Genomic DNA, 72,089 nt, shown 5'->3' on the forward strand with positions numbered 1-72,089 from the left:
GGTTGCAAATAGTAATTAGACAGAGACGTAATAAAATATTAAACAATTTACAAATAAAACTTGTACGAGTTTACACCATCTAACCAAAACTGACATTAGATGTTTCTATTATTGTTCTGCTACGTTTTATCATTTTCCTTCAATTTCATTAAATTTCCCCTATTTTTCTCTCCAGCAATTGGAATACACGTTACTTGGTAGTAAATACATTAATTTTACACAATGTTCCATGTACGATTACTTATTACTAATATCACATTTAAGGCACTAGTACATCTTTGTGGATTTAGTAAACGACAACAACAAAAATTCATGGGTAAAAATGTTATTACTTTTTTATCACAAGTGTGTTTAATTCTTATTATATACAAGCAGTTTTATTCAAATGTGTTCATAGCCATATCTATTATGACAAATGGAGGGTGGGGTTTACCACAACAAATTTTCCGTTCTTCCCACTCAAGTAGGGGTTACTTACAAAATACTTTTATTCAGATGTGTTCATTGTATCTTGCTAAATTTTCATTTTAACTAAACCACGTGAATAACCTCTGTTAACCTAAACGGTTATACTTGTTTTATATTATTTACCAAATGTGTTTATATTATTTACCAAATGTGTTTATATTATTTACCAAATGTGTTTATATTAAACAATCAATATGGGCTATTCCCAAATTCAGGATTTTGATCTTTGTCCAAAATGTTTAACAAAGTTCATTTAGATTAAATTTGTACCATTCCAAAGATATATGGTTACTGTTTATAGACACAGATAAGTAGTGTTTGTAAACTGTAAATAATTGTCACCAACATAATTAATTTTTAAATGTGAAATAACCAAACAGCCAATGGTTTCATATTTATTTAAATGAGTGGCTTGCCAGTAATTTATAACTTTTAACTGGTAACTCAATTACATATTTTAATATACAATTACAGAATTGTTAATAACTTTTTTGTCAAAACCATACATATTTTAAAAAGACATTTATACGAGGGGTGTTCAATAAAGACTGACAGTACTCTTTCAATACCTTTAATATAAAAGTTAAGACTGTAACACTTGTATCTCCTTCTAAGTAGTCGCCATTTAAAGCCACACACTTGTCCACTCCTTGAAGACGTGTTCAAAGCCCTCCTTAGACAGAACCTTCAAAATCACCTCTAAAGTCTTAATAGCGGCAGTAGAAGTTGGAAAACACCGGCCTCTGAGCTCTTTTTGGCATAAGGATACAGAAAAAAGTCATTTGGAGCCAAGTCAGGGTTGTAGGGTGGATGTGGCACAGTTTCGATTCCTTTTTTGGCTAGAAACTGAAGCACAGTATTGGCAATATGGGACGAGCATTGTCATGATGCAGTTTCCAGTGTCTGATGAGGTCTGGCCATTTTTTTGGGATGTGATCTTTGATTAGTTGCTTCAATACTAAAATGTAGTACTACCCATTAATTTCTAATCCTGTAGTACAGTATGGGTGTACACCATACTACGATAATAAAAGAACGTAATCACCATTGCCTTTGCAACAAACCTTTAAGCCCAAGGTTTTTTTGGCGTCGGTCCACATTTTTCCACCCACTCTGTACTCTGTTGTTTTGTTGCAGGATCATAACAGTAAATCCAACTTTCATCAGTACTAATAATATTCTTTCATCATGCATCACCTTCTCGACGCACACACTGTAACCAAAGTTGGCAAATTTCAACGCGAATTTTTGTTTCTGAACTGGTGTTAACAGTGTTGGCAATGGACGTGGTATCCAACGAGCACAGACACGTGACCTATTCAAATGATCATGCATGAGTGTATGGACACTGCCGATTGATATATCGAGCATTATAGCAAGCTGTGTAATAGTAAAATATGGGTCAGTGTGAATCATAACACCCCCAGTGTTATTGTTTCTTCGGTAAGGGCAGAAACAGGGTTGCCAGGCCCACCTTCCAGCTCACATGATTCCCGTTCATTTTTAAAGTCTTTATGCTAACTAAAAGAGGTTCTTTCATTTATTGCATCAATACCAAAAGCTTTTTTTCAAGTCGCTGTAAGTATCCGTACCAGTTTTACACAAAACTTTATCGCATATCTTTGCTCACGAAAATGAGCCATAGTAAACTTTAGAGGCAAAAATTTGCAACTGTTTATTAATCGATTACCATGACAACAATAAATATGCAATAATTTTACCAGCTGATTTGGTTGTTGCTAATATTTCAATGTTTCATACCAACTTGATAAAAACGAATTATTGTACTTTGCTTGTTTACATGTATGCTACTGTCAGTCTTTATTGAACACCCCTCGTATAACGTTTTTATTTTATCAAACCTTTGTACTATAATGTATTTAAAAAATATCAGCAATTTTCTTTGTGGTAATAGTTCATATGCTTGACAATGAAAGTAATACTGATCTCAGTTGAACCGCATATCGTTAATAAGTGTGTATCACGACAGAACAGATGCATCACCTCCCAAGATAATTCACAGCTTTGGACAGGCAAGGAGCGATGGCAACACCACGATACGCAATCTGGCAACCTGGCACCGCCAGATCTCTGTATGATTGTAATAAACTATGTGTGTAACCAACCCACCCCAACACCACTATATGGAGTTCGACCAACTAAGTGTATAGCCATTCCTGTCTCTTAAATACCAGACTTCAATTATATCGCAAATAACATATGATTAAAAAATCAATATATCGAAATATCGAGTTGATCTACTGGTTCTGAGTACATAACTGAATAAAAGTGTTAAAAATTTCTGTTACATAACCACTCCTTCTAGTGGACCGCACCTTCGTACCTGGTTACTAGGATCTCACTGAGTGTCCGCGCACATGCGTGCATGTATTTTAATACATCAACTATTTACACTTAACTTAAGATTCAGTGGAAGATATTAAAGCATTTTTCAATGCAGCGCGGGAAGTATCCAGCACTAAACACGTTAATAAGCAAACAAATGTGTAGACTTAGTAAAAGTACACACTTTGATATCACTTCTTACAACAATGATAAAGAATTCATGATAAGGAAAATAAAAAACAGCGATTTTTATAATACAGTTATTTACTACATATATCTTCATTTACAATAAATGTACAATGCATAGAACATGCTTTGATACGAGTAAATTTAGTTTTCCTCCATAGCAAAATGTCTATAAAAAAACTAGACTAGGTTTTTAATAAAAACAAGAACAAGTGGAAGCCCATATTGCTTAGAAAGAATATCAATTGATTATTTGTATTTAATTAATGAAAACGTTTGAATTAAATCAATTGTTCTAGCAACTAATAACTCAATATAGCTTTCTTGATATTAAAATTATGCATGGGCAAATATTACAAAATGGATTTAATATAAACAGTTTTAAGGAAAGAACATTTTTGTTTTGCAGCTGACCATATTTTATAGGTAAACAGATATACAGAACCAATTTATATTAAATTAATATGGTACATGTGAATAAATATTCAACAATAATATATTTCAATAGATTAGTTTTCAAAATTTTTAATTTTCAAAATACAATTTTTCAGTGACTATCTTTTGCTAGATTATGGATTTTTAGTCACTTTCACTTTTCTCAAATAATAGCTTATCACGAGACAGCAAAATATTTGATATTTGCTTCAGTAATAATTATTATGTTTCAATTAATATATATAACTTCATTCTGTTCCATCATTACTAAGCACAAAATATAACAACCAAACAAGATAAAATTATTTAAGCTACAAAAACTCTCACTCATTTAAAATTAAGCATCTACATATTAGATATACAATTCTATGGACATGTTTCTTTATGTATGAGTAATAGATTTATCAATTGCTATAAATCAATTTTAAAATAAATTAACACAGTAATTAGCAAAAGCTACTATCTAAATTTTTATCCGCCATGACTAACAAAAACATAAAAACAAAACAATACCATAATATTTTACATTTTTAAATACTTTAATTTACAGTAAACAAAACCCATCTTTAGAAAAAGTGTCTTAAAATTATTGAAAAATTTAGCACAACAATATTGTTAACCTAAGTCAGTCGATAATAGTTATATAAAAAATATGTTCAATTTTGGATGATATAGAAATTCGATGACAGTACCAATTAATATGTATAAACGAAGTAAGGCTATGAGACTGGAAGTGATGATTCCTCTTTGGGCCCAGTTTGTGAAAGATGCTTGACGATGTCCACCCAGTCCCATCCCCTCGGCCGCTCACCCTTCCCATCCACTCGGTCCCATTGCTTCCGTTTCTGTGACTTGCTCAGATGTTCCTTCTTCACCACCTGCTTCTTGGTCACTATTTCTTCTTGTTCCTGACAAACATAATTTACTTATTCCAGTGTATTTTTGTAGGTGAAAGTATGTTTTACATGTACATAATATATGCTAACTGCTTAGTTTTCAATTATATTGTTTAACATGGCATTAGGAACGAATCTATAAGCCAATGAGATAGGTCAATGTGTATGGAACCAAGACATGAACAATTTTTCCCTTATACTAAACATTATAATTCACCATTTAGACACTACCAGAAAGTAAATAACATCAAAGTCTTCCGGTTCACACCACACTGAAACATTTTTTACACAATTAATTTCTTGGAATATTTCAGCTCTGTTTTGGACAGCCACCTTTAGTGTACAGATGTTTAACTGTAATTGTTTCAGTTTAACATCTGTTGTCTAAAGATCTTTGCTTTTTTAAGGAAAGGCTCTTTTTTAGCCTTACTTTTCAATTTACAATGGCTCTCCACAGGTAGGCCAAAATATTTCAAGAAGTTAATTGCACACGCAATGTTTCAACATGGTGTGAACTGCAAGACTTTGATGTTTGTTATAACATCAGCCACATAAGCCTAACAACTAAAACTAGATGAAAGTTTTCATTACTCTATATTATGTCACTGTCAAAGTGACTAAAGTGGTCCAATGTAGGCCATAAAATTATATATAAAAAAAATGTCACTGTATGTTTTCCTCATGATTTTAACCACATGTTCACAAAAAAATGCATAATTAAATTCTTTAATAAGAGAACGGTACTTTGGGATTATACCGACCACACCCAGACATGAACCGTTATTTGGCATTTTGCTTCTACTGATTACTATATTAGCGTAGAACAATATTTCGTCAATATAAAACAGGAATTGTCTTATCGCAAACCCCTCCCCATCCTCAGACAGAGGTCAATGTCGAGCAGTCTAGTAGATAACGTGACTGCAGAGTCTCATCGCCCTTTCAGCTGGTGCGCCGCATTGTTGTACTTTCGTGCCGCATTGTCTGTCGAGTACGTCGCTTTGTTGTACTTCCGTGTTTTACTGTGTGTGTAATAGATTAGTTATGGGTGACACTATGAGAATTTGGGATTTACCCAGGAACGAAGAAGGGGCCATTAGTTTTTTACAAGATCATGACTAGTTGCCTAAATCTAAAATATGCTTGGCGGTCGGCAGTTGCAGCTGAATGCGGAAATCCACTACACTCACTAATCCTTGATATTGCTGCATTCTGGGCGTCACAGGAAACCCATTAACAATTGATAATCGTTGTAAGTTTGTAATTAAAAGTTTTTTTTTCGTTCTATAATGTTTGTTTCTATAAATTTATATTTTTGTGTTCCTCATACTGGTGAGGTCGGTATAATCCCAAAGTACCAAGAGAACTGTTAGTTCATGTGATCACTTTTAATTAAATTAACATTTTCAATGCGGCAAATATTGATAATAATTGATGATGCTATTGTGAGGTGTTATGGGAAAAAACTTACGTACCTAATCTCAATTAGGATATAGAGACACTTGGAAATGCACATTTCTCCACATAGGCCATTAAGTATACAGTATATTAATTATTTGGAACAATGGCAACACAAACCATATTTGGTGAGATTTAAAAAAATCAATCAATGATGTTTTAAGTTATTTTTGGACCAACAGAAATTGTACTATACATTTTCTATCCAGTAATAAATATACTTCATATGTTGCATATTCCCAATTTGTCTTGCATATTCATAATTTTATCTTCCCTGTAAATATAAGCAAGTTACAAATAGTACCAATAATATTTCTCATAACATGTTAGCAAGAGCCAGGGCCGTACTCAGCTTTGGCAGGCCCTAGAAAAGATATTCGGCCAGTCCCCATCATGTCCTGCCATCTGTCTCTTGAAGCAGACAGTGGTGAGGCCTGGCCCAGTAAAATTGTCCAAAAAAACCGGTCTGAGTATAGGCCTGACAACTTCCACAGTAGAGCGCACACATTTATAAAAATGTAGCAGTACTCCAGAAGCAGCACTAAACATCCCCTTTTAAAAAAATGTCTGGTAAAATAGGCCTTCCAAGGTGGAAGAAACAGGTAGATTTTGTGATATCTGAAATATTATTTAATTTATTTCTTATGAGATTTACATGGAATCAATATCTTTAAACCATCTGATACATGAAAAACTGTCATTACAAACAGTTTTAACAGACACCATATTGAAATAAAATTGCTTACTAAATTGATCAACAAACTTAGTTGAGATTTTTTCCGGACATTTGCTATCGTTCAATCGTACAAAAAATCAGCAGTAACATTACGTTTCACTATCTGAAATCTAAAAACTCTTCCTCAGGTGAATAAATAACCTATCATTCATCTACAATCTAGGTTAAAATAAACAAATCATACCAGAGCGTTGTGACATGCATACATCAGAAACCACAACAATCATGTTGTGTGTCAACTCCATGCACACTAACTCTAAAACGTTCATACACTAAAAAAAAAACACTAATTATTAAAATTAAATTACAGGATACAGGGCACAATAAGTCTGCATTCAGACCAATCACAGAGAATGGAAATAGCCTCACTTGAGAAACAAGATGGCAGCAAAAAAGGAGGATGCATGCATAGGCCTTTTTTATTAGTGGTTCATTGTAGATGAACTTCTCAAAACCATACTGTGACTCTACATTGTTTAGTTACAAATCTGTCATCTGCTTGGTACTTTAGGTTTCCCTATTAGTCAATTTTTCTGAATTGGCAACCAAAGCGGCCTAATTTCAACTTATCGGTTGGTCTGCTAATTTAATGTATGAAGCCTCAGCTAATTTCCTTTTAAAGAAATGAGGCCCCAATGTATAATGTTGGCTTCATCTCGATTCATACAATAGTCAACAGACAAACAATGATTAGCAATTTTTTTACTTTTATGGTAGCCCTTTTCTCGTACTCTCTTCGTGCTCTTTTAACCTTACGTTTATTGGTCTTTGTCTGAGACACAACAGACTGTCTAAGTCTGTTGTGTGTTTTAAATGCAGTTCAAATGTACTTTCTATCTAATGTTCTAATTTTGTACAATAATTCCACCACTTAAGAGATTGACATAAACGCATATTTATCTCTATTCTGATTTACTGACTCAGGAATAATTCTTCTCTTTCCTTTGCATTTGTTTATAATCAATTGAGATTACACTGCATCTAAGATCCAATTCAAATTCCTTAAATTCCTCTTTTAATCCATCTTTATCAGAGCATAAGCTCTTTACTCTATCAGTAATGAGTGGGCCACTCCTTCTTCAAAAGATATTATATGGATTGATTGATAGTTTAAATATTCTCCTGTATGTGTTTTCTTTGAAAAACCGTAGTTTTAAGGACATACTTAGCTCAATACTCACACATTAAAAAAAGAAAATCTATTCACAAATGTACCAGTTCCAGAAACTCGGGATCATTGAATCACGTCAACACTCAATTGTCAAGTGCCAAAAGGTTTTATATGTGTAAAGGTTATATGTGTTTACAAAGAAATTTTATGATTTAAACCTTAAGTGACGATAGTATTCTTTAAATTTTCTTTAAACTTTGAAAAGAGAGAGGGTGTTTTTAGGCTCTGGGATTTATGTTTAAAAAAGTTATGTAGAAATTTTGAGGATTGTAAAAAAAGTGATACTATGACAACAGTAGTAGTAATAGGCAGATGAGGTATACAAAATCTACCTAAAAGAATGAATGTACACAGATCTTTTACGTTGTTTTCTCCTCAACTGGAGAAGGAGAAGCACCACTTCTGGTGAAATCTTCTCAAATGCAAGTACACAGGAAAGTAGACATTATTCTTGAAATCCCATATTGAAACATCTGCTGTCACGTACTACCATTGCATTGTAATGCTATTATGTCAAATACCTATGTGACAGGAAAGTCAGATGTGCTTACGACTGAAGTCACTGTGTGTGTACCGGACCCAATGGGCTATGCATAGACAGCTGATTGTAAACATCATTTGATCTTTTTTTTATTTGCTTGTTTGGTGGAAGATTGGTTGAAATGAAGCATCCTAGTTGTAATCTCTCCTTATTATACTGTGTTCCATTAACCTTGTCATAACCTATCTATCCAAAGGAAGCCCCACTGCTCATCACACAGACGCGCAACAGCATGCATCGTCTCTCCAAACTAACGAAGCGCAAAGGAAATGGCAAGTCAGTTACACGGAGGTGCCGCGTTTGCTACCAAGAAGGCAAGCGTAAGGAAACAGTGTAGGCTACTATTGTGCAGTGTGCCCTGACGAACCAGGTCTCTGTGAACTCAGTTGCTTTGATAGGTATCATGAGAACAAATAAGAAGTTTTTAGTCTTTGGCGGTGGGTGGGGATGTATACAGTTTTTTTTCTAATTTTTACTTGGGGAGGGGGGAGTGTTAACTGTTTTTGATGTTGTTTGTTTTTCAAACTAATACGTAATATATACGTGTAATTGATGTACTATCTATGTGTCATTCATGTACTATATACATGTAATTCGTGAGTGTTTGTGCCAAAACCTAGTGCGCTGCGAGCACATACAACATGGGGACCAGCACCCGGTGCGGATGACGAGCAGACTCAGCACAGACATGACGTCACCCGTTTCGGCCAACGAAGCTTCCGGGATACCTTGGACAACCCTTTCGGCTATCCTGACTCTGTTTTGGGTAAGTAAAAGACAAAAAAATTCCCGCATTTTCTGTCGCCAGTAATTTTGTCATCGCAGTGAATGTGTTAACACACTGAATACAGAGCCCAAGTATAGGTCGGGCTGGGTGCGAAGTGGCAGGGTCTTCATACCCCAACACATGTGCCAAGCCAGAGCGTCCACGAAGCACACGCACAGCCACCTTCTCTCTTCTTAAGTGCTGTACTTTTCGTGCGCGTGCACCTGGGAACTGCCTGATCCAAATCTTGTCTTCTTTGATAATTCCGATCAGGCTGAGCTGATCTGGCGGGCTTTCTGTTGAACTATCCCAATTTTTAACTTTCTTTTCCCACTACTCTCACCTGTCGGGTAATCTTCCCAACAATCTATCTTAAACTATTCTAATTCTAATTTTCCTTCTGTTAATCCAAGCCAAGGTGGAACAGCATATGCCGAGGGCTGCGTGATCAAGGGAGAGCTTGGTCGTTAATATGCGAACTCTGGATACCTGGCGACCTCCAGTTTAAACCTAGCCTTCCCCAAGTAGAGCGGGACAATGCTTGGGGTGACCTTTAGATCTCCGCTACTCGTGGGAACACAATGAGTACAGAAATTAAAGAAAAACAAACAAAACCAGAGAGCTCTTGTAGCACTCAAAAAGTGAATGAAAATTCACGAAACACAGAGGGATTGATGATGGGCTCTGACCCTAGCAATCCTGATCAAACCCAAAAAACAGGTGGACTTCCTAGTAGAAGTCCAATAGCCTCCGACTCGGTTAGAGTCGAAACCAATGAAGAAGATGCGATACTGGAGGGCGATCACCAGAAGGAAGAGGGAGCAAAAGTCGAGAGACAGCTCCCAGCACTGCCTAAGTTATGTGGAGCCGCCAGGAAACGCATGGTCTGGTTCCGAAAAAGAGGGTATTCCCAAGAAGAAGCCAGGGAATTGGCCTTAAAACCAATTCCAGAAGAAAGAAATAAAAAATTGAACAAACAAAAAGAGGGAAAGAAACCGAAAAGACCTCACTCTGATGGATCCACTCCGGAGGCCCATCAGAGGAAGAAAACAAAGAACGAAGGAAATCAAGGGGAACACAAGGAGCAATCTGGACAACCCCAGAAACCTTCCTACAAACAAGCGGTAGCTGGTATAAGGGTAGGGGTCTTGCACTCCAACTTTCCCGAGACCCTACTCACAACTGAACAGATGGAGAAGATCCAGAGCTTTATCCTGGAAGCTATCGTGGAAGAACAGGAGGGTCCCTACTCTCCAAGATTCTACGGTATCAACAGGAGACAAGGGGTTCTAATCTTCACCTGCGAAAACACTGAAACAGCAGAATGGCTTAAAGGAAAGCAAGACTCCCTAAAGCCTTGGGAAGAGGCCAGTCTAAGGATAGTACCAGAGGAAGAAATCCCTCGTGCCAGAATTGCGACTGTCTATCTTCCTGACAGTATACTTGATACAACCGAAAAGATAATGAAGCTCTTAAAAGGACAAAACAAAGAGCTATCTGTCGGAGAATGGAATGTTCTGCGGAGAAGCGACGAGGGGAAGTCTGTCCTACTCACCCTGGCAGTCGACTGCGCTACAGCGAACAAACTTGAGAAGGAAGGTCCATGGATCGGCTACAAGTTTGGGAAAGTTCAGCTTAGACTGAAGAAGAAACATCAAGGAAACATAGAACAACCCACAAGGGAAGAGGGGACTACAGAGAAATCTGAGACGGTCACCACAGAAAAAAGGACCGCTGAAGAGATGGAAGTGGAGGAGGCCACGAAGGTGTCAGAGCAATCTGTACATACCTTACCTAAAAGGTCTACTCCACAAGCCAGTGCAGCGGTCGAAGAAGAAAGACCCACCTGTTCTCTCTTCTTGAAGAAGGGACCTTTGCTCAAAGGACCATCCGTCTCGGCTCGAGGAAGAAAAGGGGATAAAGTCTCCAAGCAATCCAGAAGAAGAGACGGGGATGGACCACCTGGGGGAGGTGGGAAAAAGGCGTAAGTATGCGCCTAATACAGATAAACCTACACCATGCAAAGGGCGCAACTGACATCTTGGGAAGAAGGTTTATCTCAACAGGCCTGGATATCGCCCTAATCCAGGAGCCTTGGATCAATAGAGGTTGCATCAGAGGACTGACAACTCAGGTAGGTAATCTCATTTATGATCGAACAATTGAAAACCCACGAACTTGTTCAATAACAAGAGATCTGGTGGCGGCTACAGTGAAGGTGGCTTCACTGCAAGGGGACAGAGAGGTTACTATAGCCTCAGCCTACTTCCCCAACCCGTCAACAAGCTGCCCACCGAAAGAATTAGAAAGACTATTGCAGAGCTGCAGAGACAGAGGCTCGGCCCTCATTCTCAGCTGCGACTGCAATGCTCACCATACGTATTGGGGAAGTACGAACACAAACAAGAGAGGTGAGGAACTTCTACAGTTTATGTTCAGTAATGATCTAGTGTTAGAGAATAGAGGGTCAAGCCCAACCTTTATAACTAGAAATAGGAAAGAAGTCCTGGACATAACCCTATCTACAGGACTCAAAAACATAAATATAGTAAGGTGGCACGTCTCCAAGGAGGCCTCACTATCGGACCACTGTCCAATTAGGTTCGACATAGAGGAGATAGGGGAAAGATACGTGACCCACAGGGTTCCTAAATCGACCAACTGGAGAGGTTACAGAGAGTCCCTGGCAGAAGAGTTGGAAGAAATAGGACCCTTTCGGAAAAATGAATTTGAATTAGAAAGGTCTGCACAAATAGTAGAGCAAGCTATAATAAAGGCCTACAAGAAAAACTGTCCTCCCAGGCAAAACCGGTTGAAGAGGGATGTGCCGTGGTGGACTGGGAGGTTGGAAACATTAAGAAACAAAACGAGGAAATTATTAAAATGGGCAAAAAGGACAGACGATTGGCTCCCTTATCTACAGGCCCAAAATGAATATAAGAAAGAACTTAGAACAAATAAAAGAAGAACCTGGAGGAATTTCTGCAAAAATATTAACAGTCTTCCGGAGGCATCCAGGCTTCAAAAAACTCTCCAAACGGAGCATACAAATCGTATGGGGACTCTAGTAAAGGACAATGGTGACCTAACAATGAACAGGAAGGAGACCTTAGAACTACTTCTGGAGACACACTTCCCGGGGGGTCAGCTAACTCGTAATGAGGATACTTATTCTCTATATGGGGGGGGATCCAGTCGGGAGGTGGCAAAAGCCAGACAGGTGTCTAACAGACTATTCACACACGAAAGAATTAAATGGGCGATAAGATCATTCAAGCCATTTAAATCTCCTGGGGCGGATGGAGTTTTTCCAGCCCTTCTTCAAGAGGGGCTGGACATTCTATTAAATACCCTTAGCATTTTATTTAGAAGCAGTTTCGCCCTAGGATATATACCAAAGAACTGGAGGATAGCACTAGTGGTGTTCTTGCGAAAAAATGACAGGGATCCAACAAAACCCAGTTCGTACAGACCCATAAGCCTAACCTCCTTCATGGTGAAAACTATGGAAAAAAATAATAAATAGACACATAAGGGACGTAATATTACTGGAACACCCACTTAGTCCCACACAACACGCATACATAGAAGGAAAATCAACCACCACTGCTCTCCACAGTTTAGTGAGAGAGGTGGAGAATACCTTCGAAAAAAAGGAAGCCCTAGTCAGCGTCTTCATGGACATTGAAGGAGCTTTCGACCGAGTAGCATATCAATCCATGAGGACTGCGATGGAACGTTTTGGAGTTTCCCCAGACGTAGTCAAATGGATAGTAGCCCTCCTAAAAAGCAGACAGGTGAAAGCCAAGTACGGGGATGAATCGGCTGCGATCACGGCCCAAAGAGGCTGCCCCCAGGGGGGAGTCTTATCTCCTCTCCTGTGGGCGATGGTAGTGGATGATCTCCTAAGAAAAGCAGAGAAGAGGGGGATAAGGCTACTATGTTATGCGGATGACCTAGTGCTTATGATTAAAGGGAAAAACATTGGCAGGCTGGAACGCCTAATACAAACAGAACTGAACTTCATAAGCAACTGGCGTCATGGGGAAGGTCTGCGGATCAACCCATCAAAAACTAATATGATTACCTTTACCAGGAAAAGGAAATTCCAGCTAGCTAAACCGGTCCTGGAGGGAATCAGCATTAACCAAACAAAAGAAGTGAAGTATCTGGGTTTAATCCTGGATGAGAAGCTCACTTGGAACTCCCATATTAGAAACAAGACATCCAAAGCAATAATGGCCCTTGGGGCCTGTAAGAGACTCTTTGGATTTAAATGGGGACTTAAACCCAAAATGATATATTGGATTTACGAAACCATAGTAAAACCAATGGTCACATATGCTGCTTTAGTGTGGTGGCCGAAGGTCGAACAAACAACAGCTGCAAAAAGGCTACAGAGTCTTCAGAGGTTAGCTTGCTTAAGCATCACGGGAGCAATGAGCTCCTGCCCAACACTAGCAATGGAAGCGGTTCTGGGTTATACTCCTCTTGGCCAGGAAGTGATGAGAACAGCTGCGATGAGCGCAATGAAGCTTCTAGGAACAAAGGTAATAAATGCTACCTCCCTAGAAGGCCACATGAAGATATTGGAAAATTTCCCTGAGGCTGAAATGCTAACCAAAGTATCTGATACTATGGTTAAGAAATACTCCTTTGAAAAAACCATACACGGTCTCTATCGGAAGTAGGGAGGAATGGATTAAAAGGGAGGCCTACCCTAAAAAAGGAGTCCTGAAGTTTTACACCGATGGTTCACTCCTAGACTCAAGGGCAGGATATGGAATACATGGACCTGGAGTTGACATGGCTGTGCCCCTAGGAAGACATGCCTCAGTTTTTCAGGCGGAGGTCATGGCAATAGATTCATGTTCTAGAAGACTCACACAGTTGGGGACAAAAGGATTATCATACCTTATACTCTCTGATAGTCAGGCTGCACTGAAGGCACTGGATACCTGTTCGATTGATTCGAAAGTGGTCTGGGAATGCAGGAAGGCCCTAGCAGAGCTAGCAACAAATAACAGAGTAACACTCGGATGGGTGCCGGGTCATGAAGGAATTCATGGAAACGAAAAAGCGGACATCCTCGCCAAAAAGGGAGCAGAATCCATATTGGTGGGGCCTGAGCCAGGTTGTGGAATATCCTTCTCCAGCATTAAAGCTCTGGTTAAAGATTGGGAAAAGAGGACAAGATACAAGAATTGGAGCAGAGCCTCGGGTTTAAGAATATCCAAAATGTTTATCTCTCCTTATGCAAAAGGGTGGACAGCTCTCCTAGACCAGAATAAGGAGGATATAAGAATGATATTAGGAATGTTGACAGGACATGGCCCTCTGAGAAAGCACCTTTTGAAGGTAGGCCTTAGTCGGAGCAGTGAATGTAGACTCTGTGGAAAGGAGGAGGAGTCAGCAGAGCACATTTGGTTGGATTGTCCTGCCATCGTAGAGACTAGGAAAAGATACTTGGGAGCATATCTCCTCAGCCCCAAGGACATCAGAGAACAGGAGCCCTTAAATCTGATTGGTTTTTGCAAAAGCCTCGGTTTTTGAGGGCACAAATAAAAGTAAGGGAGGCGCAAAGGTCCTTTTAGGACTAAGTGCGGGGACAAAGTGTCCTCTTCCCTCAGAAGGAAAAAAAAAAAAAAAAAAAAAAAATAGGTCGGGCTAGCACGCACACCGCTGTATACGGAGCCCGACTCAGGGTCCCGGTACTTAATTCAATACGTTTAGGTTTTCGGTAAAAAAATCGGGTTTAGTTGTTTCAAACTATTTCCTATGTTATATTGTTTATATCTATACGTCTTTTTATGAAAAGTAACAGTTGTGCAGCTGTAAAAATAGTATTTTCAACTATTGCACAACTGCTTAGTTACGTAACGGACTGACGACGCAGTGATGCGAGCATTGTTATTTATAAACAAAGTTCCACTGTTACTGAATAAAGTGATAAATGTTGGTTTAGTGATGGTTTAGTTTATTTTGATTGGTTTCTTGGTGATACAAGTTTTATTTTTCTTGATCATTGTGAAAATGAGTAATCATTTAGACAAAATAACGATGCACATTATACGTGATATGATGTCAGATTCTGAGCATGATTTGGAGGAGAATGTTCGTATTTTAAATGAAAATAAAAGATCATCTGCGATTCAGTTTGAAAGAATCATGGGTCAAATTTATGATTCTGGATCGTAGGGTGAGTTTCTCAACGACTATGATCCTGATCCAGATTTTGAGGTTAGGCCTAATGATCAAGACGTGAATGATGCTGAGTATGATTATGATAGGCCTTCCATTAGTACTAACATGAATACTTTGTTTCTTTTATGTTAATTTTACATCATAAACACATTTATAGAACATTAGGTGGTTAAAAAAGTTTATACAACATTAGGGGGTTTATACAAAGTTACAATTTTTCAAATTTAATTTTTTTCCGTAATTTTGTTCAAATAATTATTTTATCATAAAAGGGCACATTTTCTAAAATTGTGTATTCTCCAGTTTAATTTGATATATAATATGTTAAGTCAAAACAATCTCTTTGTAATAAAAAAAAACTTTTAATCACAAAAAACGGCCAGTACAGTGAGTAAATTCGATGTTATACACTTAGGGTTCAATGTGTTAAAATAATAGTTAATCCAAAGTATAATACATAATTTATACCTTTAAAAACCTATTTGACTATAAAAAATGACAACACAAAGTGGATGGTGGAATTTTTAGGGGAAAATCTAACCTGTAAAAGACGTTGACACTCAAAGGCTTAACAGTGTGAAAATTTGTTCACCGGAGATATTGATTTACGGACCAGTTTGCACACATGATGTCACTTACTTCAGTTGTGCAGTTAGGTGTACAGTTAATGATAGACTCAGTAGGATCAGGTAACAATTTGGTCAGGTTATATCTTACAGACAAGAACATCATCAAGTGTTCAGATGGTCAGTCGATCTGTTAGTCTTTCTCTATATGTAGTCATGTTTTTACATCAATCTGCTCTGTTCAGTACCAGATTCCACTAACCTCAGTGATAAACTCTGGTGTAGAGTTGTCCACGATGGTGTCCGGCTGGTTAGCCGTTATTTCAGCCAGGTTCTCTCTCACAGACTCAAACAACGTGTAGGTCATGGCCTCTCCCAGACACTGTTCTGCCTCGTCCAGTATGTGCTGACAGACTCGGTTCTTCACTGCTTCGACTCTACCATTGCAATAGATAATTAGAAGCAAAGGATTTGCTTTCTCATTGAGAAATAATTACATTGTTCTAAGCAACTACAACAGCACAGATGTTAATATTAGTTTAATTTATTTATATTCTACATGGGCACATCTAACATTGAACATATTTTTCTTTTTGGTAATTGTCACAGTACCTGTTAAATACAACTAGGTTAGTTATTAATAAAAGGGATGACTATACAATAGGGTTCATAAGCCTTAAAGCAGCAATGAGACGTTACGTGAAATCAAACAATAAAGGCGCACACACTATCTCTCCCAATCTTAGTTCCTTCACAGCTAGCCCCTTCAGAACACACAGTGTTGGCCAAGGAACTGTCCAAGTTGGACCTTAAAGCAGCAATGAGACGTTACGTGAAATCAAACAATAAAGGCGCACACACTATCTCTCCCAATCTTAGTTCCTTCACAGCCAGCCCCTTCAGAACACACAGTGTTGGCCAAGGAACTGTCCAAGTTGGACCTTAAAGCAGCAATGAGACGTTACGTGAAATCAAACAATAAAGGCGCACACACTATCTCTCCCAATCTTAGTTCCTTCACACCCAGCCCCTTCAGAACACACAGTGTTGGCCAAGGAACTGTCCAAGTTGGACCTTAAAGCAGCAATGAGACGTTACGTGAAATCAAACAATAAAGGCGCACACACTATCTCTCCCAATCTTAGTTCCTTCACACCCAGTCCCTTCAGAACACACAGTGTTGGCCAAGGAACTGTCCAAGTTGGACCTCTCGATATTCGGTACTGTCAGGTGAGAAATTCAGCACAACTTCCCACAGCATTAAAGTCTAGATTTGGCTCCATTTGGTCACTATTTATGAAAGAAAGATTGGGATAGCGTAAACTTTGAGATTCACGAAGCTAAAGAAGATGTTATTCAATTTCTGAAATGCTTGGCATCAAAATAGAATAGAAACATTTTTTATTTCCAAAAATATATACACCAAGATATTATATTTATTTACATTTGATAAATAGTAAATTACCCTTTTACTATACTTACTAAGTGGTGATAAAATAAAACAATTTAATTTTAAGTACAGTAGTTGGATAAATATTACTTATATAATTTAAGTAAACTATATATTACATATTAACATATATTCTACAATGGAAATTAGCCTACATGGGCAAGCAGCCTGTGCGTAGGCTAGAGTAGTACTAAAAAGTTTATGTTATAAGGTTTTAAGGCATAAAATGTAGAAATGTAGTTGTGTGATGAAGGAGATAAGAGATAATACTGTCGTATTAGACAAAATTTTGTAATATTACCTGTTTCAAATAAATTTAAATTCTGAAATTTGTTACATATTTTTATAAATAGAATATGTGAAATATAGTAAGAATTGGTTTTTGAAAAGGATTTATCTAATCTAATTACATGAAGACCAACATGTTCTGAATATCTTGTTTGGTAAGAGTGCAAAATTTCTGGTAATATTGTATTAGCATTTTTGTAGATGCGAATTAGTAATTTTTTTATATATAACTGTCGTAGTGAAAGTAGGGAGGATTCCTGAAAGAGAGACTCAGTTGGATAACGCACATTTTTCCTCAACCCTGCCTTTAATGCATAATGAAAAGAGGTTCAAGAAGCGTTTTACACGCACCGCCCCACACGATGTTACCGAAGGAAAGAAGTGACTGGGCGTAAGCATAATATGCTAATTTTATCTCGTTTCCGTCTAAAATTTCACTTAGTTTCCTAAATGCATAAATATACTTTCTAATTTTGTTAAGGACATAATCAACGTGCTCAGACCATTTTAAGCGAGAGTCAAAAACAACTCCCAGGTATTTGTAGCGTTTTACGAGCTCTATTTTACTATTTAAGAAATATGTGTGACATAGATTTACTTAGATGTCTTTACTACGCATATATACAGTAATACAGTAATAAGCAGTTTGGCTTTGTGAAAGGAAAAAGCACTGAGAATGCATTGTCCTCATTTCTTGAAAAAATATATAGTAGTGTTAATAATAATAAGAAAAGTTCAGCAGTTTTTATAGATTTTCGTAAAGCGTTCGATCTTGTCAATCACAAATTATTATTGTTGAAAATGGAAACGATTGGAATAAGAGGGTTGGCTTTGCAATGGTTCACACAGTTTTTAATGGATAGAACACAAGTTGTGAAAGTAATGGACAAAATTAGTAAACCTGAAACAATAAAAAAAGGGGTTCCTCAGGGATCGGTGTTGTCTGCAATAATGTTCTTAATATTTATAAATGATCTTTTGGAAAAACAATATGATGGTGCAGTAACAGCTTTTGCTGATGATATAGCTTTCTTTTCTTCTAGTAATAATACACAAACCTTGTGGAATAATGTAAATAACACTTTAATAACTGTGAGACAATGGTGCATTGACAATAAAATGAGTGTTAATGTATCTAAAACAAAATACATGAATTTTGGCTCCACAGAACTTAATTTTGAAAGAGAAATAAGATTTCATTCTATGAAATGTGCTCTAAATATACAATGCAATTGTGAAGTAGTTGACAAAGTAAACTATTTTAAATATCTTGGAGTTATAGTTGATTACAAGTTATCTTGGAAAGAGCATATTGAAGAGTTAATTAAAGTGTTAAGAAGTAGTATAAGAAAATTTTACTATTTAAGAAATATGTGTGACATAGATTTACTTAGAAGTCTTTACTACGCATTAATAAATTCAAGACTCCAATACGGTATACATTGTTGGGGAGGTACTTTTAAAAATCTAGTAAAAAAAGTGAGAACCTTACAGAACCATTTTATTAGAGTAATTTTATGTAAGAAAAAGCTAGAATCTTCTTTTCCACTGTTTGTACAGCTTCAGATATTGCCTGTCCAGCACCTCTATATGTTTAAAGTATTACAAATATTTTATACGAGAAGTGGACACAACCAAACTGAACAGGTACACCATAAATATAACACAAGAAGTAAATCATCCAACTAACTCAGAAAGCCAAAGGTCTTAAAAAGTATTTTACTTAGATCTTTTTGTATTTATTGGACCACAAATCTTTAATCTAATTCCCGAAAAAATTAAAAGAATTAAATCTTTAAACATATTTAAAAAAACCCTAAAAAGCTTTTGCTGGATGAGGAAATTATGCAGTTGACAAAAGTATTAAGTTAGAACTCTTTTATTTTGGTTTCTTTTCTTTAAACTCTTAAAAAAAATTAAAAAAAATTGATAACTGGTTAAAGATTTGCTATATATTTTGTTAAGTTTTGTTATTGTTATTTAGATTTGTTGATATTTCTATATGTGTTGTTAACTATATTTAATTAATATATTTATTTATTATACATTTATTTACATTATTTATTATAGAACATTTATTTACATTATTTATTATAGAGAGTTACAGTTTACATTATTTATTATAAAAAAATTGTTAACTGGTTAAAGTTTTGTTATGTAATTTGTTAAGTTTTGTTATTGTTATTTAGATTTGTTGATATTTCTATATGTGTTGTTAACTATATTTAATTTATTTATTTATTCATCATACAACATTTATTTACATTATTTATTATAGAACATTTATTTACATTATTTAGTATAGAACATTTATTTACATTATTTATTATACAACATTTATTACATCATTTATTATATTTATCTATGTGCACAAGCCCGAAGATATTATGTGTCAACTTGAGGTAGACTGAATAATTAGTTTTTAATTTTTGTTGCCTAACCATCGATAATGGATAATGATGGTTAGTGGAATTCCGAGACGAAAATGTATTTCTAATTTATATGTACTTACGGAATAAATATCATTATTTCATTTCTTTGCACCCACATGTCGAATTCGAGTAACTACCGCACTGATGAATTATTAGGTCTGTCAAATTATATTCTGTACTAGAATGCAGAGAAATAGGCATAAATTTTGTTTTGGAAATATTCAATGAAAGAATATTTTGGTAAAACCATTTTTTGAAGTCTTTAAGTCACTCATTGCATTTAATTTAACATCTCTCCAGCTTTTCCTGAAATGAAAATTAAACTGTCGTCGGCAAACAAATAAAGCTTCCCAAATAAATTAATCCTAGAAATATTATTGATCACCACTCCACCCTCAGTTTAATTTGGACGTTACCGCGATTAGTGCGAGTTGAGGTTATCTTAGTGAATTATTGTGCGTGGCAGATTTTCAACTGTGACACTGTTTTGTTTAAAAGTGCGATGGCAAAACGGAAAACTTTATCTTATCAAGATAAAGTTAAACTTATAGAGACTGTGGACGCCGGGAATAAGAAAAAAAGTGACATTGCAAAGGAGTTTCGTATACCAGCGAATACTCTCTCGACCATATTGAAAAATAGAAAAAAATATGAACGCCAAGGAACTTCGTGCAAGAGAATAAAAGGACCCGAATTCAAGGACGTAGATGAAAGTGTTTATCAGTGGTTAAAACAGTGCCGTGATAAAAACCTTCCTGTAAGTGGCCCAGTTTTCAAAGAAAAAGCAGCACAGTTTGCTGCACAATTAAATAGTGTCGAGTGTCGATGACAATGTTTGCACAGAATGGTCGCAAAAACTGCCTGATCTTGTCAAGGGATACAAACCTGACGATATTTTTAATGCCGACGAAACAGGTCTTTTTTACCAGTGTCTTCCTGACAAAACTTTAACTTTTAAAGGTGACACTTGCCACAGAGGCAAGAATACTAAACAAAGAGTTACATTGCTGCTTGGAACAAATCAAATTGGCACCGTGAAGCTTAAACCATTGATGATAGGAAAATCTAAAAATCCAAGGTGTTTCAAAGGGGTTAGAATAGAATAGAATAGAATAGAATAATGCTTTATTTCTGAACATCAAGTACAGAGAATGGTGTCAAGTATGTTGAGGTTAGACAATTCAATATTGGATGAATATACAATGTTATCATGTTCTTAAGTTAAGTCCACTGTCTTTGGTCTTGTCAAGAAACTCTTCGATTGAGTAGACTGGATTATCTGTCAACCAGGAGCTCAATCTGTGTTTCAGCGCTTCGCCTGTCAGTAGCTTGAAGTCAGCAGGGAGATGGTTGTAGAGTTTAGCCCCGATGAATGATGGTTTTCTTTCATAAAGAGCTGTCCTATGTCTCGCAACGGGGATTCTTGATGAATGTCTAGTGTCATGAAAATGTAATCTTGTTTCTTTTGGGAGTCCTAATTTATCAACATGGAGTATGACTGCCTGTATGTAAATTGAGATTACTGTTTTAATTTTGAGGTTTTTAAATTCTTCTCGGCAACTGTCTCGTGCTTTTAGGTTTGCTATGGATCTTATAGCTGACTTCTGGATGGTGAGTATACGATTTAAGTTGGTAGTTGATGTGCCACCCCATACTACTATACCATACCTCAAGTATGTCTCAAATAAAGCAAAGTATGCCATCTTTGCTGCTTCTATGTTGCTGATGCATTTAATTCTTCTTATTACATAGAGAGCAGAGTTGAGTTTCTTGCACAGGATGTCAACATGTGGGCCCCATGTCAAATTTGAGTCTAGAGTGAGACCCAAAAGGTCAGTTTGGTCTGCAAGGTCAATATCAGGAAGGGCCGGGATTTGTTCACCTCTTCTGCTGAAATTGATCTGTTTTGTTTTAGAAGGGTTTGCTACCAAGTTATTTGTAAGGCAGTAGTCGTATGTCATGTTTAGGGCAATGTATGCACTGATGCTGATGTCCTCTGGTGTGTCTCCTTTCAGTAAAAGGGTTGTGTCATCTGCGTACATCACCACCGAACTGTAGTCCTTGATGTAATCAGGGAAGTCATTTGTCAAAAGTATAAAAAGTGCAGGCCCAAGCACCGATCCTTGTGGTACTCCTCTTTCAATCGAACGTAACTTTGATTTTACTGTTCGAGTAACACCATTTTCCATGTAACTGAGCTCTACCAGTTGACTCCGTCCTCTGAGATAGCTTTCAAACCAGTGTTTAGCAGTTTCCTGGACCCCTAGTGCCTCTAACTTATCAAGAATGATATCATGGCTAAGGCAGTCGAACGCTTTTGAGTAGTCAAGGAGAACAGCAGTGGTGTATTTGCCTTTGTCAATGTGATCAATAATAAATTCTACTAGGTCTGTTAAGGCTGTGGCTGTAGATCTACCCTTTAAAAAACCATGTTGGCAGTTAGTGAGGAGGTCGAGTTGTGTCAAATGGTCTATGAGTCTCTTCAGGACGATTTTCTCAAAGATTTTGGAAAAGGTGGGAATTATTGAAATGGGGCGATAGTTACTGAGGTTGGTTGAGATTCCTTTCTTCAGTTTTGGGTACACTTTTGATACTTTGAGAGCCGAGGGGAAAATGCCGCTTTTGAAGGATTTGTTGATAACATCAACAAGAGGAGCAATGATTGTTTCAGCACAGTGTTTTACTAGCTTAGCAGAGATTTCATCTAGACCACTGGAGGTTTTATTCTTCAGGGAGGAGATGATTTCTTCAACTTCCCTCACAGTTGTGTCTGTTAGAATAAGCTTTGTCTGTGTTAGCCTAGGCCTAGGTGTTGTGACTCTAGTAGATGGTTGATTTAGGTTGCTAGCTGCTCTTAATGTGTCCTCTGCGATGTTTGAGAAATAGGTGTTGAGTTCTTCTACAATGTCTTCAGGTTTTTCTATGGTTTTCCCTTCAGTAATTAATTTGATGAGTGGATTGTTCTTCTCCCCTCTTTTTGTAGCCCTCTCAGAGTTCACTATCTCCCAAGCTGCTTTGGATTTATTGCTGGACTGCTGTATATGGTTTGCTGCACTCTCTTGCCTTAATTTCCTCAGTCTTAGGTCATATTGCTTCTTTTTACTAGCCATGGCAGATCTGTTTCTCTCTAGCCCTGTCAATTCATACATACGAAGCAACTGAAGATAGTCCTGCTTTAGTTGGGTAATTTCTATGTCATTGTAGTTAACATAGGTTTTGCTTTTTCTCTGCCTAAGTTTCTTTAGTGGACATGCAGCATTTATTTCCATAGTCATAGTATTTAGAAGATTGTTATAGGCTTCATCGGCTGATATCGTTGAGTAGACTTCGGTCCACATTTGTTGTGCAAGGCCAAGTTTAAGGTGGTTAAGTGTATTAACATTTATTTGTCTTCTGATTTGGGATGTCTGTCTTGGTTGCTCGGTGGTAATATCTAGCACACAAAGTTGTCCTTTGTGATCTGATAGACCTGTATCAAGTATGTGCACTTTGAGGCTCTCTATGGGGAAGTTTGTACAAACACAATCAATTGAGGAAGCTGAGTGATAAATAATTCTAGTTGGCGGAAGGTTTAGTCTGTTAAAGTTATAAGCTGCTAGAGTCTCTTCAAATCTGTTTTTGGATTTGTGTACCTTTAAACAATCAATGTTTATGTCACCTACCAGAACAACGCTACTTTTATGTGGTTCAGTTTGCTCTAAAACTTGTGACAAAATTCTGAGTGCATCTTCTAAATTTGCTTGTGGGGGTCTGTACACTCCAATTATAGTAATGTTGGTTTTACTGATGTTTAGGGCTGCTACTGCTATTTCACATGTAAGTTCCTCACTAAGATCTCCCACACTCATAGATTCTGCCTCAATCACTGTGTCATCTTTTGTGAAAATAACTACTCCTCCATATTTATGTTGTGTTCTGCAGAAATTTGTGACTAGCTTGTATCCAGGAATTATTGTATTCAACAATTCATTCTGCTTTAGACCATGTTCTGTTAGTACTAATATGTTTGGAGAGGTGTCATGTAATAAGTGGTTGAGTTGCTCTCTTTTGTTCTCTAGGTTCCTTATGTTTTGGTGGAGGATACTAATTTTTGAAGAGTGTCTTTTTCCTTTGCTTATTATTGTATTTTTATTTTGCTGTTTGTCTTGTTGCTGTGTAATAAAAAATGATTAGGTTGTTGCACATCAGCTTGCAGTAGTTTCTGACTTTGGGTCTTGGGAAAAGAGTGAATCTGTTGTGTAGAGAGCTCTTGAGTCAAGGGTGCAGTTGCAGAAGTATTGTCGCCTAGTGGCGGGTTGGTCCTGACATAGGTATTATCTATTCTCAAAAGGTTTTTATAGAACTCTATGTGTTTTAAAAAGAAATCTTCATATTTTTCATCTGCTAGTCTTATTTTTGCATTTATTGGTGGTGACTTGTTCACATTCAATTTTATTTTAGAGTTGACAGACATTGTGTTTTGTAGGGTTCAAAGCTTTCCAATGGACTACACATCAAACAAAAAGTCATGGATGAACTCAGGGGTTTTTGAGAAATGGCTAACGGATTTGGACAGACAAATGAAGAAAAAGAAGAAAAAAATACTCTTGTTTATTGACAACGCTACTGCTCACGGTGACATCCCAAAAATGAAAAACGTAAAAATCGAGTTCTTACCTCCAAACACCACATCCAAGCTACAGCCATTGGATCAAGGAATAATTAAGAACTTTAAAGTTCATTACCGGAAGGAAGTTGTACGCCTCTTCCTTCGTGACCTCGAGGACAAGAACCCTACAAAAATAAGCATACTTGATGCAATGTGGATGGCTTCTAAGGCGTGGAACAATGTTACCGAAAATACTATAAAGAACTGCTTCAAGAAAAGTGGCTTTAAACAGCAAGTTGACGAAGAAGAGGAAAGTGTTGTAGAAGACTGTTTAATTGTTGAAACGGATAACGGTGAACTTGCTAGTCCTGTACTGTGGAGACAAGTGACTCAGGCCCTTACTTTGGAAGGGCTGTCTTTCGAAGAATTTGTGGCCGTCAATGACGAGCTTGCTACTTGCGGCCAATTAAGCGATGCAGACATTATTGCATCCGTTTCCAAGGACACGAGTGTAGAAGACAGTGTAGTCGAGGACGGCGAGGATGATGACGACAACGAAGTCGAAACGCCTGACCCCACCCTTCGCGATGCCCGGTGTGCCATCAACACGTTGTGAAGTTTCCTCCAAAAGAAGACGTCTATGGATGACAAAATAATCCAGTCTTTATCCATTTTAGACGACGCGTTGGACAAAGTGACTTTCACAGGTAGACAAACTACAATTTCAGATTTTTTTTAACAACAGTAAATAAGTTTTGCAAACTCTTTATAACATGTACGTAAGCCTACATTACAGTAGCATTTTAAACATTTAAAATACAGTACAGTAGAACCGTATTTCAGACTTGTGTATTTATACTGTACAACATAACTTTTTAAGACGTTACAGTATTTCATATTCATATTTATGTAATAATATTACTCTATACGTTTAGTTAAAAAATAAATAAATTTAAATTGATGTATGGTGTACTTGTTATAATTTCTTATTCACATTTCCCGATAAAGTAATGTACGATTCTTAATTGTACTGTATTATTGTAGTGGGTGTGGACCTCTCTATATCGAAGTCTGTCAGAGTTAACCTTCATATAATGAATAATACAACAACAGTTGTAAACCTCTATATATATCGAAGTCTGCCCCAAAGAGCCTTGATATATCGAACCTCATTATATCGAAATTCTTGATATATCGAAGTTTTGTAAATCCTCTTGAGGTTCGATATATCAAGGTCCTACTGTATAAATCAAAAATAAAACTGGTCCTAACGTACTGCCCTGGATTACCCCGTAATCGACAGTTTGTTCGTCACTATTATGTCCACAGATTTAAACCACTTGACGCCTTTCTTTGAAATAACTACTACACCAAACCAAAGCAGTGCCGCGGACGCCTATAGCTACTAATTTGTCCAATAAAATGTTGCGATCAATTGAGTCGAACGCCTTTTTCAGGTCTAAGAATATGAGCACGCATCTATTGTGTTTAGATAGATTGGTATTTAAATCTTTATTTATGTCAAATAAAGCGTCATTTATACATTTTTCACGCCTAAATCTATACTGATTTTCACTTAAAATGTTATTGTTTTCCAGGTAAGATACTAGCTGACATTTAACTATTCGTTCTAGTACTTTACAGAACACGCTTAGAAAAGAGATTGGACGGAAGTTGCTTTTATCTGTAAATTTGTTAGATTTGTGTATGGGAATTATTTTTGCCAATTTAAATTTATCAGGGAAAATTCCTGTTGAAATACTGGTATTAATTAAATGTGTCAAAGGTTTTAAGATAAAGTGAATATTATTTTGTAAGAAGGTTAGCCGATACCCCATCCAGTCCCGGGCCAGACCCTTTCCTAAGTGCAGTCACCTGTCGTAGTACATCTTGTCCCGAAACAGTACACAGTGTGAAGTGCGTGCCCAGTGTGTAGTCAGAGTCCCTCACTACTAGCTTCCCTCCTGTGTCTATCTCTGCTGCCAGGTTACTTCCAACAGCGGAAAAAATTTATTCAAATCATTGGAAACTTTTTTTAAGAGCATTGGATTCATGATGGCTCCTGGAAGATGCTTTGTAATGGGAAACGAGTCCTTGGTGTTGACTCTTCCAGCTAACTCATTTATAATACCCCAAAATATTTTTGGTTCCCTTTTTGTCTCATTTAATTTTGTTCTATAATATTTTTGCTTTGCAAATTTTACAGAGTTGGTTAAGTGTTGTCTAAGATCAATGTATTCTTTTTTCAATTCACGGTTAAATGGTTGCCTTTTCAAAATTTTACTCATTTTATCCCGTTTACGTATCAGGTTTATTAAATCAGTAGTAATCCAGGGCTTAAGCTTTTTCTTTCGGGTGGTCACGTTTTTTATTTCTTTTTTTGCTTGTGAAATTGAATTATTTATAATAGCATAAAAATTAGTAGAGCACTCATTGACATCAAAACTGTCCAGGACGGATTCCCAGTTTGAGTTGGAGAGAATGTTAGTAAGCAATGTTTGGTCAATGTATGTGATAGGTGCTAGTGGAGTATCAGTAGACCTACTGACAGCCGTGTTGAGTGTTATGTTGAGTCCTGTACTGTAGTGGTCTGTGACTGTAGTCTGTAACACGGCTGCACGGACCCTACTCATGTCGTCGTAACTCACAAAGATGTGGTCGATGCAAGTCATGCTATGTTCTGTCACACGTGTGGGTTTGTCCACACACTGTACAAGTCCGTATAACCGTTAAGACAGTTTAAGTATCTGTTTGTAATGTCGTCATTACATGTAAGCAAGTCTATGTTGGCGTCTCCCAGAAAAATGCACCTTTTCCTTCGTTCCATGTTATTGTAATAATTGTCTAGAGTGTCTAAATATTACAACATACGGTTACAAAAGTTGGACCACCAGCGGATTAGTTGAAAATTTTTTGGCAAAATAATAGCATAGGTTTTACCTTTAAAATGACATAAACAATGAAAAATAAAACAATGCTCTCAATAACATGAGAACCTTTTTACGACCACCCCTAGTATATCGTTAGGACAAAAGGAAAAAGGGAGAGATAAACGAGAGAAAAGAGCTGATTCGAAAAGTGTTGACTCCTACAATACCAACTCATTCTAATACACAACTCTTATCTAAAGTAACACTTACTATCATTGTATGACATTGCATATTCTTTACTCTGATAGCCATACCATACCTTATTTAAACCTAAATAAAATTAAACTAGAACTTTATAAGTTAATAAATAATGACATTAATTAATAAATATAAAAAATAAACAACATCCTTGTGGACAGTGTTTAAAAAATGAAGCTTAAAGTCCTGAAGCACTGAAAAGTGATAAAAATCAGTTCCATATATGTTTCATAATTGTGCTCAGCAGTATAAAGGTTTCATATGAATAGTATACAGATATAAAAACAACAAAAACTTAATGGAGTTGTACATAGTAAATAAGGATGTAGAAATGGAGGAGAGTGAAACAATCTGAGTTAGATTTGGTTGAGATTAATAAACTCTTGAAGAACAATTAAAGAATTCTGATTGCAGCACTTCAAGCTCTAGCGAAAATCAAAACTAAGTTAAGAAAAAATGCATTAAGAACATATTTTGTTGTAAACTTCTCACTCCTTAAAAAATATAATTTATAAAACACACAATAATTATAAATTAGATTAAAAACAAAACTATGAAGAAAAAAATTAAACAGAAAACCGAAAAAATGTCATGATAAAATTTCCTTTCAAAAAACTGCTTTGATATTTTTTTTTAATATGAGTGATTCATGCGAAGATAGTTTAAATGACATGTATATGACTAATAATGGAGAAGAAAAAGCAGTTGGAAAAATTATGTTGTGTGCTGATATTCATGGCAGAAATCTAAGCTGGCATCTGAATAAGACAAAGAACTCTTTCAATTCATTTTCTTTTGTTAATCCAGGAGGTCATCCTAAACAATTAATAAAAACTTATTAATGGAGAGAAATTAGTTATAAGTGATTATGTAGGCTATGGAACTAATTACACACAGGCTGCTTGCCCATATAAACTTATTTCTATAGATGTAAAATAAGTCAGATAAAATACTGTATCAATAAGATTAGCTATCTTTATCATATTTTCTTTCTCTGGATTTTAAATAAACACAACATTTTTTCTTGAGGTATAGACAGAATTTCTTACCATTCATGTCATAAGCACCAACAAAAATCTCTTGCACAAAAATCTCACCCTGGCCAGATAATGTAATTTTATCTTCTTGAATAATTTAATGAGAGTATAATGATACAATACTGCACTTAGTACCTGACAGCTTTGACACCTTATATCATTGTATAGCTGTATGACTCACTGACTCATATGACTCACAGCGATGAGACTAAAATTTTTCTAGCCATCCGGAAAGGAAATAAACAAAAGCATAAATATTTATTAAATTTTACTATCTGTAAAAAGCTGGACTGTTATATGCTCTGGTTCAATCTTTTTATCCAGTAACTAACTTGATGCTGTGTTTCTTATCAATTTGTATACATGAATATTTTTAATACTGTAATGGATGGGAAGGGTTTAGGCTTTCCAAACCCTTGTTGATTACACCTATCACTATTTGACATTAAAAAAAATCAAAATGAAATAATAAATCATAAACTGCAATGTCAATATAAAAATTTACTACTTACATATGTTTATTGTAGAAGGTGTTCATATTAACAGTAGGTTTTTCCGTTGGATAGGTCTTGCCCCATGATAATTCCAACAGGAAAGACTTCGGGTCACCATCACTGCCATACTAAAATAAAAATTGGATTCAGTTTTTTTGTTGTCTGCAATAGTGGATAACTATGCTTGCAAAAATGTTTACTAAAGGTAGGAGATATTGAGTGATACAAGGTCACTACTTAATTTTAAGATGAATATTAATTTGAAATATATTGGAAAAATCATTGTTGTTATTTAACCCTTCACACACCAATAATGAATTCCATAATTTCCTTTAACGAGACAACTAAAAAAATGTTTTCATTTAAGGTATTTTTACTATAACTATGCTATGAGAGGTAAACACCTAAAAAAATATATAAAAAAGTGAATTACAGTTAAAAATTAACGTATTTATTGATAAAAGTTAAAAAATAACTATTTACAAAACTATTTAATTTATCTAATTCAAAATCATGGTACAATTTATTCAAACTGAAAAATGATAAAAACTACTAATTTTTTATATATTTTCTTATTTTGTCTATCATCTTATCATGTAATTCTAATCTAACTAGTATCTGGGACACCTATCATTATCACTATTCTACTCATAAAGTAATATAAAATGGAATAAAATATTTTATGTAAACACAACACTAACACACAATGAAGAACAATTACAAGACACGTCATAGATGGACCTGTGACAAACCATGAAGCAGTAATACACGCCACCGGATATGTGTGGTTATGGTTCTGTAGGACACTCAGGGCAAACTAGCAGATGATAAACTGAGCTAGAAAAAGGGCAAAGCGTATCCTCTCCCAACCACGGGATGTAAGTCCTCTAAAAATAATTCCTAACCAACCATGAGAAACACGAAGCATGTACCTGCCATTTCAAAAACTTGTTGTGTATTAAAAAACTCTCCAAGAGACCAAGTGTATAGTATCGGATATAATTGTTTTTGGCGTTTAGGTCAAATTCTACAATTAAAATATCCATCTATAACATGGGATGGGTTAAAAGAAATATTAAATGTGAAACAAACATAAATTAATTCAAACAGTCCTTACAATAATACTATTTATACTTTCGCTATCTTTATTTTTCATCTATGTTTACATCACACTATTGAACTTGAAAACACTCTTTGTACCAAAAGAGTAGGGTAAAAATATTGTCCAGCAACCATTGCCACCTAACTCTTTAAACTTTAGCTTAAATCTTTGTTTCCATAAATTAAACCATAGATAACGCATCCAATGCTATAAATTGAGGGCCGGGAAAAGTGAGTGCCTAGACTGCAATCTGTGTAGTGAGAGGTTAGATAGCTAAGGTAGTAATATTTGAACGGTAACATCCGTCACATGGCATAGCCCTAGCATCAGAACTTAGAACTAACAGAAAACATCCCTCGGACCTCAACACACCTAGTCCATATGAACAATTCAAATAATGTGTGTTAAGGCAGGTATCGCGAAATAACCAAGTGAAGCAACGTTGAGTGTGGCTGCTGCTTGGATGGATGAACGCTGAACGATCCTGTCCTAGCAAGCAGGTCGTCTGCCTGGCCAATGGTGGTGGTTCGGAAGTTGACTTTAAGCTGAAACTCCCCAGGTTAAGTGTTAGAGAGGGATTCTTAGCCCTAACATAGCCTGGTAAAATAAGAAATTACTTTACTTTATTTTTTTACTAATACAATCAAAAGTTGAACGCTCTGTGTGAAAAATACTTGTTTTTAACGTTAACTACAAATGACGGACTATTGAATCATCAATTAAAATATAAGTATATAGTGAGCAGTTTTTACTATTGACAAAACTTCATTTCTGCTCTGAAATGCAGCTTTGATGCTCAAAAAGAAATATGACCTTTGGCTGAACGTTTGAAACATGAAGACATCAATGTAGCAACTACAGGTGATAAAAAATAGAAAGCAACATGATGAATTATTAACTCAGAAAGGGACCAAAAAGAGAATAAACCCCTACACATAACATCGTATGTTGGAGGAGGGGGGGGACGCATAAGCAACCCAGTCCAAATTCTAGAGCACCTCAATACTTTAACCAAAGAATTATAATAAGCCCTGATATACCAAATGTATTGAATTGAATTGAATTGAATCATAATTTATTTCCAAACAATATTTACATGCGTGCAAATTTACTATTAAATTTATATTGTCTTGTTACTATACTAGTTAAATGTTTACATAACAACATTATACATAAAAATATTATACACATCAGATTTAAAGTGGCCTAGGAAATGAGCCTACATGGGCGGAAAAGCCTGTGCGTAGGCTCGAGTTGCTTCCCTGGAGATTTTGGACGAATTAATCTGGTGATTAATTATCATATTATAACATCAATACACGCATACACACAAACGCGCGCGCACGCGCGTATCTACATAATACGGCATTGAAATTTATCAGCGTAAGTACTACAAATAGTTTAAAGGAAATATTTAAAGAGAAGAAAAACAAAATTAAGGAGTGGTGTATTTTAAAGATCAAAAAGTCTACCTGCAGAACAACCTAACACATTACTAGCAGATTTCTTTACGAACTGTTATGAAATAAAAAAAAATAAATAAAATAAAAGTATAAAATAGGAAAAGTCCATCTAAAGGCATCAGTGCTGTTGAAGGGGCATCAAGAGGGGGGAGGCAGGGTCAAAAGTCAGGTCCTTCTGTAGTCAGCCGTGATAATTGCCTCGGCCTCCTCCGCGCTGATAAGATACAGCCATTCATTCGAACGTTTCTTACATGTAAGTATTGAAGGTGAGGTGAATATTTGGTTATCTGGAAAGTATTTACAGATATTTCTATACACGAGATGGGATATATAAAGAGAATTTGTAGATGAGAAGGATTTACTGATTTGCATTGATGCGACACCAATATTCCGTGAATATCGTGTGTTATGAGAATGTGAAGTTGTAGAGAAAATTGTATAAAAATGTTTATAAATGTGAACAAGAAGTGTTTTAATGAAGATTTTTCGAATTGATAGAATGGCAGTTTCTTGATATAAAGTGTCAGTTGGGTATCTCCTAGATTTTTTGAAACCGGCTTTTAAGATTGCCTTCTGAACCACTTGCAGTGGCTGTAAAAGAGTTTTATACGCTCCACCCCAGGCTATTATTCCAAACGAGAACAACGATTGGGCATAGGCAAAGTAAGCAAGTTTGACTTCTTTTTCATTTAAAATTTCACTTAAATGTATTACTACAATCCATAATACCAACAGATATTGATTAACTTATTACATCTTCTGGTTTTCACTATATCTCCAAAAAACGTTAAAAGAAATTTGTAAAGAACTGATTGGCTCACTAACATTTTAACAAATCTTTCATTTAAAGAAATTCTCAATCTATCAATCAAAATGCCAAAAGTATATAATAAACTAAGAAAGAGATGCTAATCATCCAGGTAACTAGAGGCCAACTTCTCTGATACCCGCATTCTCAAAGGTTATGGAAAAACTGTTTTTTACTAAACTACTCAATATTTGTCAACTAACCTACTATTAATATCACCGAAAAATGTTTCTAACCTAACTACTCCACATTTGTCAACTAACCTACTATAAACATCAGCAGAATATATTTATGACTCGAAGATTGATAATAGATCTTAAGCCGCGTTTACACCGGATTATTGCAGACTTTTATCGGCAATTTTTAGTCGAAAGCCTTAAAACAACTGCAACTCGCATTGCCTACTGTAGTTGCAGACCGATTTTATGAGTTGGCCACCAAAATTTGGTTTTCCGACTGAAGTCGGTAAAGATCAAAGGCGGTTGCCAACCTCGGTCGGCAATACGAGTTGCAGTGCCAAATTAAGCGACGACTTGAGTCTCCAATTAAACCCGCTACCCCTCCCACCTATCGGCTCCACGTGGTCGATAGGTATTTAACATTTACTCACTTGTATGTTATCCTTCAGGAAATATATCAAAGCCTCACATAAATCTGGCACAAAGAGAGATATCGCACTTTTTGAAACTTTAAACAAATAACTGATGCTTGTATAAGAAATCGCCAGTTGCCAAAAATTGCAAAGTTATAGCTAACCTTTCACGCACTGGAATTGTTTTCCTGTAGTTAGTATTCTTTTTGCTTGTTGGATGTGTCCAATACCAACAATTAACCCTCTCCCGCTCGTATTGTTTCCAGGCGCTCACGGTGCTTCTAACCTCAATTAATTCGCTCTGCCGGTTACGCTCGGTCAAAATACGCGGCGCCTCAACTTACACACGTTCTGTCATTATAATTAACTATAATTATATATATTAATTATTTTACTATATATTGGTTCAATGAAGTTGATTGTACGAGACCAGGGAGGGGGCACACGGACAGCTGGGCGCCGGTGGCGCGGGGTTGTTGCGCAGTTACTTAGTGAAGGTCATTGTCAGGCTCGCCGTCACAGCCATTGCCACTGTGATCACTCCGAACTACATCCTCAATCCCACCAACCACTTCACAAGACTCTGGTACATCACTACACTCACTTGAATCGTCGCAATCACTACTAATAACGATCGATTTCACTGCCACGAAGTGTACGACTACAACCCGCCATTGTTTCCGCACAACTAAATAATATAAATAGCAAAATAATGGAATAAATCTATTGTAAAAGTAAAGTAAATGGTCTCCTGATAGCAAACAACTCGTAGTAGTATAAAATATTGCTACTCGAGAGCAGCACTTATCGGCTCTAGTGGGTAAAGCAGTGCGTGCCGATCTGTGCCGTTTAAGCTGCAGTGGCTATGTGGTGGCCGTGCCGATTCATGCCTTGCGAGCGGGAGAGGGTAAAACATTCAAAATCGTTGCTCGACATTCTTAAAAAGTTTTTTATACTGCCATCGCATCTCAATTCTCCCGTCAAAGGATCTGTATCATCTCTATTTAAGTCATTCAATAGATTGCTGCCACTATACTTTGCTCTTGCCTGCAATGAAGGTCGAACCTAGAATCTTCTCCGTCCTCAATTTACATAGAACACACGCTGCCGCAGCAAGTACAACCTCTTCCGCACTCGACATTCTATATACTGTCTAATTTTTTGGTTGCAGGTTGCAGTAAAAATTAAGCAAACTGTGTTCATGGTTGCAGATACAAATTGCAAACTTCTATCGGCAACTAGCGTCACAATCGGAGTTGGCAATTTTTTGTTGCCAATTCCGGTGTAAACGTGGCTTTAGTGACTGGGTTGAATTCCAGACCAACTGGAAGATGGCAACAAAGCCACTGCCTTTCTGCTAGACTACATTAAGGCCTTTGCTTGCCTTAGCCACGACCATCTTTTACCTAAACTTACGGCACTTGGGGTAGTTGGACAAACAAATTAATGGTTAAAAAGTTTTAGGACAGGACAAAGCCAGGTAGTTAAAATTAGCTAAACAAATAGTAATTAAAAATTCCTACAGATCACACAAATTATGGTGTGCCACAGGGTTCCATACCTATGCCAGTTTTGTTCGGTATACACACAAATGACTTCTCTAGAATCTAGATACATGCCAAACTGCAGTCATGCGTTGATGGTACTGTGCTCTTACTACGTAAAAAAGAAATAGATTGAAATAGCTGTCTACACTGCACTAAATATGGCAATTCTGTACTGTCAAGGAAACTGTATTGTACAAAGTTAAAATAAAACTAACTGACTCCAGGGAGGCATTAAGTAATTATAAACCTACTGCACAATGTAGAGAAGATAGCCAAAGCCTAACTATTGACAACTGTCTTGCCCGGACTGATGATATACACATTATGTGACAAATTAAGCATGTCACTATGTTATACATGGGTTAAAAGTATTAGTGATCTAGTAACAGAAAAAAGTCTACTATGCATTCTATGAATCTTTCCTTCGATATTGGATTGTAGTCGTGGGGGGGAAAGGGGAGGTACCTACACGATATAACTTACAGGTAATAGTACAACAGATAGATTAGCAAGCACACTAAGCAACACAAATACAATGGCACAAACACACAAATGGGCTGACTTTAAATTAGAACTAAGTACATTTTATAAAAATCATGTTTGATTAAACATCATTCTGGAATATTGAATAGGACATTGTGGATGCTAAATTCACCTTGTACTGGTACACAGTTGGAGAGATCTGCTTGAAGGCAGTGTCTCCATCGTAAATTGAGAGCAGCACTTCCCTCTCCTCATCCTGCTGCTCAGATTCAGCCATTGTTATAAGATTTTAACGTGTACAAGGAGTAAATCTGCAAAATACAACAATAACCATTCATTAGGCATCACAAAATCAAGTATAAACTAGATAGTTTTCTACACATAACGTAGCTATGGTGGTTGATTCAATATGAATGTTAATTCAGATCTATTTCACCTTCTGCTTAGTGCAGCATCTGAAATATGACCCTGACGCAGACTTGACTCTTGGAATCTGAAGTCAACGTCCGTCTGAGGAGATCCAAAAACCTGGACGTGGACTCCATATTCCATGAGTGAAGGCTGCGACTGCGTCAGATTTCAGAAATTGTATTAAGAGGAAGGTGAAATGGAACTAAACTCAACATTTGTATTGAATCAACAGTTCTCACTATAGCTATATTAGTATACTGCAGTTTTGCTTGTTTTCAAAATTGATAAAATTTCAAAGACAAAGATTTAAACTTAAAAACTGATTTTCTTTCTAAATTTTTAAATCTAATGGAAAAAGATGTTGTAACAAATTAACTGATATTGTATATTCGAACTACTTCAACATAATTGATATACTAGATAAGTACAAAATAATAACATTTTCAAGAGATAAATCAGATGAATGTTTAGTTCATATAGGGTATCCATTTTTTTAAGGCTATCTTTAAGTGGTCCTCCACTATTACTGTTAACACTTTTACTTGCAATTTCACCAGAAATAATGTTTGGTGAAATATAATTGAAACAAAACTGGTGAAAGATACTCCATATATTCTGGCAAAAGTTAGTGGTACCTCCTTACATGAATAGGTAGCTAATTTATGAACGTTAATCATATTTAGACACTGCACATATTTCAATAACTTGAAAACTGACACTTTATGTGGCAAAAACTAAGAAAAAGTTTATGTACCACTTTGCAACTATTTGGATTAAGTTTTATTAAACTTTAAAAAAAAAACAACCGTGTATTAAATTTGCAGTCAACATGGAAATTCTGATGTATCATTAATATGTATGTATTTTGCAGCCAGCTGAATGTGCCAGAATCACCTGATATCACTACAATCAAAGCTGACATCCACTTTAAGACAATAATCATCTATTTTAACCATCTCCCATCCGACTACCACCACAACATGTTTCTGGTGCTACCGGGCTGTATTGATTGGGTTGCTTTGCCGCCAAAGAACACTCTAGCAACTAAATGTTACATACATTACACTCAGATAGCCATGAAAACATTCATTACACAAGGATAACAGTAATGTTTACAGATATTTCTATTAGCAGTTCTAAAAGTAGTCGTACAAGAGCAACACAAAGTAGTTGGTTGTAATCAGAGGCGATTGGACTTTAGTGCCAGGCTCCCCGTCCCAGCAATTTGAGGCAAATGCCAAGGAGAGGGTTGAAGTGCACTCACAAACACATAACTTGTGGATTTTATGCAGAAAATTGTCACTCTCTAGCACAACAAAATATCAAAAAAAAGAGAGAAAACAGTGTCTGCCTCTTGAAGAGTTTTGCAACAATCTTTTGTTGAAATTTGTTTTTGACAATGGAAAGATTGTGAAAAAAATCCTTAGTTTTTATCAATAAATGATAGCAAATGTCCGGGAAAATTATGTTTCCTTACACACCAAAATGTAGCCAACTAGGAAATACAAAAAATAAATCAACTCATACGTGCTCATAGAAGTTACGCAATGAAAAACTTTACCATACAGGTACAGTAGAAAGTTCTGGCTATAATAACAGAAAACATGTGTGAGTAATGGAAAGTAAATGATCTGAAATACAGTAGGTAGATCTACTCTCCCCACTCAAATTGCTAACCTTTTTGTGTATGACTGTTGGTAACTCTTATCCCCTCAAGTTATATATGCACCCCTTCTTAGTTTTTTATTCACCCCTTTTATAAACCCAGATTTCCCCAGGTTCCCTAGATTGAAGAACTATCTGGGATATAAACTAAATATAAAAAATGTGTGTGTGTGTGTGTGTGTGTGTGTTAGTCTGTTTATAACTTTCTTGCAATATGGTTTCTAAGCAAAAGCCTAAGAATTCAATATATGTACAATACAAATAAGTGGACCTGGTTATTCATCGCAAATTCTCAGCTAGTATACAATGTTAAAATTACTACAAAGACATTTTTTTCTACAGAATAATTATATTTAAAAAGTTTCTGTATAACTAAATTTTATAAACTTTCTACTTCAATCATTATTTAATTTTTTTAGTACTCTACGAAGCACAGTAAAAGTTACACATTAGTTACAACATACATTACTGTAATTTTTAAATTATAATTAATTACGATTCAATATCTTGAACTGTTTCTTAGTGGCCAATAAAAAAGCTTGTTTTTTGCCAATTTGGTTTTTTTATAACTATTACTATACTGTAACCTAAGCATACCATATTTATATTTCAACAATCGTCAAATGCTTTATAATAGTACAGACAAACTTATCTTGATTTCTGAACAATACAAAGTCTTGGTAGGAACTAAAGTGCTCAAAGGTTGAAGCTTTAAAACAAACTGGAACAGTAACTAGTCTAACTATATTCTAAGCTTTATGCTGAAAAAACCTATAGCCTACAAGTATATATTTCAGTGAAAACATGAATGCTCTCTTTTTATAGAAACCTCTGCAAACTACCATAAACAGGCCAAGAAGTACTAAAATATATGATAGCCAAATCTAGGTTTCAAATTTGCAAATGACAAAAAGTATCTTGGACGTTAGGTATTGTTATATAAGTCCCAACCAATAATACAAATTTTATATTCTCTTCAGTATAAGAATTATTGTTATATGTTAAGTTAATTGTGTCTGACACCTTGTGACACAAATAAAATATGCATATAACCATTGTACTTGCTGGCATTATTGGTGTAACAGTTAATTCAGTGGTAATCTATCTCCGGGATATTGTTATTATTTCAGTAACAGCTGGGCTGAAAGAATTGGTTTCTCATAATGATTTTCTGGTTTTAGTTTACTCTATCAGTAATGTAAAAAGTTTAATTAATCCGTTTAGAGTTTGATTAGTTTATCAGTCTATGTTATATTGTAGTGATTTAATAAAATTTGTTACTCTAACATGTTACAACAGCATAGTACTGAAACATAATACATTTATACATTATTTTGTAATAGATTATAAACAAACAGCATCTTCTTAATTAATTTTGAATAGTAATGTCAAACTGTATTACGTTATACACTTTTAATATTGTATTAGAGTGAAGCTGTATTTTTATACATCAAAGAAATATAGGCCTACTCATTTTAGATTATAAAAAATAATATAACTTTGTTTATACCAAGTTTGAGCAGCATAGTACTTACAATTACTTAACAGAATAAACATGTCTGACAGTGTGTAAAATCTTGGAGCATTGGAAAAAAGGTTTATTGTACTATCACTAGTATAAACGAATACAACATTTTCCAATATAATTTTTATTTTGGGCAATTTTATTTGATAATTTGTGAAGTGCCTGATGATGGAATCTTTGATTCCGAAAGGCCTTGCACAAAATAAAAATTATATTGGAAAATGTATTCGTTTATAGTAGTGATAGTACAATAAATGATATCAATTTACATTAACGTGACCATGGAAAGGTAATTTCATTTTTTTTTCCTGAAAACAATATTGAAAAAAAAATTTGTCGGCAACAAAAATCAAAGGAGCTACGATTTTTTTAAATCCTCTGAAAACTCCGTTTTTGACAGTATCCTGTAACTCCGCGTCTGCTCAAACTCAGTAAAGCCAGATTTTAAAAACCGATCATACCAAAAACAAGAAATTATCGTACTTTCATATAAAATAATCGTACCAAACACATTGAATGAAAAAGTATGTTATGTTCATATAATAATTTATGTTATAATTAACTTTTGGTTTGTTACTTGTATAAATTTGTCAAAAATCTTTCATGGTACGATAATAACTACCAATCATGTATCTTACCGATGCATAAAATCAATGAAATTATCGTACCTCTGGCAACACTATCCATATTTGATATCCGCGCCTTCTCAAATAAAGAAGGGACGCCATTTTGAACTACTGTTGTTCCTCCGCGTCTATTCTTAACCTCCTAGTTCAGTAGTGGTAATGGCACACCTTTGTGTTGGATATTCGGTATCTCACGTGGAAGCAATTCGTAAGTTGACTAATACGTTAATCCTGTCAACGACGCCTGCCCGCTGCGCAATGCTTGCTCTTTTAGAAAAAAAATTAACTCGAGCTTGCAAAAGTCTAATTCCAGATCACTTGATGCCCCTGCTCCTTAACGCAATAATGTCCGAAAGGCATCAATATAATACAATAATATACTTTCCCCCCAGTTCATATGCACCTGTGATAATAATAGGTTGGCTATAAATGCCCAACCCATGAAAAAAAGTCCATTTTCCATGGTCACGCTAATGTAAATAAATAGGTACCCAATAAATGTCTGACAGTATTTAAATCCTTCTTGTCGTGATTAATATTATCAATCACTCAAGTGTTCCATGCTAATCATACTGCAGCTGATCCTATTAGGCTACTTACTACTATCCAACATTTAACAATTTTGTACTTTGTAGGCATAGTAGCCGAATTAATCATACCCAGTAAAAAGGTTATTCAATAAGATAAGCTATATCCTACAATTCTCCTAAACATCTGAACAGATGTAGATTATTCAACTATTACAAATGGAAGATTCTAAAATGCTAGGTTGGTCCAGATTTGTAAAGAATAACAAATCAAATAATAACTAAGGGCCTGTTCAATCTAGCATATAACTTCGTAAGAGTTTAAAGGTAAATATTAATAAAAAAGTTATTTATTTTAAAGTTATGTAGATTTAAATGAAATTTATCTTACCAACGATCATCTTGACAGAACCACCATTTCAGTAAAGTTGGTATTATTAATAAAGTATATCAACTTTATATGATTTTCATATATATGTAATCTTATGATTTAATAATATTTATAAAAAATTGCAAAGATATCTTCAACAAAACAATAACCTAACTACACTACAAGTTTCAGATTTTGTTACACGAGTTTCGTTTACATTGAACGCCGAGCATAAGAATAAGGTTAGGTTTTAGGAATAGGAATATGAGAGAACAATCTTCTTCTTCCTCTCTATTTTGTGCTGCCCTCAAGGCTTACTAAACTAACAGTACAACCGCTCATGAATTTCCTACTGTTACAAGTAACAGAACATTGACTTGAAATAATACAAGGTCCCTGATACTATTGGAACTATCCAATCAAATACATGGAATATTCCACAGAAATTGCGAGGCCGCGGGATAATTGATAGGAATAAATAATAATAATAGTAAAAGATAATTAAAATACTAAATACGCGTATTTAATAATGCTGTTAATTATTCACATCATTATAAAACATCAACCATAGTATTTTTTAATGGATTAATCAGAAACAATCCATTATCAAATAAAAACGTTGGTGATTTTAAAAATGCAAATAGTTATTGGAGATAAGTATTGATCAAGAGCCAGCCGGATAAATAAAGTGTCCTTCCTATACTTCAGTGGGTAATAGATGTATGTATGGTATTGTTATGTAAAATGTCGTAAACAGAGAACCATTACATCGTTCATTTCCAAAATGGTATAAGTAAATATTATTGTATCAAGGGTTGTTAATATCAATTTTGTACAGCCTATTACTTAGTGCCATTGTATCGATTAGAACTAAAATATTAGATGATAAATAAATGAGGAATATAATTTACATTTTTCATGTAGAAAGTGATGGAGTATATGACAGTTGAAACCACTTTAAACCCCACTACCAAGGACGATGCAAGTACTTTCGAAAGAACTTTTGTTTTGTGAAATATTCTGAGGCTTTCCCCTAAAACAGGTTACTTACTCATTTAAATATTTAGTTGTCCAATTTTCTACGACTCTGTTAGTTTTGAGTTTATTTGTCACTGTTTCACAGCTCCTGTTGTCTGGCCTTTTCATGTACACATTTTCCAAAGAGGATCCTGTCAAAGTTTCACCGATAGAAACAGAAAACATATTGTTGTTTGAGTTAACCTGGAATTTTACAGTTCCGTTTATTGTTTCCTTTAATTTTTTCACGAGCTATGCTAGAAAGCACCAAAGAACTATCGGTGTGTATGATATCCTTGAGAGGATCAATCGAAGTTTAACACAGAATTCACCAGAAAGTTGTAGAAGAGTGAATGCAGTGTCTGAAATCTAACATTGTCTTAGACTCCACTCCTGTAACCTGAAGTCTACGCCCGACTGAACAGATCCAACAAGGCCGAAACGGTAGAGTACTTTTGCGATGCGATACTATGCAGAAGGTGCCTATACTAAGACGAACCGATCTGATATTCTCGAACTTATATAAGTATTTAAATTCGAAAACTCAACATTCATTTTCCAAATGTAACTCTTCCGATCACGAAACTGTGGATATGGAATATATATCTAGGTCCGAAATTGTAAATCACTTCGATTTAAAGGAACATTCGTTATTCGATCACAACTGAAAAGAATATCTCTAACCGCAATCTTCGGTCTTGAATGCCGTTTCCCAGCAGTAGACATCTAAGAGATAAATTCCACTGCTTTTAAAATCAGTGTGAGTGCTGTGACCTTGATCTTCTTAAGACTGCAATTTAGGGCCACCAGTTACATCTTCGCTGGTGCCGCCTTCTTTACTCGATATAGTGAATTCGTGTAAAGTTAGTCGACAGCAAAGGCAAAGGCCACACTAACAAACATACGATTCTCACCTGCCGCTCCATCTCCGGATGGACTCTACTCATGTGTTTGTTCATTTATTTTCATGAAGCACAGACTGGATGTTTAATTAGAACGAAACGAGAGCAATAGTACAATGTTTTATGCCGTCATGCCATAGAAAGAACCAATGGTGCAAGGTGAAGCTATGGCCTAATAAATATTCTCACACATTTAAAAAGAGGGATTTCCTATTATCATTATCCAAATTACAAAGTTTAATTATATGGTCTCCAAAGTCACATAAAATCGAAAATATGCATACATTTATTGAAATACTTGTATAAAAAGTACCAATAGGATGCTGTAAGAGTCACAGAGAATATCACTATTTTAATGTTACTTGATATATCGTTTAGATTGACACACATGTTTGTTTGGTTTAATCTAGTGAATCCTCTCTCTAGTCTATATCATCAGTGGATTATTTAATGGCTAGTTTTAAGGTACTTTTTATATTTTTGAAATGATAAGAGAACTATGAATAATTAAGATACCAGTGGACGTGGAATCAATCAGTTTAGTGTAATCAAAAAAGATAAGATATAGCAACTCATTTGATTAATGACGACTGCATCTTTAATTATTCCCAACGCTGACACAGCTCTCCGGTCGCCACTGCTACAAATCTCAACTACTTCTCAATGAATATTAAATTTACTACAGTGACTACGTGAATATGTTAGATCGTTTGAGTTATTGTTTGGCTGATTTGTGACCTCTGGCTATATGGTTGCCTCTGCTACATCGGTCTCTAAGTCGGTAACTGAACGTTTCTTAAGAGTATTTGGAAATTCATTATATAGTTTATATAGTACTTTGGAAGCATAATCATAACATAAATTACTAAATATTTTCTTGGTTATTTTAACAAACAAACAAAAAACATAATATTTGTGGAATTGTGTTAGTTTTTACAGTATTAGGATGTTTACCTTAAACCTTGTTCAATATAAGGACATTTAAATGAGGAAAAAGAAAATAAAGTTGTCATTGATTCTGAAGACAGTCTATGCACTGCTGTTAAAGATCGGCCATGAAGTTTACTTATCTGGCTTGTGTTTTACATCAGTCGGGGTTATCGCCCTAGTTCTGTTCAAAACGAATACATTAAGACGACTTTTCATTGAAAATCGTTTCTTAAATATCTTGGTCTACAATTAGACAGACTGTACATGAAGGATAGGTTGAAGATGCCTTTACCAAAGAAGCTTGCAGAAAGCCCTTGGAAAAAGACAACCACTAGTCATCAGAAACAATAGACCAAACTTAAAATGTTCAATTTTTCAATGGTAAATTAATGGTAAAATAGTCTACTAAAACTTGTCTTGAAAACGGTTCAAGCTATTCATTATAGTTGAGATTAAACTATACTGCAGAATTATTATTATTTTATTCTGTTGTTATAATCTGTCAGTGCATATGTCATGCAGTAAATTGAAATTATTAAAATTGCTAAATCCATCAATTTAACACTAAGGTACAATCAACCAATTTAACTCCTACTATCATTTTACGTGTTTTTCATTATGTTTGGATAAGATTATAATACATTTAAAATTTTCATAAATTAGAAACATATTTTGTTTACAGCGCAAAATTTTTGAATTTTTTATTGAAATTCTCTTAAAGAGTGGTAGACAAATCTTAACTCCTCCGGTCAAACTCATAGTTCCTAGTCTGGTCGCTGTGTTAATTGTTATGTAAGAATAGAAATTGGTTATCTAAATTATTCTGACTAAATTACATTGTCTTTTTAAGTTTTTAATTTTGTTTTACTTGACATTTTAAGATCTTGTGTAACTTTTGAAGTTGGAATTGTTTCTGCTTCAAATAAGCAGCAGACCAAAAAATCTTTCTCCTCTTCGATATTTTGTTCTCAGCAACCAAATCTTGACCATGGTATAACAATTTATTAATAATATTTTTTTAATTTTACCTGATAAGTTAACTGTTACTCTTAATATCCATACATATTTGGTTGACTGTATACGATGTGTTAATATATAATAATGTAATAATATTTTTTTCCTTATCTGTACAGATTGCAGCAGTGGTGATGTCGTACTTTGTGATTTTTTTTACAGTTCCACATTCAAGAACTATCTTTTTAGCCTTATGGTAAAAACTCTACCATAAAAATGAGACTGTGTCTAGGAACTCACACTTGCATATTGTATTTTATCTAGTATATTAAACATACTATGTGAACAGAGTACATTCAGGTAAGTGCAACTTATCCCTTAGTCTACTCTACTACAAATAATAAAATATAATTTAAGATGTAGGAAACATTTAGTCTTATTCAATAAAAATGAAATAACACTATATCCTAAAATTATTTTTAGGGAAATTACTTAGTTTTAACTTGTACGTTACAACCTCTCCGATAACAAAATGTAAACTTTACGTTTATTGCATTCAGAATTCTGATAATATTTTAATTAAATTTCACAAATCAAATAGAGAAGATAGTTTATTTAAATATTCATACGATAAATCGTCTCAAAATCCGCTAATCTCCAGGGAAATGTGATGATATAACAACCCTGCTACAGGAACAATTTTGTGCTGAACAGAATCAACGTAATTGATCATTTATAGCGAAAATATAAGCTTCTTTTTACTAAATTATAAGTTGTTACATTTAATTTATAGATAACAAGATTGAAAGTGTATGTTACTTTTCATACAACATTTGAACAGATAAAGTAAATATTTTACTAGTTAATACGTCTTGCTTAGTTGTGAAAGGTTTTAGAACGTTTATGTCTAAGTAGGAATAATAAGTTTTACATATGATTGTTATTAAAAGAAAATAAATCGATGAACAGGTCAAAATTATAATTAAAATTTTTTATTTTATTACTGTCAAATTTGTTACAAAAATCCATACTCCGTTGTACCACTTCATTTAGAAGGCTTTTAATGAACCTTTTTAAATTAAATTACATTAAGCTTCATATACCAAACGTACCACCTAAAGAAACTCAACTTTTGAGGTGTATTCTTAAATATATCACTACCGTATTTCAATAGCATTTGGGACTTATTATCTGAATGCACTGCTCAAAAATGATTATCCAATCGTGAATTGTCAATTGGGACTTCACGTATGTAATTTTAGGTAAATATGAGTAACGAGTAAGTGAAGTTGGCGGTGAGGTGTAGTCTTGCTCTAGGATAACACTGTATCTCAAGGAAACGTTTATCTTTAAAGTAATGGCCTAAAGAGCACAGACAACAAAATAAGCTACAGTGTGAAGTTCGAACCACAAAAGTACCACATCTTGGCTTTGTTAGTAGACTAGTTCGTAGACAGCAAAAGTCCAGTTCCTAATACCGAGCAATCATAATTTGACCATTCTCCATGTCATTCTAGCGTTACAATTATCATAAAATTCAATCTACAAGTAGATACAAGATTACAGGTCTATGGCACCATTTCCCCTCTATTTTGTGTTTCATGACAAGAATATAACACTATCTATTGGCAGCGATCGAGGGGGGAATAAAATGAAACCGGTTCGGCAACAATAGCGCCGCTGCGCCGGTTGGACATAAACAGAAGAAATCATGACGGTAAGATATACAATAGGGAATCTGTAGATCGCTTTGATCAACAGTGCCATGTCAGGGTGAAGAGATTGCATTTGACAAACACGTTGACTGTGGTAGACGCGCAGAGCGTCATATACTATTACCGTCATGACTCTTAGTATAGACCAGCAGTAAAGGTGCTAATTTTGAAGAACCACGATAAAAACAAGGTGTATCAGGCATAGATAGACTAAAAGATGATATATATGTTAAGAAATATTTAAAAGTGTCTGTAACAAGGAAACACATAGAGAGCACTTTATAAACAGTACTAAACAAAGATTTTCATGTTCTGAATCCTAAATGACGCGATAGAATGTAACTATCGTAATTTTGATGTTGTTCAGAACTTTAAGTCTAGCAAATGACTTTCTCATGAACCCTTGACTTTCGTATAGTATGATATAAACAGGCAATCAAAACCGAAACGTATCAACTAGGTTAATAACTATGACCATTTAATATAGTTATTTGGTGGGGAAACCATTGAGCTTATATGTTGTGTTGCATAATATGGACTGACAAAAACTGACATACACTCAAATGGATTTCGAAATTAATATTGCTTTTCTTTATTTCGCTTTCCACTTTATATACTTGTGCGTGTGCGCGCGCGCGTGCTCGTGTGTGTGTGTGTGTGTGTGTGTGTGTGTGTGTGTGTGTGTGTGTGTGTGTGTGTGTGTGTGTGTGTGTGTGTGAGACCAAAATATTAAAAAAATTTATTATTTATGTGTTGATTCGAGATGGTGTGAACCGGAAAGATTTACATGAAAAATAATAATTTTTCTTGGTTTTGTAATTATGTAATTATGGAATCCACTCATTGTTTCGGCATTATGGAAATTTGAAATTGTTGTTTACAAATAATCTCTTTAATAAAACAAAACTATTATAACATTTACGCACTTATATACGCATGGGGGCCAAGTGAGATAACTCTCAGAAAACTATGACGCTAATGTTATTTAGCTTAGCCCGAGCCTCTTCCATTTCTAAACCGCACTTTGGTAAGTGGTGACTCTGCTGTAACAGGATTTGAGGATGTATTGTAGTGAACGACAAGCTTTCCAATCCTGATCCACTGCAATATAATACTTGCTATTTAATGATGATCTTCGTGCAGATTCAACCCACAACGAGAGTACATGTTATTTAATATCCCAGAGGTTATTTATAAATTATGCCATTAATTATTAAATCTGTTGTATTGAAACAAGACAACGTTTCTTTATTAAGTATTGAAACAAAATTACATAATTAATTATATTTTGCAATTATATCATTGGTTTACTAGAATAATTATCTTTTATTTAATTATCTGGTATTGAAAAGTGTAACATCAAGCTCTGCAAGGTCTACTGACAATAAAAAACCAAATGTTTATGCGCCAAAACCGACCTCTTGATAAAAAATTTCTTGTTTAAGCTCTTGAAATAAATAAACCACATTGTTTAATTGTATTTGTGAGAAAACCTATGGTTTGAAGACAGGTGAGTGAATAAAACCACAATATATCCTTAGTATGTATTTATATTTTTACAACAAAGCAAAATGGTAAATCTTTAAATTTTCGTTAATGAATGACAACATGAATGAACATTTAACTTCAGAAATAAACCTAATCTACTATTAAAACAAAGACAAATTAGTGCTTCTGAATACAGTTATGACACAAATAACATATCCCTTAGGCTATAGTACCAAGTGAGTTAGTGGACTGTGTTCTAGCAAAGCCACATGAGTTTAAAAATTACAAATTTTCGATCTCTAGGAGACCCCTGCATATATTTGTTAATATGTAATATTACGCAAAGATTTCTTACTCAGAGAAATAATTGACTACGTTTTCTATCCCTAAAGATCAAAGTAAACAAAAAAGATCACAGGTGTTTTTAAAAACTGCGTGTGCTTACATCGCGTGAACATTACCTAATAAATATAAGTTTAAGTATAGTGACTTGGTTCTAAAACCCATGATGCTCTAGGTGGATGGTGGTTTGGCCTGGAACTGGATCAGTATCACCAGGTACGTTGTCACCGCTCCAGCCATCTGTACAGACAGAACACGCTGTCAGTCTACATTCTATATCAAGTTTGGAGCTACATCATATATGAGATATAGATAGTATAGTATTCAGGATTGTTATTATAGTATACACAATATAATTAAACTGGACAGTTTTCATACAAAAGTAAATATCTACCGCTGTGAGGGTTTCGTTATGGATCGGAAAATATCCAAGAGCAGAGAATCTTACGTTGTGATGAGGAAACTGCAGGAGAAACCCTTCCAGCTGGAAAAAGACCCCAAAGATTTTAACCAATTTATTGTAACATTTTTTATGCATTTAATTTTATATCTTAAGGGTGCAAAGGGGTTTAATCTGCAACTGGCGATCAGTATGTGAGACTTTTGTATTGTCCATTAAATCAAAATAGTCAATTTAACTGTGAATATATGCTATATAATTAATAATTGCTTTCTCTTTGTCTCTCTGTAACTCTGTTTTTAGAATCAACATGTTGTATTTAGAATATCTTAAGGTATGAAATTCGAATTTGGTACATACATTAAGAATATTTATTATTATTATTATTATTTTAAATATTGCTTTAAAAATAACAATATTATTTTATTTGCATTTTCAAATTGGTGGCAGTTAATAACTTATACCATACTTTATGGAAATAGAAGATTGTTATTAGTTTAAATTAAAAAAAAATTAGTTAACAATATTTAAAAATTGGTTAAATTTTAAGTTCAAAATGAACATAATTAACTGATTACCGCCTAGAGAAACAATTGATAGTAATAAATAACTACCTAATTAAATATTTGTTTTAAATAGTTTTTTTCTTGATTTAGAACAATGTTTATTTCATTCAATAACATAATTTTTATTTCAAATTTATTTTTTAATTATTGTATTATAAAATTAAAGCGTGATAATATGGAACTAAAAATGTTTAACTATAATGTAAATACTTTGTGGAGTTAAACAGGTTTAACACACAAGATAATTGGTTTTCAAAGTCATACTATAATATCAATGTTGTTTCAGTTATCATAAATAGTTTTAATATATTTTTTTAATTGGATTTAAAGGATAGGAAGGTTTCTTTGTTGAAATTATTATTGCGTTTAAAAATATCCCTAAGTTCATCATGAAAATTAATGTAAAATGAAACATTTATTTCTTCACACCTGCAGTGAATTGAATATAATACGTAAAATTCTGCAATTTTAAGATTGATTGTCTTAATTGACACCCGCAGCACAAGGCCGGATGTTGAAAAACAGACTGGTCATCTTTAATAGTCTTCCTGTGTAAACATATCATTATTTTGTAATTATATACTACAAGTTGTGAGTTTTGGGTTATTTTATTATTATTATAGTACTACGGTTTTACAAAAATAATAATTAATTGTGTACTTTTCAATGATCCATTATTTTATCATTGAAGTTTTTTTACATTTCTGAGGTTGCTTTTTATGATTTCCGTTTCAACCAGCTTATAGGTTATCCGACCAATGTCCGATCCCGTTACGGTCGGTTGAGGGGGCGCTACTGTACTATAATCCGTTTCCTTAAAATTAAATTGACATATCTTATAGGAAACGTTCTGAATATGATGTGTTTCTTAAAATCATGTTGCATAAAAAAAGACTGCTCATTTTTGTAATAGTCACATAAAATTGATTGCAAATATTTCACCTTGAATGATGTGGTATCTTCTGGGAATTTTAATCATAATTCTGATACAACCGAAATGTTCAGGATGCAAAATATTTATGAAGGAAATTTTAATTTTGATCTTATATTCTGCACATTTGCACGTGCTTAGTTACTTATTTGGCCTACCATATAATTGGGAATATGGTACTGTCAATACATTTCATAACATAAGATGCAAACGGCATAACAATTCACACTTAAAGTGAATAAGTTTGTGTTTAGATTGTCATGTCAATACTAATATGTTATGGATTTGATTATTCACGTATGGATTAAAATACAAATCGTATTAATATCAAAGTATTTTGATTGGTACCACAGTAGAAAAATAATTATGAGTACAACATTTTTGTATTATTACCTGTTTTTTTAGAACCGGCTCCAGGTTACTGTTGATCAATTTGCATATCATCAGGTTTGTCTCTTCAGCCTATAACAAAATTTGAAATTAACAATTTTGAAATGAAATTTACTCGCATATTTTAAACTTTAAATTAACCAATTAAAATAACCAAGATATTCATATGTAATCTATTATTATAATTGATACAACACACTACTTATCTTTGTAACTTTAAGGAAACATCTGTATTTAAACTTTAAGAAATTAGCAACTATCAATGAAATGGGTATTCTAAGAAATATTTATTTTCAGACTCCATTTCACTTTGAGAGCAGTGAACACGTATAGAGAACGACCGATATAATATTTAACTGCATTTAGTTATTCCTAAAAACTCCAAATCATCATTTGAAAATTTATCACATTTGTAAGGTTGTAGAGTTCAAGTACCATATTCCGGTCAATAATAATTATAATAAGCTTATTCATGTCCATAACCACGGGGTTTTAAAACAACTCGTCATTAAACATTTGTTTTAGATGTTGTGCTCTAAAAATACATGAGATCCGTTATGTGCATTGGATGAAATTTCTATCACCTCCAATTTTTACACTGGCATGGTAACTGGTAAGGGGAATCATCGGTTATTTTTTTATGGTAATAGTAGGATATCCCTAGATCGTATTTACGTCAGTATCAATTCTTGGGGTTAATCCTTTTCTCCACAATACATCCATTTCAGCTATATATACGCTACTTCATATTCCTTGCCTTGAAAAGGAAATTCATCAGTTATTCCAAGAATAACGAGATGTCTACAAGGATCCATAAACTAAGTTTTCACCAGTGAGATAAAACCTTATTCTTGCAACCCATCTCATTTTGTTGCATGAGGTCTGGTTAGGCAATTAAGGTCTCCAGCAGTCTATTTATTGAAATATGTTAAAATTAAGGTAATTCTAAGCAATATATGGGTAAACCTCGATTATTATCATATTACAATATAATGTTCCAATAGTCAATTAGGAAAGGAAATGACTAGAATTTCTTGCCGGAAAGCAGTTATAGGGAGCAGGCAACCGCCAGACGGTCATATATTGCTTAGAGTTACCTATTAGTGATCAGGGGCACTGACGTGATCTGGGCTTCAAATTTGGAACTACTCGAGTTATTTTTTTTTCTAAAAGAGCAAGCAGCGCGAAGCGCTGCGCAGCGGGTAGGCATCGTGCGTAATCCTTTTTTTATTAAACATTTCTGATAAATTGTTATTACATATTACAATATAATGTAGGTAATGTATGTAAAACAATTTTAAACACATAATTATACGCTGGAAAGCAAAGTAAACCAATATAATCCGCCCAATACAACATCTCCGTAAAAATCTGGTAAAGGAATCTGTGTCATTCCTTTGGCCTGAATCAATTCAGTATAGACGAAGATCACCCACGATGCTTGCCCGCTGCGCAGCGCTTCGCGCTGCTTGCTCTTTTAGAAAAAAAAATTAACTCGAGTAGTTCCAAATTTGAAGCCCAGATCACGTCAGTGCCCCTGATCACTAATAGGTAATTCTCGCGGTTGCCTGCTCCCTATAACTGTTTTCCAGCAAGAAATTCTAGTCATTTCCTTTTCTAATTGACTATTGGAACATTATATTGTAATATGAGTTGCCTGCGCCCTATAACTGCTTTCCGGCAAGAAATTCTAGTCATTTCCTTTTCTAATTGACTATTGGAACATTATATTGTAATATGAGAAAAATCGAGGTTGACCCATATATTGCTTAGAATTACCAACATTAAATCTACATTTCAGTTCTAGATTATAATCCTAATCTCTATAAAATCACATAGTTCTTTGCAGTTGTCATCACGTTGAGTAGACTAATACACATCAAAAAGGATTTATAGAAAGCCTACCCTTTATGTAGGATGAAAAAGCGATTCTTATAAAACGTTGGTTAAGTAGAGGTATTACGTGTAATGAGTTACATAAAACGCTAGTAAAAATAAATAAGAAGATTCTGCTACACATTTACCGAGTTAGTGACGTCTGTGCTTGAGTTTACCAACACAACCACGTAGTAAATATGAGTAAGGAAAAAGGCTCCTTCAGTAATTATGGCGAACATGTTGCCATCTGTGACGTACAAGAAAAAGGCGTAACACGTTATAGTGATGTGAACAAATGATTTAAAGATCACGGCCATCAGCTGATAGCAGTAGAAGTCATTAGCCTGGTGTACGGCGTCACACAGCATCCAGTACGTGTTCATCAGACTTTTCACTTTCTTGATCGTAAAGAGCATATTGCCTAAAAAATAAAATACAATTTGTTCAAATTAAACATTTGTGTGATAAATTAAATAGGTTCCTTAAAATTACTTCTAATGAGACTATGACATCTTTGACCGTAAACATACTAAAATGTTTCCTTTGAAACTTGTAATTTTGTTTTTTATTGTATTTTTATGCAATGCATTTTTTCATTATAATGTCCATTTTTATTTAGGAATAAACGTAAATATTCCAAATTTTCAGACAATAAAACTCAAATCCAATTTTAGGACATGGACAACAATACACCATTTATTTATTCAGATCAATATCTACGCAATTTTTTTAAGTAACCAGAAACCCAAACTAATACTCTTTCTTTATTCTTTATATGAAAGCTTAATTAAATAAAAAACCTCCATTACTGTGCAAATAATTTTTAATGATTCTTAAAAATCATAAATCGTTATTTTTAAATAATCAAATGTATACTAATATTTATCAAAATTATATATAAAAAAGAAATAGAAGAATTCAAATGTTACAAACACTATATTAATGGAGAAATTTAATGTTAAAGTGCATTATCTTCCAACAGTATACATTGTACCAATTAATTTTAAATTATTCATATTTTTGGAAATGTTATTAAATAGTTTGAAGCAGAAAACATAATGGTACGTAGAATAAACTTAGATTAAAAATGTTGAAGAAAAAATAAGAATAAGAATAAAATAATAATAAATAATAAGAACTATAATCCTTAAAAACAGCTTCAACAACTGTTATTAAGGAATTACATAATCTTTATTATGAAAATTTCACGTTAACTATATTCTTGAAAAGAAAAGAAATGCATAGGACAAATTACAACAGATCCCCCAGTAATAAAAAGTTATAATAGTAACTACGGACAATGAATAAATCAATATGTGGGTTGAGCTAAAGAAAAAAAAAGATTTAGTTATAAGATGAAACATTGTACATACTTAGAAAACCTTTGTACGAAGTAAAAACATTAGGACAAATTTATGACGATCATAAAAAATAACGGAGAAATGAGAGTAATTGAATACAATGTAGGAAAATTATATTTGTGTGTGTGTGTGTATGTGTGTGTGTGTGTGTGTGTGTGTGTGTGTGTGTGTGTGTGTGTGTGTGTGTGTGTGTGTGTGTGTGTGTGTGTGTGTGTGTGTGTGTGTGTGTGTGTGTAAAAGTTTATATTATAGAAAAAAATTTATAAGGTATTAACAAAAAAATAATCAGATAAATTAAGATTTACGCTTAAATAACTCGGGATTAAATACGTACACTATATTATAACAAATTTAATCGAATAATCAATTATCGAGTTAACTGAATTTAGAACCTTAAAATAAAATGGTGGGTAAACAGTTTTAAAATTAAGAGAATTGCTGTTGCATTTAATGTGATTAGATGTGTAATTAAAATATAAAAAAAAACAGTAGGAGTCGTGGGACTGCCGATAGAAGTGAAAACGGAACTATTAAGTTGAGAGTAATTAAAACTATATGCAAAAATTATATGAAATTTTTTATGTTTTATTTATTAGTTACATATGATGGGTTAAACAAATCATGAACAAAATATAAATACAAAGTGGTTGAAAAAATAATTAATATACAATTATCTTAACAATATCTTAATAAAAACAATAAATGAACATATTTCATAAAATCTAAAATTATTATAACATTTTTTTAATTTTCCAATTTTAAAATCCACGAAAAAAATATTATCAAATAACTAGAAATCTATTTTACCACGCTAGTAAGATAAATCTTATACCGTAATAATACTCATTTCATGATGAAGAGGTTAAATATTAATAAACATAGAATACAAGTGAGTAAACACCGAGTGAACAACAGTGAGTTGAACACCGTTGTAAATAATACAGTTATTGCTACGGATAAAGTATATAATTGCAATAACAATTAAACCCACAATATTTTTTAAAACTAATAAATTAGTTAAATTAACTTGGTTCTTTCGTAAAGGTATTTTTATTGCACAATAAACTAATTTATTGAGTTAATACGGTATCAGTGAGCCAATGCGCCAACTACAGTTCCGGCAGAAACGTTCACTCATCACTTCATACGCTACTACAGGCTAAACTAAACTTCCAATAAAAAAATGATAAATTACAAAAAAAAAATATTCATCTATTTCCTCACAACTTTCTCGCTGACAAATTTTGTCTGACCAAAAAATAAAAAAAATCCTCGCTTACTACTTTTTTCTTGTCATTGTAAACGCTTGTAAAATGTAAACAATAATCAAAATTATTTCGAAATTTTTTTTAATATTTAAAAATGTAACCAATAGATTGCCAATATTAAGAGCTTTAATTTGACGCTTCTTACAGAATTGTACGACATTGGCTTCACTTTTAAATCGCGAGAGGAAGCCGTAAAGGTCACTGATTTTCGCAGTCTGTTTTCATACTCCGCCGGGACAGTTTGAACACAGCGAGACTGCCTTTTTCATGCAGGTTAGTATCATTAGCATGTCGGTGACGCGAACCGAGGATTTTACCCTCTACCAAAACGCTCAAACGCGCCTAAAGAAGTTTTCACTTCAAAAAATATCCTCACAGGATAAAACTATTTTATTTGTAAATACTAGCAGCTAATAATAGTTGGTACTTTTCCGATATTTAAATTATAAATAAAACATATTTTATTATTAAATATGATTAAAAGAAAAACTGGAATCAATATCAATAGTTACGATAAAAATGTGTATATACTCTTAAAAATTATCAGAGTACATACACAACATCTTAAAATATATAATTAGTTTTGTACTTATATTAAACATGAAACAAGATTATTCATTTCAAGAAATGTTATTGTTATTTAAAGTTATTGTTAACAAAGAAATATGATTTGAAAGCATGATTAGATTTTTGATATTTGCCATCAGTATAAGTTACAAAAAATAGATGAATACTTTATGACTTAAATTTATTGCTTTAAATCAAAGAAATTCGTTTGTTTCCAATTAAAAAATGCTCGCTTGAAGAAAGGACGACGAAAATAACCGTACTCGTCCTCTGAAGTAGTTTTTTTTCAGGCGCTCTCTCCACTCCAGGTTAGATCGAAATGTCTTTAGTATTTTCATAATACATGATTAGCCTACTGTTTATTTGATATACCCTTACGTGTTGTATGAGTGAAATCAACATTGGGCAGGTTGTGTGTTGTTTCCATCCTTTCAATTATGTTACTGATGATTTCCTTCTCGATCCTATCGGTCACCATTCTGAAGGCCTTTGCGATACTTGTAGCGACATGCGTGAAATGGACGAAGAGAGCAGCATGGGAGCAGTACACCAGTGCTACCATGGATAAACGAACTGCTGATGATATTGCTAAGCCAACTGTTAGCCTACCGTTCGTCATAGAGACCATTCGCTCAACGATGCTGGCTACTAATGATGCAGCGATCCAGATTCCCCAAAACTTCACTATAGCCTTGACCTCTGTTGCCTTATGCTGAAGATCTTTGTAAACTCGTTCTAGAGTGTCAAAAACGTTGATGAGTATTGGGTACTTGCAGACAGAGCTGAGGAACACAACAGCCACCACAACTTGTAGTGAGACCACATGCAATGTTATTGCAACATCACTGGTTTTGTCCAATGGATGCAATGACTTACCATCAAATATATCATTGAAATACCAGTACAGTGCGATACTAGTTAATAATTCTTCCAGTAGAACTAAGATACAGCTCCACAGAACTCCTGTAACCGAAAATGTAAGTCCTGTAGTACTTGAAGTATATTCTAGTGGTAGGCCACCAACAAATTTACAAAACCTAAGCATTTTACTAGGAAAACTAATCATGTTCCTTGTAGGTGACTTCACATAAGTCTAGATCAACTTGTGCATAATATACTCGATTGAATCCTTTTGTATATTTGACGCGTAGCCACATCGATGATTATTGTTTGCCAGCCAATCACGTATTTAACGTTAGGGCAACTATTGTGTGAAGATAATAATGGAAATAAACCCACTTTAATAGATGAAAATATTTATTATCCAAAATATGTAAGTGTCCAATCATCAATGATGACCATTGTTGTAATGGTTTTCAATTTAAAGGAAGGTTTTGATCAAATTGTGTCGATCTAATGAATTGAATTATTATCATGAATTTACCCTATTAAGGTTCCTGGTAAAACATTTTATTGTCCTTTGGGTGATTTATTACTCGGTATAAATTATTAAATAGGTGACCAAATAAAAAAATTAGAATATATTAATATTTTATCTTCTATTTTGCAGCATAAATATGTTTCAAGGCTTACAAATAACAATTAACAGTTAAATAATAATGATAACTACTTGCAGAAAATAAACATAATCAATAATATACAATGAATAATTCATTATCAATAAATCAAAGTCTGATTACTAAAATAAACAATTAAAAATATCAAACCTCATAAAAACAGATACATTCACATTTAGTACAAAAAGCTAAAATATCAAATGCCAACGCTCAATATTCAACAAACACTATTAAAATATATAACTATGAAACAGTTCAGAAGATCTGGTGCACCGAGGAACCTTCAGATTAACTTCGGCAAGCAACTCAGGACACTCGATGAATCCATTGATGATCTAGAAAAGAAAACTTAAATCAATCCTTCGTGATTCAAAATTTAATAATCGCAAGAAAACCTCCACCTTACTTACAAGGAACGGAATAATAAGAGAAACCCAGATCAATACCAATCAATCTGACGAAACTGCGTTGTATTCTTTCCAGGACATCTCAGTGGTTCCTCTGGTACGGTGACCATATAAAACACTCCAGAACTTCCATAATTGGAGCCATTGCTGCGATTCTTATATAAGACTAGCTGTTTCCCGCGGCTTCGCACGCGTCTCTTAAGCTTTGCCCGTATATTTCTTTGCCTTCAAATAGTGTTTGGATATTTTAATATACGTAACTACTGTGTTGTAATTGCAGTTTATAATGTGCAGGCGCTTTGATAACTTTTATATCTTGCAGTACAGCCTGGTGGTTAGTTACATCAATGGGCATTGCGTATAAACCTTCTACATAGAAAAATACAAATTTTCATAGTGATCGGTCCAATAGTTTCTGAGTCTATAAAGGACAAACACACAAACATTCATTTTTATATATTATGATTGCAGAAACAGTTTAAACAAAATTTGTCGTTTCTCTTAAGCTTACTCTATGCTTTAAAACTATAAGTGTAAAGAAATTTATATATAAATATATTTTTTGTCGCATTATATATGTTTACAAAGAACAGCTGATTAAAAATTTGAAAAGACTCTTTCACTTAATAACATATGTTTGCTGCAATGCATTTCTTACGGGTATTTCTGTAACCAGTGGGGCGGAATCCTGAATCGGGAAAGGGATAAAAAGTATCCTATAACCTTCTACAGATCAAGACGAACAAATTAAAAAAAAAATTAGGCGAATCCGTCCAGCCGTTTGTGAGTGATGCTGTTACACACGAACAGTTTCATTTTTATATATATAGATACATATGTTTCTGCCCTGATTCATTGTTTATTTACGTTAGGCTGTGAGTAGAAGGTCATGCTGTTAATCTTCACATGTATTTTAGCCCCTCTTCATAAAACGATGTGAAGAAACGCCCAATACGTAATCATTATTGTAGCGACAGTTACTTGCAGTTTATTTTATAATTGAAGGCTTGATTCTGTATCATGTTTATACATAGACACACAAATAGAACCAATTTTTTAAGTAATTTGAAGTGGCTTTATAAAGTTTCGGTTCGTAAAATTAATGCATAGATAGATAACAAGTAAGATAACAAGATGTAATGTTTTAGAAACAAGTAAATATAAGTATATCCATCAAAACTGATTTTAAACATTTAACTGTAAGTTATCAGATAATTCACTAAATACAGGGTGGCGCAGAGAAACGGGAAATTTTGAAGTTGTCATATGCTTTCTTCACATGCCATATCATCATGGGTTCGGAATTTTTAAGAGACTGGATCGGCCTTAAAGAAAAACCTCCTGGGCGTAAAATGACACTCCGAACCCCAGAAAATGTTGATGCAGTGCGAGTTACAGTGGAAAGGAGTCCGCGTCGTTCTGTACGAAAAATCGCCTCGTCATTGCGTGCGACTTGAGCATCGGAGTGTGCAAAGAATATTGCGCGGCCTACAGTTCAAGCATCCTTTCAAGCTTCAGATTGTTCAAGCTCTAAAACCAAATGACGGTGAATTACGCTTACAATTTTGTGAACAGCTACTGACTAAAATCAATAAGGACGCAAATTTCCTTGAAAATCTTTGGATGTCTGATGAGGCCCACTTTCATTTAAATGGGCATGTCAATAAACAGAACATGCGTTACTGGGCTCGCAGAAATCCCGGTGAACTTCATCAACGTCCGTTACACAGCCTTAAAGTTACTGTACGGTGTGCAGTGTCTTGTCGAGGGATAATTACTTCTTTGAGGATGGTAATGGTTCCACTGTAACTGTCACATTTGAACGTTAGATTCATATTCTGGAGACATTTTTTGCTCCACGGCTTCATGCTTTTCTAGATATTGGCATTCAGCTAATCTGGTTTTAACAGGATGGAGCCACCTCACACACTGCCAATGTCAATGGCAGCACTGAGGCGTTTGTTTGGGGAGCGCATAATTTCAAGGAACGCTAACGTAACTTGACCTCCACGGTCTCCTGACCTCTCAGTATGCGACTTCTTTCTATGGGGACATCTAAAGAGCGCTGTGTACCAGACTAGGCTAAGAAATTTTCTTGAGCTCAAGACTCAGATTGAAGAACACGTCGCCAACATCCCAGAGAACACATTGCATCCCACAATGGTAAGATTTCGAAATCGATTGAATGAAAGTGTTAGGCACAGTGGACAGCACTTAACTGATGTTATTTTTAAAGAGTGACTAGCTTTATCGTTATTTCAAACATTTCTCATGTAATTTCCACTCTTGCCTAACACATTTTAAGCATTAAAAAGCTGTTTGTACAATTCATTGGTTTATTACTATTATTTCAAAATTTCCCGTTTCTCTGCGCCACCCTGTATTTTTAACAATAGTACTTTATCAACATTGAACCTTATTGAGCTATATACTGATTGATCATGAGCTAGACGATTCACTTACAAAAATAACGAAGTATCGACTGAACGAATGGACGGCTGAACGATTTTGGCGACCAGTTATTACCTATAACGTAACCAATCTACACTGTTTTAGTAAGATCCATATCATGTTGAGTAACGTTTCTCATTTTTTAATGAATTTAATTCTAATGTTATTATTTGTAATGATTCCTTGAAATAATTTATCTGTTAAAAAATATAATTTCATATTTATAAAGCGTGGAAAAAGTGAACGGTTCGGAGTGATAGGTTCTTTTAAAATACTATGATTCGGATCACTCTCTCAACTGAGTGACCCTTTCAAATTGACGTGACCGAACGGTCTGCTCTAGTGATAACCTTCTTACTCTTTTATCCGACCTGTGATAGAGAGATATAAACCTTTGATTCACGGTGATTCCATGTTGCAGTTTTTGTTAATTGTGGAAATTCTATTGTCTCTGTTGTTAAAAACAAAGCAGGAATACACGACTACACATTCGCGTTACATATGTGCGAAGCCCTAATAAGTGGGACAGAAAGGAACGACAATGTTTTGTTCAGTTCGTTCGTGTACCGCTGAACGGTCTCAGATGAATCACTGTAAAGAGCTGTTCCCAACTGAACGATGATTGCAGGTCGGAATGTGATCAAAGAACAGTGAGAAAATCACAAGTAGTTACTTTGGTTCATCACTATTATTGTCCTGAAGAGTTGTATATTATAATATGTGGTGTATACTATAATGACTCGAATAAGTATACAGATCGATAGATGAAAATCGATTGTAAAATCGTTATTACACACAATCGTTTCAATAATAATATTGACAAAAAACATAAATATTCTATATTTCAACTTTAAGATGTCTTCTTCCGTAGACTAATGGTTATACTCTCGGCTCTAAACGAGAGATCACGGGTTCCAATCCCGGGGAGGTCCAATCATGTAATAATAATAAAAAAAACCAGTGCACTTCGAAGCCGGCATAGCTGACACTGAGGCTTAAATGAGATAAAAAAAACTTAAGATGTTTCAGACTTAAAAATATGAAAGGGGTCGACTTAAATAAATGTGTTTGACTTTAATACGCTTTAGGTACTGTAATTTAAATTTGTACTGAAAACGTATTTCCAGAAAAAGTAAAGCACCATTTAACATTGATTCGCAACTTATTGCAGCAGAGAGTGCACTTCTCCAGACTGAAGTATCTGTGTTAATTTGGAAATAGACAAGCAATCTAAATGTTAAATACATAACTAGAATTTAACCCTTTGAGTGCCGCAGCGTTTTGCTATACGGTATGCATAAAATGCCGAGCGAAAATGCCTGATTCTGCGAGGGTCTGGTTAAAAATTCATAACAAATTTATTTATTGGTATAATTTCTTGGGTTTTTGGTTTTTTTTAGATAAATATATTTTCTTTATACATATAATACATTGATCACTTATTTAACGTTTTTATACAAATAAAAAAGATCATTAACAAAAACTTTATGAGCAAAACCATTTAGTTTTATATTTTGACACAACTTAGTGTTATTGAAATATTTTATTTTTTCACTTTTAGTTATTCTATCTTTTACACGATTTAATTCTTTACAAAAAGACATATAAACATTTTTTTATACTTATAAATAAAGTTTGGAAAATAAATATGTAAATATGAACCATTACAAAACTAGAAATTTTCTAACCTAACCTAATGTCTACACTGATAATGCTTAAATCTAATGCCTGCAATACTAGTTCATTGTCAGCAATGTTTTTACGACTCATTTTTTATAAATATCACTGAACAAATACAAAAAACATAAAACTATACAAACGTATTTACTAAAGTACTAGCTGCTTACGATCGCCGTAACTCGCGGCCGCAACTCGCGGCATTGTTCTACTTACACACAGACTAGAACAACATACACAAACGAAATAATTTGAAGATACTAACACTACAAACCCATTTACACTTAAAAACTTTCAATATCATTTGTGAAATAAACGGCAGCGCAAACAAAACACGTGACGGCTCGTCCGCGTAGTGATCGATTCTAAACTCGACTGACGCGCTCACTTTACAACCGTCGTAAAAATCAGAATCTAACCAGAATGCAACAAAACCTACATCAAAAGTTACGTTGAAGCCTTTTGAATGCGTATGTATAGCCATTGAGCCAATTTAGATAAATATTATATAAAATATAAGCGTTACTGCAGAAGTCGCTAACAGCGATTCTGGCATTTCTTGCATATAATGGGGGATCGCTGACAGCGATGCTCCGGCACTCAAAGGGTTAATCAATATTTATTTGGCCGATCGTTAGTAAAGCCTATTACTTATTAGTTGAAAATGGTATATCATTCTTTCCACACATTAACTCGCGCACGAGCTAAACTATAGACTAGAACATTTACATGAATTTACAAAGAACTGAGGTTGGTCGGTGATTCAGACCTTCTGTGATCGGTAATCTTTAATTCAATCTTAATAATAGGTTTTTTATTTTTATTATTGATTGTTGCAAAGTTTGTGTGCATGGATTATACACAACTTGGTATCGCAGATATCCGAAAAATCCTGTTTCTTCCACAATCCTTATGCGGATGTTCCTTTGGATGACCTAAGCCACCATCTTGGACTTCAATCCTTGGATTTCAGACGTAAAGTCCTTGATCTAATGCTCCTAAAGGGGATCATCTCAGCCACTGTGGACTCAACTGATCTGCTTGGGAGAATCGACATTCGTGCCCACCAGTCTCTTAGAACCAGACAACTTTTTGAAAGAAGATTCTGTCCAACCCAATATTCTTTCTTCAGTACCATACCACGTCTCCAACGTCTGGGGAACAGCCTCCCTGTTGACTTTGATTTTTTCGCTATATCTGATGATGCTTTTAGGAGAAAACTCAGTGCTTTGTGAGCTGGCATGTCCTGCTGCATTAACTTATGCATGTTGTATTTATTTATGTAGTAATTGTTGGTTTGTTGAATTTTTTTTGTACATATTTTCGCTCACCTAAATTTTGTTTATCTTGTAATTATTATCTGATAGCATGTATCTGTTTACTTTTCTGTCCTCACTATAAATGAATTAAGTTTTTTTGTTGAAGCTGATATGCATTTGGTGTAAGTTGTAGCTTTTGTGTGTTAATTATTCGTTGTAATTACATACTTTTACCTCTTGTTATGATCATTGTCAATATTTGTTACAAGCCATGTATATTTATCTATTGCTATAGCTTTTGCTAAAGTCATTATTATAAATTATATTGGTTCATTTTTTGCTATTTATGTGTAAGATTATATATATAAAGTCCAGTTGCATGTTTGGCTTGACCCATAGCTTGTAAGTAGTAGTTTGGTTTGAGTGATGTTGCATGTTTGGCTTGACCCTTTGTAACTGAGTTTGGATTTAGCCGTCCTTGTAGAATTATATTTGTAATATTGTTGTATATTGGACCTTGACCGTTGGAAGTTGAAACAGAATATGTTAAGTTCTCATACATATATATATATATATATATATATATATATATATATATTTATCTTTGAATTTGTTATAATATTGATTCATACTTTGCATGTTATGTTACAGGTTACCGTATTTAATATCATAAATTATTCTTTTATACTGAATATATTGTTGTTCATATTGATGTTGGCTGCAAGTAAAATTACTGTATATTGTAAAATGGTGTTAACCGTATATGAATAAATAAATAAATCCTTTCATCATGAAAATTTAACTTCTAAAAACGAATGTAATGTTAGTTTTATTTAATGGCCGCCAATAAATAAAAACTAACTGCTCATATAACTTCACAGTAGGTTGCATTCTCAAGACTTTGTGTAAAATTAATAGTAAACTAATAAATTTTAGTTTAGTCAATAGCCACCAGGTGATTACTTGATGTTAGTTCCGTTACTTAACTTTAGATGGATCTACTTGTACCTCAGGTATAATTTAATAGAATATTATTTTTTAATAATAATTTTAAATTACGTATGATAAAATAAAGTAAAATTGTACGTCACTGTGCAGATATATGTGTTTTAAATGATGAATTACAAATTAAAATAATCCTATTTGTCTTATATTTATGATCTTGAATAATTAACTTATGAATTATAATAATAATAGTTAATGAATTAACTTCTCGCTTGTCAAAAAAGTTTTACAACCCTAATTTGATTCCTTACCAATTGAATTGAAAACTTCCTGGAGGAATACCAACCTGACGAAGACGACCTACTGCCCACTGTGACTACACTTGAAGTGCAAGACCACATTCGCCGCCTTCGCCCGAAGAAGGCCCCTGGCCTGGACTCCTTAGGAACTCCAGCATTGAAGAACCTGCCGGCTTGGGTGATCGTCACGATCACCTGCATCTTCAACTCATGCTTACGCCTGGCTCACTTCCCGACCACCTGGAAGGATGCCAAGGTGATCATGATACCCAAGCCCGGCAAGGACCCTCTCTTCCCGGAGAACCACAGGCCGATCTCCCTCCTGCCTGTGCTCTCCAAGATTCTGGAGAAGATCGTCTTGGCGAGATTCCCTGAGGAGTTCTTCACGTCTATCAGGACAGAACAATTCGGCTTCCGCACTGGCCACTCCACCACCCTTCAGCTTCGCAGAGTCCTGAACAACATCACCGGAGCTGTAGGAAGGAATCACCACTCCACTTCGGTCCTGATAGACGTGAGCAAAGCCTTCGACAAGGTGTGGCACGAGGGACTGCTCTTCAAGCTGTCATCGTCTCCATTGCCTGGCAGGATTTTCCGGCTGCTCCGCAGCTATCTCCACCTCCGGACCTTCTCCGTCAGCGTTGCCCGATCCACTTCCACGACCCGCCCAGTGACATCTGGTGTGCCACAGGGATCAGTCCTCGGCCCGATCCTGTACCTGTGGTACACAAACGACTTTCCGGTCGCTCCGAGAGTGCAGCTCTCCCTGTACGCGGACGATGCGCTTCTCACGGCCACTTCTGCCAACCTGAGGATGGCTGGGTTCTACATCCAGCGGCAGCTGCACCTACTGGAGCCCTGGTTGACCAAGTGGAGGATCAAGGTCAACGTTGACAAATGTGAAGCCATAAACTTCACGAGGACAAGGAGACAAGCGGACGGCCGTCACCTGTCACTCAACGGCGACGACATACCGTGGAAGACTTCAGTCAAGTACCTGGGGGTACTCCTGGACTCCAAGCTGACCTTCACACCCCACATCAAGAGGATCTGTGGCCAAGCGAGGAAGGGCTTCGGCAGCATCGGCCCCCTGCTCAACTCCACGAAGTTACCGACCAGGACGAAGGTCCTGCTCTACACGGCTCTGATACGACCAGTGCTCACATATGCGGCCCCAGCATGGTACCACCTCACCTGCAAGACCGCAAGGAGGCAGTTGCTCGCTGTCCAGAGCGTGTGTCTCCGGCGGGCCACTGGGTCGCCCTGGTTCGTGAGGAACACCGTAGTCAGGGCTACGTCCAACGTCCCTACCATCAGGAGCTTCGTAGAAGGCCTGACATCGAGCCTTGAGGAAGCTGCAGAGTCCTCACCGTGGGATCACATCCGTGAGCTTCGCGCCCAGGAGGTCCCCCAACTGCGTCTTCCTATGGATGACTGATGACATCGACTACAACTTCGACTGCACCACGACACTTCACCCCACTGACAGGTAGCGAAAGCTACTAGGGCTATGACCCTCGAGACACAAGGCAAAAGCCTAACCGGCAGAGGCCTTGAAAGATGTGGGGGATCCACCCCCCCCACAGTCACAGCGAAGACAGACAGAATTGAATCGATGTATTCTACTAGTATATCTAATCTTATCGTAGAAGTATACATCTGTGATTTTTACTTTTTTCTTTAATTTTAATTTCAATCTCCTTGTGGGCTTCAAAAGCTGCTTCTACAATTTGTTATACTTGCCCGGTTGGTGGCTAATGCTTATACCCTATGACCTGTGCATACATAACCACAAATGTATTGTCATTTTGTATATATGTGATTACAACTAATAAAATACACATAATACTATTAGTGATGTAATGTTCCGATCGTTTGGCCCATTCTTTGCAAAGATAAACACTGCGTCGTGGTTCGATCACGGGTTGAACAAATTAAACGTACAAATACATATTAATTAACTAATACAGTAAGAATATGTTTTATTGTTCATTCAAATGTTACAGTAAACTTAATTATAATACGAAGCTTAGAATGGTATTCGTAATAGACTAAGGCGTATGTTAAATCCGTGTTTCCATGGCAGACAATTAACAGTATCAATATTGAAATTAACACAACCAAGTTAAAACTTGTTTCAAGTACTATTTAAAATTTTAATAACTTGAAGCACCGAAGGACTCAAAAACGTGTCAGTTCATTATAAAAAAATAACAATAGAACATTGTTCTTATGTTGATTAGTGAAACTGTTCAAAGCAGTTTCTTTCATTGGTAAAACATAAATGAACTTGACATATTACACATATACAGTTTGTTCGGTTTTCTACTTTGTTCTTGGCACATTCAACACATCGACGTCTGATATTTGTCTTTTTCATGATATGCTCTGGCTTCAATGAGGGTCTAATTTTAGATTTCCTTGACAATGGAGTATTGTGAAGTGAACGCATTCTATTTGTGTAGTCACCAATTAGACCTCGTGCTATCATTTGTCGGTACTCAAGAGATGTAACAGCTTTTGAGCTCTCATTCTTCAACAACTGATTGTAAACAATACAAGCATTATTGACAGAAATGTCAAAAAGATAAAAAAATAACCTAAGGTAGTACTTAATTTTTGACCTCCTGTCTACTTCATAAGTCACTTTTTTCTGGTCCATCAGGTCAACGCCGCCCATGTACTTGTTGTACTCATTTACCATTTTAGGGCAGTCAATTTTCACTTTTTCATTAGAACCTTTTTTGAACCTATATTGACATGCACTATGTTATACATATTTTTATTGGCTGAGCGTCAGTGAAACCTAACACTTGAGACGCTGAATAATTTTATTTTTGTCTGTCTGCACGATATTTCCCAAAATGAACTGACCTATAGACTTGAAATTGTACATGCTTCATTTGTATGTAAGGAAAACTGTAGTAGATTATAGTGCACGTCACTCCATTGGATTTGGCTGAACTTTAGCGAATATATATTCACATTCAAGACTCAGTACACTTCTAAAAGTCTTTATAATGTGACATATTTACACATTTCCTAATTATTCCAACACATTTCACATAATTTCGTGTAAATTTCCAATATTTTATAAAAAATAATACATTAAACTAATATGTAAACACTTATATGAAACCCAATTTAATGAACAGAAATGTGAGTGTATCATGTAGCAAGGCCTGGACAAATATTTCATAGAAACTTTACGTAAAACTTTGTTTCTACGTAGACAAGAGTGCGTTCTATGATGTTGAATGTCTAAACGTGGAATTTGCCAGAGCGTTGTTGAAGCCTATCATTCAGTAGGCAGACACAATTTATCTATTGTTTGCCAAGGGATGTAAAAGTTCTTTGTCGCGAGATTATCTGTCTTTCTATCTATTGATATTAAGATGAGTTTTAGACTTGCAATATTTTATTGAATCTCAGCAAAGACTGTTACGCGACACGTGGTGTGACGTAATCCTACCTTGCATAAAAATGTGTAATGTAATCAGGCAGAACCTCGGATCTATAAACTCATCACATTAAAGCGATATAAAACGACAAGCAATCTTGATACATAGTAGCATTGACTAAGGAACAGTTATTACATCATTATAGCAATAAATCAATAGCAGTGTATGGACCAATGTTACTAATTAACATTACTTGTTATTGTTCCTACAGCTACATTCGGAAAGTACCATCACAAAAAGTTAGCCACTTTGTCCAGTTAGTGGTTTATGTCAGATCGAAAAATGAATTCTATTCCTAAAGAAGTACTTAACTTTAGCCAGGTCTTTTGTGGGTTCCCATTTGAATTTTCCTCGGGTTCAAAAGATAAAAAAGGAAAACCAGTTTTCCAACAAAGTTTTCTTATGGGGTATTGTTTTCAATGCAATCCAGATAATGATGACGATATTGAGGATGTGGACGGACTACAAGGAAAAGCTTGCTGGGCGTCCAGTACGGATGATAAGTGACAATGCATACCTAATAATACTTCTAGACCTTCTCCCTCTCAATTTTGTGTCAGCAATTGTGTTCTTCAGCTGCTCCTGGAAATATCAGTGGTTCCTAAATGTCCTTGACATTCTGAAGAAGGTATACCGACGTCTTCAGCAGGACGTATCAGACCAGATGGCAAAAGTAAAAGTACTTTTCACCTGCATTGTCATTGTATTGCTCATAGTGAGTAACAGTGTGTTTATATACACATCGCCACTAAGGGAAGGCAATATCACATCGCTTTGCTACACACCTACACATATCATGTACTTTGCTCAAGCTGCCCTATTCCTCCACTTTACACAAGTTGCTCATAGTGTTGCCGCAAGGTTTAGGACCATAAACGCTAGCATAAAAGAGGAATTAGTCAAGAACGGACATGAACAATTGATCAAACGTTTACCTCCAAGGGTCAGTGCCTCTCAAAGTACCAGAGACCTCTCGTCCACCTGCAAAGTCAAGTCCCTCATGGACTCCTACTGGCTTTTGTGTGAAGCGGTTCAACAAGCCAATATCTTCTACGGAGATCAGCTGATAGCCACTTTCCTCAGCTCACTTTTTTTCATGTCACATTCACTGTTTACTATTTCTTCTTCTTAATAATTAACGGTTTAACAATGGTTGCCATTGTCGACTTAGCTTGGATTATCGTCCATGTTGCCCACTTGGTTCAGTTGACCCGTTCAAGCACAATAATGACAGAGCTGGCCGATGAGACGGCATCTGTGATCTGCCAGTTGATGAACATAGATTTGGACCCACCTCTTGTGAAATTACTTGAAGAGGCTTTACTGCTGCTGAGGAAACATAACGCGAGATTTTCAGCTCTTGGATTTTTCCCCATTCACAATTCTACCTTTACTGGCATGGCAGGAGCCATGACCACTTATGTGGTGGTATTGATCCAGTTTCACGTTTTAAAGACTAAACACTTGTATATTTTCTTTTTATTTTAGTTTCTAGATTTACACAATTATTTAAGAACACGCCTCAGTGCCTTAGTTGTATTATCAGAACTAACGCACGTGTTATTGATCATTTGGATCGTAAATATATTTGAATACGTTAGAAAATTAATTAATAAAAAAAATTATCACTTCAAATTTAAAATTTAGATTGAACACTGATAGTCTTCTTGAAAGATTTGAATTGGAAATGTTCAATGTCTATGGGTGCAAATTTCTGACGAAATAGTAAAGTTCGGGTGTCATCAAAATATATACCCTTCACATCAAGATTTTCCAAAAGCTTAATAGGGAAATACCGATTATGTGGTTCTTGCAGCGTAATTAAAGTTGGACTGTTGGTTTCCAAGCACTATCATTCAATTGGAGGAGAATGATGAAGTGACAAGAAAAAATGTTTACTTCTCAAATGTGTTTCCTTTACAAACTTGCTCATAAATCTCTCAAATACTCTTCTCTATATTGGTTGAAGTGAATATTGTTGGTAAAATATTAAAAGGAATTATTACCTTTGAACAACTTTAAAACAGTTTGTGGACAAAAATAAATTTAGGTTAAAAGTTATTAGATTTTAAATTTAGTTGATTGTGCTTATAATTTAATGATAAATTTTAAAATTAATTAGGAGGTAAAACAATTAAATATCAATGGAATTATTTATAGCCAACAAGAAATTATTTAAAATTAGTTTATATTATTATATTTCTGAGTGATTTCTATCATATTTATAATAAACGAGAGATTTTTTAAATGTCTAAACACTAAATATAATAACGTTTAAACCTAATAGAACATTAAATTTAATGTAATGTATGAGATTGTAAAATTGGAATGCACTATGTTTTATACCACTAAATAAAAAATAAATTATAATTAAGATACACATATGAACAGAATTTAAACTCCCAGGAAGGAAATTTTCAATAAATATTTATCAACCAAAGTTATCAAACTCAAAAACCATGAAATAATGTCTTCTCTTTACTGCCAATTTACTAGTTATATGCATAAGATAAAATATTTTTAATAAGAATAAATACGCAATACACCTCGATATATTTTCATAAAGTAAATCCTCAAGCCATATTGTCGCAAGTGCAATTTCCTAAGCTATTTATTCTATTTTGTTTACTTAGTAATTTAGGATCATTGTATGGACTATTGTTGCCTAGCAACGCTATTCATAATACACAACTCAATTAATAAATTTCATAAATATCGCAGGTGTTCGCGTACTTTTGATTAAAACATAAGAAATTAAATTTGTTTGTAATCAAAAAAAATAATAAATTTACTTAAACAAGACTGTTAATAATTACTTAATGTTTTTTTATTATACCAAGTAAAAATTCTAATTTAGACATGTGGCGCTACTCTATTGACACGATTCAAAATGTGCAACCAAATGAAGGAATATTGAACATCAATTGTTGAATATTGAACTAAAACTGTTCGTTTAGGAGGAGAAATTACCTCTAAATTTAAAATTATTTTGTACTCTGTTATAATATAAAAAACTGCTGTTTTGTGAATTCATTAGACACCCTATGTAAATAAAGTTATATTGAACTAAAACTGGTCGTCCAGGAGGAGATATTACCTCTAAATTGAAAATTATTTTGAACTCTGTTATAATATAAAAACTGCTGTATTGTGAATTCATTAGACATCCTATGTAAATAAAGTTATATTGAACTAAAACTGTTCGTCCAGGAGGAGATATTACCTCTAAATTGAAAATTATTTTGTACTCTGTTATAATATAACAACTACTGTATTCTGAATTCATTAGGCGTCCTATGTAAATAAACTTATATTGAACTAAAACTGGTCGTCGTCCAGGAGGAGATATTACCTCTAAATTGAAAATTATTTTGTACTCTGTTATAATATAAAAACTGCTGTATTGTGAATTCAATAGACATCCTATGTAAATAAAGTTATATTGAACTAAAACTGTTTCGTCCAGGAGGAGATATTACCTCTAAATTGAAAATTATTTTGTACTCTGTTATAATATAAAAACTGCTGTTTTGTGAATTCATTAGACACCCTATGTAAATAAAGTTATATTGAACTAAAACTGTTCGTCCAGGAGGAGATATTACCTCTAAATTGAAAATTATTTTTGTACTCTGTTATAATATTAAAACTGCTGTATTGTGAATTCATTAGACATCCTATGTAAATAAAGTTATATTGAACTAAAACCGTTCGTCCAGGAGGAGATATTACCTCTAAATTGAAAATTATTTTGAACTCTGTTATAATATAAAAACTGCTGTATTGTGAATTCATTAGACATCCTATGTAAATAAAGTTACATTGAAACTAAAAACTGTTCGTCCAGGAGGAGATATTACGCCTAAATTGAAAATTATTTTGTACTCTGTTATAATATAACAACTACTGTATTCTGAATTCATTAGGCGTCCTATGTAAATAAAGTTATATTGAACTAAAACTGTTTCGTCCAGGAGGAGATATTACCTCTAAATTGAAAATTATTTTGTACTCTGTTTAGAATATTAAAACTGCTGTATTGTGAATTCATTAGACATCCTATGTAAATAAAGTTATATTGAACTAAAACCGTTCGTCCAGGAGGAGATATTACCTCTAAATTGAAAATTATTTTGAACTCTGTTATAATATAAAAACTGCTGTATTGTGAATTCATTAGACATCCTATGTAAATAAAGTTATATTGAACTAAAACTGTTCGTCCAGGAGGAGATATTACCTCTAAATTGAAAATTATTTTGTACTCTGTTATAATATTAAAACTGCTGTATTGTGAATTCATTAGACATCCTATGTAAATAAAGTTATATTGAACTAAAAACCGTTCGTCCAGGAGGAGATATTACCTCTAAATTGAAAATTATTTTGTACTCTGTTATAATATAAAAACTGCTGTATTGTGAATTCATTAGACATACTATGTAAATAAAGTTATATTGAACTAAAACTGTTCGTCCAGGAGGAGATATTACCTCTAAATTGAAAATTATTTTTGTAACTCTGTTATAATATAACAACTACTGTATTCTGAATTCATTAGGCGTCCTATGTAAATAAAGTTATATTTAACTAAAACTGTTCGTCCAGGAGGAGATATTACCTCTAAATTGAAAATTATTTTGTACTCTGTTATAATATAAAAACTGCTGTATTGTGAATTCATTAGACATCCTATGTAAATAAAGTTATATTTGAACTAAAACTGTTCGTCCAGGAGGAGATATTACCTCTAAATTGAAAATTATTTTGTACTCTGTTATAATATAAAAACTGCTGTATTGTGAATTCATTAGACGTCCTATGTAAATAAAGTTATATTGAACTAAAACCGTTCGTCCAGGAGGAGATATTACCTCTAAATTGAAAATTATTTTGAACTCTGTTATAATATAAAAACTGCCTGTATTGTGAATTCATTAGACATCCTATGTAAATAAAGTTATATTGAACTAAAACTGTTCGTCCAGGAGGAGATATTACCTCTAAATTGAAAATTATTTTGAACTCTGTTATAATATAACAACTACTGTATTC

At 34.6% G+C, this 72,089-nt stretch overlaps 1 protein-coding gene and 1 long non-coding RNA gene across 3 annotated transcripts; one reads left to right on the plus strand and one right to left on the minus strand.

Moving 5' to 3' along the window:
* Positions 1-3,060: 3,060 nt before the first annotated feature.
* On the minus strand, positions 3,061-40,570 carry LOC124367613 (RWD domain-containing protein 4-like). Its single transcript, XM_046824574.1, has 5 exons — positions 40,331-40,570; positions 35,358-35,496; positions 29,209-29,318; positions 16,036-16,210; positions 3,061-4,343 (listed from the first exon to the last, which is right to left on the minus strand). Exons 2-5 carry the CDS (start codon positions 35,460-35,462, stop codon positions 4,155-4,157), a joined length of 579 nt encoding a protein of 192 aa, XP_046680530.1. The 5' UTR covers positions 35,463-35,496; positions 40,331-40,570; the 3' UTR covers positions 3,061-4,154.
* A 2,256-nt stretch (positions 40,571-42,826) lies between these two features.
* Positions 42,827-48,376, plus strand: LOC124367132. 2 transcript variants are annotated; one of them, XR_006922868.1, is made up of 3 exons: positions 42,827-43,009; positions 44,292-44,472; positions 47,833-48,376. It is a non-coding gene; the product is annotated as an uncharacterized LOC124367132 (long non-coding RNA). The 2 variants fall into 2 exon arrangements; XR_006922867.1 differs by having other exon boundaries at positions 42,827-43,005.
* Positions 48,377-72,089: the final 23,713 nt, after the last annotated feature.

This window comes from Homalodisca vitripennis, chromosome 8 (assembly GCF_021130785.1).
Source record: "Homalodisca vitripennis isolate AUS2020 chromosome 8, UT_GWSS_2.1, whole genome shotgun sequence".
Lineage (NCBI taxonomy): Eukaryota > Metazoa > Arthropoda > Insecta > Hemiptera > Cicadellidae > Homalodisca > Homalodisca vitripennis.

Bases quoted from the DNA above. Each gene is read 5' to 3' on its own strand.
- LOC124367613 (XM_046824574.1), bottom strand. From the start codon at position 35,462: ATGGCTGAATCTGAGCAGCAGGATGAGGAGAGGGAAGTGCTGCTCTCA. The intron at 16,211-29,208 runs GTAAGTAGTAAA...TTGCAATGGTAG, and splicing joins ACCTTCTACAATAAACATAT to AGTCGAAGCAGTGAAGAACC. The intron at 4,344-16,035 runs GTTAGTGGAATC...TATGTTTGTCAG, and splicing joins CACCAGAGTTTATCACTGAG to GAACAAGAAGAAATAGTGAC.